This window comes from Protopterus annectens, chromosome 2.part0, assembly GCF_019279795.1.
Source record: "Protopterus annectens isolate FY-2018-M chromosome 2.part0, PAN1.0, whole genome shotgun sequence".
In the NCBI taxonomy this organism is placed as follows: domain Eukaryota; kingdom Metazoa; phylum Chordata; order Ceratodontiformes; family Protopteridae; genus Protopterus; species Protopterus annectens.
Genome location: NC_056728.1, coordinates 463896753 through 463968841, shown reverse-complemented (window position 1 = coordinate 463968841; position 72089 = coordinate 463896753).

Here is a 72089-nt window from a genome sequence, read left to right as displayed (position 1 = left end):
TCATGTGCAAGTATATTGTAGCCTTAGTTTTTTGTTAAGGATAATAACATGCACATATAGTGAAAAGGAAACATGCACATTTAGTGAAAAGGAAACATGCACATTTAGTGAAAAGGAAATGTGCACATTTAGTGAAAAGGAAACATGCACATTTAGTGAAAAGGAAACGTACATGTAGTGAAAAGTTAACATGTACATATAGTGGAAAGGAAACATGAGATGATGAAGTATATATATTATTCTACACGCTATTTTATTTTTGAAGTATGTGGATTTGTTACTGTGCCAGAGAGCAAAAATGGACAATGTTGGTGACCTTCCTTGATCTGTCTAGTTTAAGGCAACATTTAGTTTTATAAGGAAATATTACATGTGCATAGCATACATTTTTATATATGTGATGACTAACATATTGAACTATATATGTATACTAAAAAAATTGCTTAGAAAATATCAAATCGACTTTATGCATATTCACAATTATTCTGTGGGAATCTATTTTTAAACAATGGAACTACTTTTATTCCAAATCTCCAAAAAAGTTGCATAAATAACCTGCTAACATATTTTAAAAGTCAGTATTATATTAAAGATGATATCTGAATACATGCAAATTGCACCAACGCAATAGACATTTATAGTCCTAATCATTTGGAATTGTGTGATTTATTGTGTTCTACTGCCCTAATGCTTTCTCTTAAATCTGCCTGACACAGACTGATTAAAGGCCAAGACCCTGCCTGAACATATGAAATGCTTATAGATTTTTGAAAGCGCTTTAGCATGTACCATTTGAGCACCAGTAATTTCTGGGCTGTCGGTATTTTCTGCAAAGCTTCTTGATGGTAATATACGTTTAATAATCAAAAACTGACGCTGTGGATTAAGGAATCAAGATGTAACAAAATAAGGTAAGAAGAAATTAGATCTGTATGAATTTAACCATTCTTTAATCTGCTTCTGACCAAGAAAAGTGATTTGTGTCAACTGTTATTGCATTACACTTTAATTTTCTTCCACAACCATAGGATTATATAAAGCAGCATTAGATTGCACTCAGTGAGGATTAGCTGAGACGTGTCTCTGCTGCCAAGCATCAAATGGATTTTCTTCCTTTCTTTTTTTTTTGATTTATATTTTTATTGCTGCTTTCCCTTCTGATTTGCATTTTCTTTCCTTGTTTCCTAGATGGAAATATCTGTAGCAGATGAAGACAGACAAGTATGTCCCCTTTCACTTCCTCGTATATTTCTGTTCCTACTCTAGTGACATCAGACCTCATTCATGTCAATATATATACTGAATCTATACGTAATATCATTGCTCTTGTATCTCCTGCTATTCCATGTTAACATGTCTTTGATTTGTCTGCACTAATATAACTTCTGAAGTATATGGTAAATGCATTTACTATTTATGTTTCAAATTTACCTGCAAAATTAGGCTGGCAATGTTTAATTTTTTACGGCTGTTCATTGTAAAAATGTATTTTATGTGGAGACTGTTTCCTTGGGCCTCCACTGAAAATGGTACTTGTGGTCAGTGAGACTTTTTGGGTAAACAAAAGACAATAAATACATAAATAAATAAATAAAAAGGCAACATTAAGTCCACAGTGAAACAATCCCCCAGATTTTCTAATCTTCCGTGCAGGACTAGCTTAGTCCTGCACGGAAGCGACCGTTTAGGAGCAGGATGGCAGCGTGCCATGAATATTAATGAGGTGCGCTGCCTGAGCTCCTAGGCTTACATGGAGCGTGTAAGAGTGCAGGGGGCATGTCTGAGAGCAGAGCTTTCAGAAGAAAACACGCCCCCGCAATGTAGAACAGCAGAAAGGGGTATGCAATGAGCGAGACCGTTCACAGGTGACCGCATATCCCCACCAACAGTGCCCCTTGTGTACAATAGCAACAGCAAATATCAATAAAATGAAGAAACCCTTTTGTTTTGTTTTTTAAATCCGATTAAAACTAACCGTAGGTGCGGGGCTGTGCCCATCGCTTAGCTACGGTTAATGCAGCTTAAATGGCTGAAGAGGATAACAAGGAAGACATATGCAAATGAAGCAGCATAGCAATAATGTAGTGGGCAGAGCATTTGCCTTACGAGCAGGTAGTCCCGGTTCGAGTCTCACTGCAGCACATTCCATTTTACATGGCAAAGCACATTATGACCAATATATTTGTTGCATAACTCACTAAATAACATATATTTATGAACTGGAGTACTGCAGTAAATGCACATGTGAGGTGTCAGTGTCATAATGAATAAGGCACTAGTAAGCAGGTTTAAGCACAAATAAGCAGTAGTAAGCATATTTAAGCACTAGCAAGCAGCCTTAAGCCCATTTGTGTGGCAGTAAGCAATGCCTACACTGGCTAAGCAATTCTGAAGCTAACTCTCTATAAGCAGATGTCACAGCAGGTTAGCAGTGCTTACTGTCATGCAAATCCACTTACAAATGCTCAAAAGTGCCTTAATCACTGTGCATCCAATGGCCCTTGTTCTGCCCATCAATAAAATAAACAGCCATGCAGGTCTCAAACCCAGGACCCTATACACCATAGTCACAGTAGGAAATCACCAAGTCATAACAGAAGTACAGAAGAATGAGGTAGCAGCAAACAAGTCCTCACCATAGTATAACCAAACTGAACCTGTGAAAGGAATCAGTATACAGTTATATGTTCCATAACCCACTTCATAACATAAATATGTGAATTGGAGTACAGCAGTAAACCCAGAAGTGAGGTGTAATTGTAATAGAGTGTTGCAGTCCTCAATAAAACACAAGGACCCCACAGAGTGTACGTACACATTAATCATGGATACCAGGCATACATATAAGGTGTAATGATTAATAACTCAATGCTAAAAAGGCATTATAATGCAAAGTGCAATGTAAGCAATGCTAAGCATCACTTAGGCCAGCTTAGGAGGTGTGAGCAATTTGTAGACCAGCTAAGTCATTGTGCCCGGTGGTATACCCCTTTAAACAATGTCAACCCTAGGTAAGCAGGTTTCCCCATAACTTAGCCTTTTCAAAACTGGCCAATCACAGAAAAGTGCAGGAAATCAGCCCTACTTAAACCCAAGAGGCGGGAATACATCTCATAACTGTTTTTAGCTTCCCCTCTGCAGGCACTATGGCAGTAAGGGGAGAAGATGTGCTCTTCTGGGCACAGCAATGGTGCATCCAGGAGTCCAAGGTCATTGCAGGACTCCTAGTTAAAGACCATGCTCAGAGAGTGCTGCAGGGCCAGTACCAGGGTTCCCAATATAAGGTGGAGGCTTGGGACCATCTCGTCCGTGATCTCACCAGTGCCACTGGCATACCCCAAACTGGTGAGCAGGTCAGGCACCACTATGCTGACCTGAAGTGGCATAAGGGGGACCTCTTGGAGGAGTGGCTCCAAGAGGCGAGAGCATTAGGGGATGTTCCAGCCATGTGTAAGTATCACCCCAGTATGTGTGTAATAATTGCCAGCTCAGGTATATCATGGATAGGTATGGCTAAATATTCCTCTCATGTCCCCCACAGCTGCAATGGAGTGGGCCGCGAAACAGGAGGCCCACATCAGTCACCTGGCAAGGTTGCGATGCAAGGCAGGTCAGTAATACTTATGCATTTACTGTCATAGGAAATAAAAATAAAAGTAGTAGTAAATTAATTGCTTGTATAAAACCTGTATTGTTCAAGGCAAGTACTGCATACATGACAGAATATGGCAGGAAGAGTTTCATATTGTTTGTAAGTCAATAAAAGTGTAATAGCCTGATAAAACAGGTTTAACTGCTGGAGTGCATGTGTATATCCTGGTATCATACAGTAATGTAGATATGCAATCATGTAATAGTACTGTAGTATTAAGCACTGTTACCCACACTGTGCACCATAAACTGAATGTGTAGGAATGCCTGTATATGACAGGTGTAATCAATCCCCAGAGGAAATTTCGCACAACTGAGACAAAACAGTGTAAGAAACTTCTCTGTGTGGAAGATTTTCAGTCCATATATTTCTAGTTAATCACTGTATATTAATCAGATCAGACAATACTAGTAGAAGTAGCAAACTTAAACTCGTCTTAAGTCAAAACAAAACAAAAAAATAATAATAGAAAATATATAATTGTACAGTATTACTCAGTATTCAAAAGTAATCCAAGCAAGGCAGGCAATCTGTTTCCAGTCGAAAATCCTTTATTAAGTACACAGATTTTCGACTGGAAACAGACTGCCTGCCTTGCTTGGATTATTTTCGAATACTTAGTAATGCTGTACAATTATATATTTTCTATTATTATTTTTTGTTTTGTTTTGACTTAAGACGAGTTTAAGTTCGCTACTTCTACTATTATTGTCTGATCTGATTAATACACAGTGATTAATTAGAAATATATGGACTGGAAATCTTCCACACAGAGAAGTTTCTTACACTGTTTTGTTTTTGGACCCACTACACTTTAGTGGGTTGTTTTGAGACTTCGGGGATACCACAGAGATTACTTGTTTTTGTTAGTACAACTGAGAGACACACAGACAGTAAACAGGGAAAATTCAGACAACAAAAATGGAATAGCACATGCACCTGAGATGTGAACTGTTGCTTTTTTAGCACACACAGCCATGGTTTGAATCCTGCCAGTAGAAGAAGTCTGCATACAGAATCATACCCCACAATTGTACAGATATGTCCAGAATGTCAATTAAAGTGGCCCATATCTGTTGCTTATCAACCTGTCCCCTGGGAAATCAGTGGGATGATCCCAGACGTATAGGCAGCTAACAGAAAATAGAACTGATTGACACACAGCTATGAGAACAAAGCTGGTACACAAGCAACTCCCCAATGAACCTATACCTATCTATATCAAACAAAGCTCCTCATTAATACACTTCAAGAAAAATCTTGATGACTGGATGGGAGATAGTAAATTCACCCCGGGGATCACGTCTGTGGCTCTGCTTGACAGGGGCACAGGAAAATAATTTTCTTGTGTGGTGAAAGCCAGGGCACATTTTTGGCTAGGCTTATATAGGCCCTAGGGCCAATAGCCTAGCACCCTCCTATGAACCTATGAACCTATACCTTATGTGACTAAAAAGCCACGTATGTCCCATTTACACCCCAACTTGTCAAGCTGTGGTCAGAGTGTGTACAGTAACAGAGTGAGATGTATGTGTATAATAGTAATGTGAGATTTGGTACTGTGTGTGGGAACATTTAGGTAGTGCTAATAAACATTCCTCCCACAGGTCTGTCAGATACCAACACTGTGGCCAGAAATACAAGAATGATATGCATTTGCTCTAAATAATGAGGTATTACACATCACTGTCACCCACACTGTTCTACAACATATAATGGCCTAGGAAATCTGTATATGAGTATTGTAATACAAGGTCAGAATGCATAAGCACAGGGGATTAATAAGACAGAAAGGAGATTGGAGATATACAGCAATATCTATACAGCAGACAAAACTGTCATGGACAGTGTTTATGTTGTAGCAGACACAGCCATGGTCTGAATCCTGGGAGTGGAATTAGACTGCATACAGATTCATGCCCCACAACTCTACAGATGAGGCCAGAATGTCCAGTATATGTGCTCATATCTGCTGCCTGTCCCCCTGTCCTCCTGGTAAGTCTGTGGGATGATCCGAGATGTGTAGCCAGCAAACAGGGAATACAAGTGATTGTCAAGCATTATGAGAACACACCTGCCACTGTAGCAACCCCCGAAACTATAAGGAGAGTAATATTTCAAGTATGTCCTATCTACACCCATGTTGTCAAGCTGTGACCAGAGTGTGTACAGTAACAGAGTGAGATGTATGTGCATAATACTAATGTGTAATTCGGAACTTTGTGTGGCAACTGTCAGGTAGTGCTAACCAACAATGGTCCCACAGTTAAGTTGGATACAAACACCATGCTGAGAAATACAGACCATTATAACCTGTGCTGGTACTGTTCACTCTGGTATTCTAGGGAATTGTGAGTGTTGCAGTTTCTCTGAATAATAAAGTATCACAGGTCACTGTCACCCACACTGTGCTACATAATATAACTGTGTAGGGAAGCATGTATGTGTGTGTCAGGTCACTAAAGGTAGAAGAGGGCAATATTCTAGATATGTCTAGGCACACCAGCATGTTGTCAACACATGGCCAGAGTCTGTGCAGAAAGAGTTGGATAGCTATGTGCAAAACAACAACCCAGAATCTGGGAGTATGTGTAGAAACAGTTAGTTAGTGTTAACAAACATTCCCTCCACAGGTATACCAGGTAAGAGGTGTATACTGTAGGTAAATCTCGTTAATGTGTAATGCCATATCACTGTCCAAACTAAGGCTATATGGTAGTGTAGTAAGACTTGTAAGGTACAGATAACAGCTCTGACTAGGAAAGTAATGTGGACAGCAGGAATATGCTAGTTGTTAATTGACATCTTTCTCCCTCCCCACCATATCTCCAACAATAATCAACATACCCACCCCAACTGGTATGTAATGACTCTAATAATGTCCATTTGTTTGATAAATATTTTCATGGTTCCCATGCATGTGCTATATTGAATAATTCCAACATTGGTGGCATGGTGCCATTAATGTACCTGCATGCTGTTCTTATTACCACTGTGGTCCCATATATGCATGTGTTCTGCTTGCTATGCAACTGTTCCGTATCTGGTATCTGGGTTAATGGGAATATCTATGCATGCTGTTATACCTAACCCTGGAATGAGTTGACTATTACTAACCCATATATGATGATGTAATCTAAACACTATAGCACGCTTGGGAAGCCCATTCCCAGTGGACTCACCTGTCCCACCTCAGCTGGCCGTGGCATCGGGCACTAGCATGTCTGTGGCCCAACCTGGGACCTTCCTGTACATTGGTCCTGCACCACCTTCGGGAGTGGTTGTGGAAAGGCACCTGTTATCCTTCGCCAGGTCAGGGTCATGGTGCATAGAGTGATCAATGAGCAGTTTGGTGATATTCTACGTCAGCTCGAGGGCCATTTGTCGCAATTAGAGAGTCAGCCTAGCTCTGCGACTCAGCCCCCAGCACTGCCACCTACGGGGCTGTAAAGGTGCAGTGGTGACTGCCCATGGGCGGGGACCTCAGTCCCACTGTTACCACTAGGGGGCTTGTGGGCTTCCGATATCCCAACAGCCCTCCCCATCAAGGTGTATATCCCCCACGTGTCATATACCACCCCTGTATGCGTCTTTTTTGTCTTGTCTGTTAAACTACACAACCTACCTCCCCAAATATACCTACTGCCCCTCCCCACTCTCACCTGAAAAACATAAAAAAGGGCAATCTGTTCCCACAAAAAATCTTGCCCCATACATAGCTGTCCATTTCGCACACATGTCCACTTGACACATGTAATCTGGTATAATTGGCATCACAGCTTATTACTGTTGCCCTCACCCCTCTCCCAGGGGTTTGAGTGTCCAAATCTACCTCTAAATTCAGTGTATATGCACAGCTGTTGCTGTAGAAGAAATGGGCAGCTATGAACCTTCCCTATACCCTTCCTGCACATCCCTAGCTATTTTCCCTACTATTTTCCCTTCTTTGTGCCCCTTTTTCACCACTTTCCTATCAACCCTTTTTTCTTTTCTTTTAAAGAAATTAGCATGGGAGTAAGCCCTATTAAGCAGCAGTAAGTGGGTTTAAGCTTGTTTGCATGGGGGTAAGCAAAGCCTGCACTGGTTAAGCAATTTAGAAGCTAAATGAGTATAAGAAACTGTAACCAGAAGTTAGCAGTGCTTACCTCTGTGCAAAAATGCGCAAACCCGCTTACAACTGCTTTAAAGTGCCTTAATCACTTTGTATCCAATGGCCCGTGTTCTGCCCAGCAACAAAATAAACAGCCTCTGCAAGGCTCAAACCCAGGACCCTGCACACCATAGACAAAATTATTTACCACTAAGCCATGCCAGATATACATAACCCTGATGTTTTCAAAAACATATCATCCAGCCCAGTCATTAAACAGTACAGAGAATGCATTCCAACATTTAAATGTATGTGTGTGTGTAAATATATTAATATCTAAACAGATACAACATTTCTATATATGTATGTGTGAACATATATACATATAACCACAAAAGCCAGGAACTGCAAATAACACCGGAACCACAACAGGTAGCAGTCACGAGAAAGAGACCACTAGCCACCAGGAGATCAATCCAAGCACATTTATTGAAAAGTAGTTAAAAGGCTTACAGCCAACACCATAAAACATGAACGCCTTAATCCACTAGCAAAACAGCAAATATGCGTTTTCGTCAACTTCTTGACTTCATCAGACCATATATACATGCAAATGCATACATCAACACATATATATGTCTACACCTATATGTATACACATACAAAAAGTTACATATATGTAAGCAGATATATATCTATGTAGGTATATACAGACATAGTTTTATATATATATATATATATATATATATATATATATATATATATATATATATATATATGTAAGCAGATATATATATATCCATATAGGTATATATATGGACATACATGTGTAGATATCTATGGCAGATTAACTAAATCGTATATGTCCACATGCACCATTAATGGGGTTGAGAGGCCCCAAACAATATACGTCCTGTATGAATAGGTATACCTCCCCCCACAGCCAAACATGTCTGCCCTGCAATACACTACCAAGTGTTGCAAATCCCATAACCAGGTCCTGACATGACATGGTCAGAAGATGTTAACAGTACTACATCCCACCTGTATGATGTCAGGCTGGTATTGGTAACATATCATGCATATATATAGATATACATGTGACTACACATATGCACCTAGAGATATGTACAGTAAGATACTTATGTAGTAGGTGCACACAATATGGAACAGCCACTATGCCTACAATTAACACTCTAACAGCTGGACACTGGATGAAACACATATACAAATGACATTCGTTGCCTGCAACATATACCCACAAAGAGGTCATAGGATAAAATACCACACACAGATTTGCAGAAATGGAAAACTTTTATTTGTGTACTATTGCAGTTTTATATGCCATGTCATATAGCTGTTCAGACACTGACATCCATGTAAACTGAGTAATGCAACCGTGAAACAGTTATACTAATACAGTAGTCTGGAAAGGTCCACAACTGTTGCTGTCCAGGCCAAGCCCTTCAAATCGTACAATAGTAAAGACAGACTGGGCCACAGGATACCAAACAATCAACAGTAAGTAAAGCAGGTGTACAGATCAGCAGCCTCTGTCTATACTCTGTACACAATCACTAGGTGGTAAAGACTTCAGTTGACCAAATGGGATGTAACTATTACATAACAAGGCATAACTGACACCATCACAGGCACAATGACAAACAGAACAGTCTGTATGGCAGGACGGAGTAGGCTTGCAGTAACCCACTTTATCTAAGTAATGTCAAGATAGGTGAATGCATGGTACTGTACATCCAGATACCTTAAGGCAGCTCACCCCTGAAACCTCCACATTTTGTAACAGCATAGGTTATGTATGGTGCAGTCCCCCCAAGACTCAGTAATACAGGGCCATATACCACTGTTACATACACTGGCCTCTGGAGTGCATATAAGCACACGTGTATTGTGTAGGTGAGGCTCAGACATATATGGACCCAGCCCCACCGTATGTGTGGGGGATACAACAGCAGTGGACTGTTGGCAGGAATGGCAGCGTGGTATACATATATGTGCATATGTATCACTATCTGTATATGTGTAGACATATATCGCTCTGTATATGTATATTTTTGGGTGTGCATATGCATATCTATGTACACATACATACCCATCTATATATGTTGATATGTACATGTGTAATTATCTATATAGATATCTGAATAATCATATGTACATATATTTTCACCATACATCCTGAACATGGAGTGTAGCCGTACCTCAGACCCTATAGTCTCAACTTCATAGTGCAAGGTGATGTCAGGTATGTGTAGCAGGTATATTAGTAGACTATTGCTAGTGTAATAGGGATTGTAGTCACAGACATGGTGTTTGTGGGAGGTCACATCTGCTTTTCACATGTGCGCCATTGGCTACTGACAGACATTCTAAGGAAATCATAGTACAGTACCGCTGCAAGCACATAATGCTCCTGTGGACTACAGCAGGGATATTGGCCAATATATGTGGACATTCTGACATGACACACTCTAGACAGACGAGAGGTATACACAGAACCCCTTAGTGCAGAACATGTGGACCAAGCCTGACAATATGGATGTTAACAGCCATGTAGATGGGTATACCACATAAGGTCTGGTATACATTCGCCCCCCATATGTTATGCACTCACACACCCCTGTCTGTCCTGACACATAATAATTGCTGGTACAGAGGTGTCATGACCACGGGTCTATATTAGAACATTGAAGTTTTAAAACTTTGAATGTTCTAATATCGATCCCTGTTCCACGAATGCTGAAAATATCAAACATGCAGAACAGCAAATTTTTTCTCAGGGAAAAAATTTGCTGTTCTGACACACATACACAACACAAGCACACCAAACAAACAGCAATCCACACACTTACACTTAAAATCCTACATCTAACCCTACACTAAACTATACATACACTGCTATCTATCCGCTTACCTTAACCCAAACCCTAACCCGAAGGTCCATCACTATCGCACACTCACCTCACCCGCGCCCTAACCCTAACTCACCTAACCCTCAAGTCCACACAATTGCACACTTACCTGACCAGTGCCCTAACCCAAACTAACCTAACCCGCGCCCTAACCCTCATGTCCACACAATCACACAATTACCTGATCCTGACCCATAACTTTCCACCGCAGTGCTGAAAATAGCGAAGCCACAGAAATGGCCAACTTTCTGCAGCTTTGCTATTTTCAGTGTTTGCTGAATAGGGGTTGATATTAGAACATTCAAAGTTTTAAAACTTCGATGTTCTAATATAGACCCCTATGACCACATACTACCCACTAGATATTGACATATATCTGTACAGCATCCCACTGCTCTGTCTGACATACATAACTGTTAAGGGAGGCCCGGCAGCAGTACATCTGGCAAGTATCTGGACATGACATCACACTGGGTAAGTACACTAAGCTGCTAGGTATGTAACAAAGCACTGTGCAGGCTATAGGCAGACTGGCTCAACACTGGCCTATATCTCCATTGGAGGAATGCACATGTACCTGCATATATAGCAGGCTCTACAGGCATGTCACAGCACAGGTTAGGATACATCTGTGTGAAAGTGCATAACCAATGTGAACACAGCCACAGCCACATATGGTAAGCTAGCATAATATTACAGTATATGGACTATCTGTTCAACACCATCCTCATATATGCCACTCACACACTAACCCTACATATACTGGGCTGCTACACAGTGTGGTCTGATGCTTGTCTGTGGTATGGGACATGTGTGTGTATGGTCCTACAAACATGTAAGCCAATACAGTAACATACAGTGGAGCAGCATGTAGCATCATATAGGATGAGGCCTAGAATGATGACATCTACCACAGTCTGTACACAGGCCAAAGTACATATTAACAATACACACACTGTCAACATTCACCATAAGTACACAGACCTCAGTACTGTAAAAACAAGCATAGAATGTCCAGGTTATGTCATCAAATATAACCCCTACTGTACATAACATGTGTAGCAGTTAGGTATCTCACTGGCTTGTTATCAGATATGATGACACTAATTATGGTGTACAGCACATGTGCACCTCTTAATGCATTACGTATGTACAAAGGTTGACAGAGTATTGGATGGAAGCACATACACAGGGCCAATATTGACATGTTGCTGTGATAACCTCATACATTTACTGTTGTAACAGGGTTTGTCGCAACATATGTCCTATGAGGGATATGAAGTCAGTAACTGTCACAGTTTTCACCATCTACAGACTGCAATCCTCACACTACCTTCTGCAGTTCACAGATAGATGCTCTGTGGGTAACACATGACAACAAAGGCACCACACACTGCCCAGTCTGCAGATGACCCTACAGATGGGGAGTCCTCATAAACATAGAACTGACATGGCAGGTATTAAAACGTGTAGGACAGCCATACCCACACACACCCTGTTAAACCAACATTACTCCGAATGCAGTATAGCAGCATTTATAGTCTGTAGTCAGGTCAGGCACATTCCCTTCCTGTGTGTTGGCCTGTTTCCACAGTGTAAGTTGTCAGAGGTAAATCCCCAATCCATCTGAGATGCTGTTTGTCAAACAACAGATTGATTTCCTGCTCACAGTGAATGAAAAGGCCCAACACCAACATGATGTTCCTAGATATTGGAGTGTGTTTCAATGCAATTGGCTATGGGAATGTTACCACAGCTGTTCCACATGCAATCAGCTATGGGAGGGCTGCAATTCATGCAGAGGCCATCAGTTGATCATGAGCATCACTTAAAATACACATGTTGCTGTCTAAGCAAAGCAGGTGTATGTCTCCACATCCACCAGTGAGGGTGTGAAAGAGGAAAAGACAAGTCAGGGAGGGGTGGGAGAGTAAAACTTAAGCATGTTTGTGTCACGCACCTACCAGCACAGGGTATCAACCCCCTGATGGCTATGTAGTGTTAGCACAGTTCTATGCAGTTATTGAATGCGCCACATAGGTTACCTGTTGTGGAGCCCTCAGAACATATATGTGATGGTTAGTGACATCTGCAACCGGGATATGGTAGCTATACGGTAGGTGTAGTACACATGCCTGTCCACATGAACAGGTGCCAGTGTCAACACAGCCACACTCTCAAGGGATGCACACACATTGACACACTTGGCAGGGCCAGGACTACAACTCATCACTAGTGAGATTGCCACAGCACATTACTGTACAGGTATCACATGCACCACACAGGTCATATGAAGGTTATATGGGCAAAGAGTATGGGGAGGTGTCTGACTTCAGACAGCATGCTTCAGTATGCCAGTGGGGGTTGTAGTGAGTGTGGATGTGATCATACGCATCATACAACCCACACACACAAACACACAGGGTGCCAGTTCTGACATGCATGGGTACATTTCTGCATGGGTGTGTGATGGTCGACTGTGCCAGATGACAATACAAGGGTAGGTGATGAGTATACCTTGGTATCAGGCCACATGACAATGGTCTGCATTGTGGCTCAGGGCTGTAGATTCTGCATTTGCCCACACAAGTGGGTATTCTATCCACCATCCAATCACCTGGGTGTCTATTTCATGTGGCCAGTGCTGTGCATTGCTTGCCATGTATGTGTTCCTTAGTCCATGACATGGACAGTGTCTAGGATGTGCACACCTCCCACATGCATGTACAGTGACATGTGGAGCTGTACGTGGGGTGTCTGACCCATGTTATGTACACAGATTATCAGCAGATGTGCCAGTCTTGACCACCTGTGGTGGAAACTGGTAATGGACAGCAGGTTTACCCTGCACCTTCATTGATAACATGCTAACAGCATTCCCTGGTGTCAGTGGCATCTGTCCATACAGGGCATGTTTTCAGGGATGGTATGTCCTTTGTGGGTCACACTTCATGGCACCACAGGTGTTGCAGGTGTCTAGTGAGGAACAGGGGGAAGGTGCACTGCCTGCATGTACATGCCTATTGGACAGATGGGCAGGGTGCCATGTCCTCTGTTGCCCACTGAATCACTCCATAGTTACTATCGGTGGCTAATATGCAGTGTACTACCCACATATTGGCAGTTGCCTAGGTAAGTGTGTGTGTGTGTGTGTGTGTGTGTGTGTGTGTGTGTGTGTGTGTGTGTGTGTGTGTGTGTGTGAGAGACATGGGTTGAGAGTGTGCTCTGGGTAATACTGGGGTTGCTAACTGTGATTGCCTGGCCTTGATGTCACATGTATGGGTATGGATTTGCACCTAGCCTCTTGGCTATTTCACATCTGTTATCCCTGTATGCTGGACATTGTGATATATACTAGGGCCACCATATAAGAAATTTGCAAGACCTACTGCACAATGGGCCCAGGTGTCACACACTCGCACCCACCTCCACACAGGATACGAGTTATAAACACACACACACACACACACACACACACACACACACACACACACACACACACACACACCTGTCATGTCTGGGATTAGAACCCCTGCATAACTAGTTTATTACACTACAGCAGTATGCAGTTATGGTACGCACCACAGAGATTACTTGTGCATTCCATCCCCAAAGGTGTATTTCACATTGGATGACATCAGCAGGATTGCCAAAGTAGGGCATTCAAATTGTAGTGAGTGTGGCTAGGCTAAAATGCATTGCTCCCTACACAGACAGTGACACACACACAAAGTATTCACAACCATGTGTGGGTATAGAACCCCTAATAGAGGTCCATAGCACACTACAGCATGGAGTTATTATAGGATGCACCATGGGGATTATTGGAGAACGCCTTCCCCAAAGGTGTATTTCACATTGGATGACATCAGCAGGTTTGCCAATGTAGGGCATTCAAATTGTATGGAGTGTGACTACCCTAAAAAGCATTGCTCTCTACACAGACAGAGTCAGACAGACATACACACGCACACAAACACACACAGACTTGCCAAGTCTGAGATTAGAACTCTAAACTAACTAAATTATCATACTACAGCAGTACACAGTTATAGGACATGCTACAGAGATTACTGGGCTACAACCTTCCCGGAGGTATATTTTTAGGTGGATGACATCAGCAGCCCTACCAAAGTATAGAATTTCAATTGTATGGCGTGTGACTACCCTAAAAAGCATTGCTCTTTACACAGACAGAGACACACACACACACACACACACACACACACACACACACACACACACACACACACACACACACACACACACACACACAGTTGCCAAGGCTGGGATTAGAACTCCTACCTAATTATTTTATCACACTACAGCAGTACGCAATTATGGCATGCACTATGGAAATTACTGGGCTACACCCTTCCCAGAGATGTATTTCTAGGTGGTGACATCAGCAGCCTTACCAAAGCAGAGCATCTCAATTGTAGGGAGTGTGACTACCCTAAAAAGCATTGCTCTCTATACAGACAGGGACAGACAGACACACACACACACACACACACACACACACACACACACACACACACACACACACACACACACACACACACACACAGTTGCCAAGGCTGGGATTAGAACTCCTACCTAACTATTTTATCACACTACAGCAGTACGCAGTTATGGCACATGCTACAGAGATTACTGGGCTACAACCTTCCCAAAGATGTATTTCTAGGTGGATGACATCAGCAGCCTTGCCAAAGTAGAGCATTTCAATTGTACGGATTGTGACTACCCTAAAAAGCATTGTTCTCTACACAGACAGGGACAGACAGACACACTCACCCACTTGCCAAGGCTGGGATTAGAACTCCTACCTATCTTATCACACTACAGCAGTACACAGTTATGGCATGCTCTACAGAGATTACTGGGCTATAATCTTCCCAGAGATGTATTTCTAGGTGGATGACATCAGCAGCCTTACCAAAGTAGAGCATTTCAATTGTAGGGAGAGTGACTATCCTAGAAAACATTGCTCTCTACACAGGCAGACACACACACAAACACACACACACACACACACACACACACACACACACACACACACACACACACATGCACACACACACACACACACACACACACACACACACACACACACACACACACACAGTTGCCATGTCTGGGATTTGAACTCCTACCTAACTAGTTTATCACACTGCATCAGTACGCAGTTATGGGTCATGCCATGGAAATTACTGGGCTATAGCTGTCCCAAAGGTGTATTTCACAGTGGATGTCCTCAGCAGGCTTGTTCATAGTAGGGCTATGTGGAGGGCAGTGTGTGTGCATGGGCCATAACCCATTCATCTAGAGTTTGACTCGCCACATGCGGGCACACACATGGTCATATTTCACAGGTACATGTATACAGCTGATAGATGACTACTTCCTTGTACAGTCATGTTGCACAGCTAGCACGTGCACTACATAGTCTGTAATGCTGACAGATACTGGTGGCTAGTATCTGCAGTGATTAACATCTGAACATCATGTGGTTGGGGCCCCTTGACTGGATGGGACAGGCCTGGATGGCTCCTTGTCATAGTCACCCTTTTTCACAGATCTATGCACGTCTACCTTTGGCTTATTATAGTGTGTTGTCCTTACATATATGTCTGCATTCCTATCCACTGTGTGTGCAAGGCATAAGTGGTGCATACTGACGAGTGTCTGCACTAACAACTGCAACTGCCAGATATGTCTGGTACACTGGCGTTTGCAGACATTGCCTTCATGTGTTTAAGTGTGTGAGCATGCCCAGTATGCCCATCTGTATTTAATGTGTGGATCGAGTCCAGGTAGTTTGTACTGTAGTACTGACCTTTGTGTTGTACATCGACAGGTAGCATGCTGTTTCTGCAGGGTATCCATCGAGCATTTGGCATTGACTGTTACTACATTTCTGCATAGGGTGGGGGGGCTCACCTGACTATTTCTACACAGGATTGGGGTGGCACACCTGACTGTTACTACATATCTATGTAGGATGGGGGGGCACACTTGACTATTTCTACATTTCTACACAGGATTGGGGGCATACCTGACTGCTATTACAGTACTACATAGATAGGGGCATACCTGTCTAGTTCTACATTTCTACACAGGATTGGGGGACACACCTGTTATTACGTTACGACATAGGGTGGGGGGGCCCACCTGTCTATTTCTAAATTTCTACACAGGATTGGAGGGCACACCTGATTGTTCTTACATCATTACTACGTAGGATGGGGGCACACCTGACATTTGTACACATTTGCTAGGACTGTACTGGTATGTCGGGTACTCCATTTCATTCTGTAGTCTTACCTAGCATGCTGACCAGAGGGATACAAGTGTACTACAGATCTTAGCTGTTATTTACCTACATATTAGTTTCTGACTTCCTACTCTTCAGAACTGACATCTCACTGCCTGACCTGCTGTGGTCTGTCTGTGTATGCCTAGGGGGGGAGGTTACCCATAGGCCTCATTCAGAGGCCATAGCACAGCCTTTGTTTGTGTTTGTGTAGACCTGTCCTGCTGGCTGTGACTGTTGTTGGGTATGTGAACCCCCCCTGACTGGCATGTGTGAGTCACTTACCTTGTGGGTGTCCCAGTATTGAGGGTGGTGCTGCAGGGCTGCCTATGTCGGATGCACATAGTACACTCCCTTAACATGGTTAAGCACAGGTAGTGTAATGTTTGGCATCCCTTTTACTGTATGCGAGAGTTAGAGAGAGGTGTTATTCCCTCCTGTGTCAGTGTATGTGCTATGCATTGCCTCTTTACCAAGGCCAGGGCATAGTGGGCATGCCTCATTCTGCCTACTGTGGCAGGCTCAGGTTGTTTCTCCTCCGAATCACTTTGTGCCTGTACAGGCCTTGGCAATGGTGGGGGCTGTGTGGCCCTGCTCTTTGCTTTTCCTGCTGCAGCTGTTTCCTCTGGATCATATTGTGCAGCATGGCACATACAAGGACAATTTGGGTACATGTAGCTTGTGAGTACAACAAGGCTCCACCGGATGTGTCCAGGCACAGGAACCATGATTTGAGCATCCCAAGCACATGCTCTATTATAATCCTGGTCTGTGTGTGTGCCTCATTATGGAGTTCTTGTTCGAGTGTGGGTGCATTTCTGATGGGTGTCATCAGCCATGGTGCCAGTGCATATCCAGCATCCCCCACTAGGTGACCGTCAGGGATGCCCCCATTGGCAAATCTCTGGTACAGCAGTGTCAGATGCCAGATGTGGAAATCATGATAGCTTCCAGGGCAGCTAGCACACATGTTCATTATTATGCCCTGGGCATCGCACATGACCTGGCAGTTGATGGAGGGGAAGCCCTTGCTGTTGATGTAGACCCTAACCCGCTCATTGGGTGGTGCTTTAATGCATATGTTCGTGCAGTCTATAGCACCCACTACCTCAGGGTATTCTGCTATTTGGTGGAACAGTTGCATATTGCTGGCCAATGCCTCACGGGTGTTGGGAAAATATATGTGCTCACCGACATGTGGTGACATGGCATCCAGGAACTGGTGGAGTACCCTGGATGCTGATGCCTGTGAAATTCCCATCTTATCACCAGTTGGCCTTTGGAAGGTACCTGTAGCTAGTATTCATAGGCCTACATATACATTGGTATCCACTGGGATGGGTTCCCCTCTGTTAGTTCTGTGCATCAGGCATGGCCGGCACAGCTCAACAATTTGCTGTAGGAGGTCCCTGTCCACCCTATAGCGCTCCACTATCTCCAGCTCATGTAGCTCCTAGTAGGTTACCCTGTATCTGTACACTCTTATCTGTCTCTTCACTGTGGGTTGGTTGACAGCATTCACATCCTCACCACCCTCAGCCTCTTCCACAAGTTGTTGTATGATAGCTATTGCAGCCCCTATTATTTTGCTTTTGTCAGTGTTAAAAGTTCCCTGCTTGTTTACACCAGTGGTGTAGAGTGTGGGGAAGGTGTTTGCATAGTTTATAGTAGTACTATGGGCTGGGCTGGTCTGCTGCCTGTGTAATTGGCTGATTCTGATACATTTCACCTGCCAGCTATGCTAGTTCTCCTTGATTACCTTCGTACTGCTGTTTTCCCTTCCCATTGCCTTCCTGTTTAAGTCCGGGGGCGCACCGTGCAAACAGAGTGCACAAATATGCACACTGCTGCTATTTCCTGGTTTAACATATTTTTTTCTGCCATTAAAACACAGTGCATGGTGTGCACAGTAGCTTAGGTAATGTAAATTGTGCTAGGCAGGTTTAGACACACTCCCTAGCTTAGCTGTGCTAAGCTAGGAGCAAACCCGAGCCACAGGGCTCCAATCCACTTACAGTATGCCTGACACACCCCCCATGATGTCACCTAACTCCTAGGCTTGCACCAAGCTATTCCTACTCTTACACTGTTAGGACCTGACTCACATGCTGGGGAAAATTGGGATTCACTATCATTCCCCTCATTTGCATAGGATTGCCTGCTAATGCATAGTTACATGTCTCACACTAAGCCTCCCTCCTTAGCAACCACTATTCACTGGCCATGTTGTCTTCTGCCTGCCATTGACTTCCATGGCAGAATACTGATTTTAGTTAGAATGCTTAATTTAGGTTAATTTTGTTATTTTCTGCCCGATCCCATTTGCGCCCACTGCCCTATGCTTAAACAGCCGAGATCGGCTAAAAAAATAAAAGTTGATTTTTGTATTTTTTATACTGTTTGCAATGCCAATGGCCTTATACTTGGCCATTGGCATGCTTACTACATGATATACAACCTTTATTTGGAGCTGTCACAGCTCCGTTTTGGATTTTGCAGAAATATACTCGGTTACTAACCGAGTACATTTCTGCAGTTTCACTAGTCTTGCACGGCTGGTTGCAAGCATCCTGGATTGCAAAATTACCTCATTTGCATAGATTTCCCCTGCAAATGGGGTGATTTGCATACAGGGGCTTAGTCCATGCAGGATTAGTGCAGGAGAGCTCATGCATGCCCCTATAGGCTGTTTCTGGTTTGCACAGCAGACATATTGACTGCTAGAGCTCCTGCACCGATCTTGCACCCCATGCAAGTTATAGAGAATCCATTGGAATATCTTATTATGACTGATTTTAGACTAATAATTAGTTAGTCAATGGAAAGCATATACATGCTTTTTTTTACTACCTTACTACAGACTACTTTATTTGATGCAGTTACACATTATTTAAATTTCAAATATACATGGTTCAGATACAATTTTAAATGACATGTCCTGTCTTAGATTTATGTTTGCAGTATCAGCTGCATTTGGGTGCACAAAATGCAACATATTTACCTGATGGAGGAGCTTCACATCTCAGCATTATTTTTTGGGGTCTTAACTTCCAAACATAAGAAATAAAAGATTATAGTCTGAGAAGGGCAGTCTATTTTTAATGGATCATCAATTTATAGACTATGTAATGTAGGCAACTAAGCCCATATGACTGCCCATGGGGAAGTGTGGCCCAAGAAAGAATATATTAAGGTAATTAATGCTAATATTATTTTCACATCTGTGTTTAGCATTAAGCTCAAGGCTGCTTTTTTATCAGATCATTATCTGCTTAACTTTCAGCACATTCAGTGTGGTTTTGGGAGCTCAAAGTAAGCAACTGAACAGTTACCAGTTATTTTAACATCTTCTCTCTATTGTCTTCTGTGACCCTAAATGGGGTGGTCAGCACATAACCCCTTCTCTGAGTGCAGGAGGCAATGAGCAATGAGCAGCACATTCTCACTTTCAGCATTTTACAACTCAGCAGCCTACATAGGTTTTTATAACTAAGTACGCTATTTAGCTGAACTGAGGAATTGGCCGTGTTCATATCCAAATGCTGGAAGCACCTTACAGGACATCATATCAACAGTAGTAGTAGCAGTTAATTAATCACAGTGGCATGCCTTATTGATCTATATATAAATGATCATTCTGACACTTCAGAGTTTATTCTGGTGAAACAACAAACACTTTGCACTGCACCGACAGTCTTCAGCAAGGTGTTGCATATCTGCATGCCTGTGTATAGAAAGGGCATTTGAATATCTATACTGAATACAAAGTTTATTTACACAAATACATGAACAGAAACAAATGAATAAACAATTGCAGCAATCAGAGATACTCTTGTTGCTCCGAGACTCTTCTGTGCTGCACATCTTCAGAAAATGTTTTAACTGTTTGAATATAAAATGAGAAATGAGTAGGATACAGTTGGCATCACCTGATCACCTAGATGTAGGAGAAGCAAGTAAGGAGGGATAATAAGTGCAAGCAAGGTAATTTGTTGAGAATGATGTTACATGCTGAAAGTAAGAAAACTGATGAAAAATAAATGCAAGAAGAGTGCGGAGAAGAAGCACTGCAGCTCATAGTAGAAGTCTAGTGGGGGCGACTGATTTTAAGTAATGTGACTTTAAACGAGAATGTGGATTGACAGCTGCTACACAAACAGATGCTATTACAGATACGATGGTCATAAGACAGGCAGAAGGGACTGAATTTAGTGAACTGGCACTGAATATTGTATGACGGCATAATCCTTCATGCAGTTTTGGACAGTGCAATCCTAAGAATGTCTCCTTGGTCACTCAGTGCCATTCACTGCAACTAAATGATGTAATGAGAAGCTCTGCTATCTCCTGGAACTGAGAGCGGTGCAATAAATGGACAGGACATGCTCACAATGGCTAGATTATGTTAATGATGTTCCAGTACAGGATACTATTCATTTCATTGGAGGAGGTGCAATTTGGGATGTAGGACAGGAAGGCAGATACTGCTGGCATCACAGAAATATGGGTTAGTGATCTGAGGAGGTATGACATTGAGGTGTCTTGGTACAGATAATTCAGAAACACCACAGAAGGAAGAAGCTCATGTGGAACAGCAAGCTACAATACCTCTCAACTGTACAGATTTTTGCAAAATGTCTAGATTTTTCCCTCATATTTTTAGTGTGTTTCTCATAAAATTGTGGTTTTCTAGCACATTGTTGGTAAATCATTGACTGTTGAAGTCAGAAAATAATGACAGACATTTGAGTTTTAAGCTTCATACCCTTCAAAAAAATCATGCTAATGCAAAATCTGTTATTCTATCAATTTTCTAAGTTTGTAAGAGCAATATTTAAAAAGTGTCCCTATTTTTAGGCCTTTGTCTCCCCTTTATTTATAGCTTTGTCCATTTTTTTCCAAAGAGGTTGAAAGGTATGTGAGCTACATAAATTATTTTTTTCTTTAAATAGTGAATAATGTGGTAAAAGCCCCTTCTATTCACATTACAGAGAAATTGTTAGATTTTAAATAATTACTGCACATCATAATGTGTGAGCGATGAGAGCTGTGCTGATGAAATGATGTGGTGTATCATCCCACAGGTACATTGATGCTATGGATGGTGTAAGACTAGATATGAGAATAAAGGAGTAGGGTGGAAGGAAATGGAAATATACTTGTGGATGCAAATCTGCCAGCAGTAGAGCGAGATGACACGCTGCAGGTTAGAGAGGAAGTGAGAGATCACTGATGTCTTGTAACATGAAGAATTCAGCCATCTGATGTGTGTAAGAAACAATACCTGCGATACCCGAGATATCCATGTGAACAGGATACACATACTATGCTATGGGACAGACTCCCATGCGCATAAAACAAAGTTCATCCCAGTCCATTTTCAAATACAACTTACATCTATGGATGGGAAACAGAATATTTACCCCAGGACTGCCCTTGTACTACTAATGGTTCTCCTAAATGCCTTATCCCATGCATGGGTCCCCTCTGATTATCTATGGCATGATCCCAGTTATTATCATCAGGGGTAATATATAATTATCAACTATTGGATGAGTAAGATAAATGTATAACTAAAAGAGACAGGGTGTTATGAGCACAAAAAGAGAAACTGGCTAGGTTTAAAGTGGTTCACAAGGGTAGCTAGCCCAGTACTTACCTATGAACATATACATTTGCCAACAATGTTCATGCCAGTGCATAGTTTGGATATGCTTATCCAAGAAGAGGTCATATGAGTTAGGACACTGAGATGAAACCTGAAGGTATAACCAAATTATGAAGGAAGGGACTACTGACTGAGTACCCAGGGCCCTCAATGGTTTGAGAAAGAAACAAAAAGTAAAAGGAGAGAAGGCCAATGTGGGTACATAGATGTGTGAAGCTAACAATTAGGACAAAATATGAGGCATAAAGGATGTGGAAGGACACACATGAGGAAGTGAAGGATGCAGAAAACAAGGAGACTAGCTGGAGTGCAAGAAAAGGTGATGAGGCATAAACACAAAGTAAAAGGGTAACAACAGATAGGGTGACATTTGGGAAAGAATTAATTTTTATATCAAATGCAGAAAGAAGGAAGGGAAGGACAAAGCTGGCCATGCTTAGAAAATATGGGAAGGGATCACTGAAAAAACTAAGGCTAATAAATGAATACTTTGCTTCAGTGCTTTCAGTGGTAGGCAGGACAGCGTGGGAAACCAGTGACTAGGAAACAGGGTAAAGAGGAAGAAGGTGGCGAGGATACTGTCTGCATTTTGGAAGGATAAAGGACCAGCTGGACTGCCTTCAGCTGACCTCAAGATCCTGAAAGATGCTGCTGGATCCCTGTGCCAAGATCTTTAATGGATCACTTGCCGATGTAGAAGGGATTGAAGAAACAGACAGCAAGTGCAGTGTCCTTGTCAATGGAAATATAAATTCCACAACTTATTTCATTTTTAAATCTGCACACAGTATAGATGAAAATAGTATTAACTTTTTAAATACAAAGGTTTCAAAATATTTGAATGGCCAAAGGCTACAGTTATCAGTGAGTTAAAAAATTCTGCTTACAACAATTTGTTACATTTTTGAGCATGCATCTTATATATATGGTTTTAGTGAACAGAGATTTGACAACAGACGAACTGCAAAAATAATCAACTGATGATTATTTGTAACAATGTTTGTTGTTAGGAAAATACCCTGAAAAATAATAATAAAAAGTGAGGAAATATTTTACACAGGTCTAGTGCAGTGACTAATGACAACAAGGATTCTCATGAATAGAATATGGCAAGGTGATTGGCTCACAGTTAGAAGAATAATCAAAAATATAGTCAAAGGTAATTGGAAAACTGTCAGTAAAAATCAGGAGGTATATCAGAAAGTAACATCCTTTTCCAAATTTATGTATCTCAGAGCCAGCCAAACAGATTATTAAAATAGGCACATATAAATATTTTTCATGTAGTATGTGCAGATTTATTAATGAAGGGGAAATATTTATTGTGCTAATACCAACATAATGTACACTGTCAGTTTTTTCTAACTTTTTGCCAAAATATGTGATTTATATTGTAATTTCTAGAGCCTGTGATTCTTTTTATGTTGGGAAAACCAACAGAAAATGAAAGAGCAGAACTTGTGAACCTACAAATGCAACTAAAAGTAAAAAACATTTTAACGCTTGGTTTAGGCATACGCTTATGTGCAAGCATTTCAAAAAGTTCACCAATAACTTGAGAGGGTAGCAGAGATGACATCCTTGATTACTTATTAAATAAATGACAAATTATGTAAAATGCCATGAGTACTGGGGTCTCAGTCATATTACTAACTGCAGATGCTGCTTAAAGAAAAATGAAATGTATTCATTTATTTAGTTGTCTTTGTTTACAGGGAATGTCCCACTGGGTAATATCCATTTTCAGAGGAGGCTCAGGTTGAAAAGCTCCATTTGCTTACATTGCATTATACTAAGTTCCAGTCAAATGCAGAGGAGTTACATTTCTATTTACATTTATACACAGGCAGTAATTACATTTCTATTTACATGCATACACAAATAGTAACATTTATATATATATATATATATATATATATATATATATATATATATATATATATATATATAAATACACATTCTAAGATTTTACAGAGGTGGAAGTTACTAAAGAGAAAGGACAAGTGTAACTTAATGGATTGTACAGGCAGCAGTTATGTATACAAATTGTCATGTCATTTCAGTAAGAGGTTGAGAATATTATGTTTAAGGAAGGTGTTTTGATAGTATTGTATAGTATAGCAATAACCCACGCCTAGGTGTGGGTAATGCTGGATTTACCCACGGTTGGTGTGGTTTGGTCATGAGGGTGAAAGACTTGTGGGATTTTTTAAGGACAGAATTTTATAAGAAAATATGCTATTTGTCATAATAGATATTCAAGATTTGTTTCATGTTGTCCTCCATAATGCTGGTCTTGAATGGTTCGAGGAGGCACTTTTTAAAAAAGGACAACTTACAAATGAAGAATTTAAAGTATGCTTAGAACTCATGGAATTAGTCCTGAATAATAATTTCCTGTTCTTTGAAGGAGAACGTTATAAACAGATAAGTGGGGTGGCGATGGGAGCATGCTGCACTCCCACTTATGCTAATATAGTTTTATCCATATGGGAGGAGAAATATATTTTTAATTCCAGGTACACAAAAACTGGAATTCATATAAATAGGAAAAATAGGAAGTAGTACGTGGATAGGTTATTTCACCACATTGTTTTTAACTTTGGGTTTTTGTGAGCTCTTATCGCATGCCTCTAAATAATCTGCAATTGCGATTCCCACTCATTACATCCCAGGATTTCTGCTTTTAAATATAATAGGAAGTAGTACGTGCATAGGTTATTTTGCCACATTATTTTTATATACACAATTTATAGTCTAGCATGAACCCCTGTTTTTTATAAAATTAAATGGAAAGCAAGGTATCCTGTTGTTATTACAAATAGTAGGACATGGAATAAGCTCTTTTCCTACCATTTTTTCACTGTTGTTAAATATTACAAGCCATTTTCCTACCATTTTTCACTGCTGAATTACTACAAGTTATTTGTTCTACCATTTTTAACTGTTCTTATATATTATAAGTAGTAGGATGTGGAATAAGCCATTTTCCTACCATTTTTTTTCTCTCACTAAATTACAGTTAGGCATGGCTTTTTGATCATCTGATTAGATGAACATCAGATGCATAGTTGCTGAGCTGTGACTGCCTTTCACTATCATTATTTAACGATCTTCTACTGTTACTTCTTTGCAATCTGCTGTCTGACTCTGTTATTGTAACCACTGCTGTCTGACTCTCTTATTGTAACCACTGCTGCTGCCTCTGTTTTTGTTTAAATGCTCTGCAGTATGTGATGCTTACATTTACTACTGCTGCCTTTATATTTCTCTGTTGTATCTGTACAAGTAAGCTCTATGTTACATTGATTTATCCTGGGAAACTGCTGCTGTATTAACTGTGTAGCCTGGCATATCGCTGTGCATTAACTGCTTAAACCTAGTTCTCCCAGCTGTTTCTCAGCCTGTTTACCCTTCTCTCCTGCTGTTACCCCCCTTCCTAACTGACTTATTTTTTCTTTTTCCCTACCTATACTTTGTCATGCTCATGCTTATCCTAGCCTCTAGCCTCTCCCTCTATCTCTCCTGATATTCCTAGCTTATTCTTTTGTATTACTTTTTGCATCCCCTCTCTCTGATTAAAATACTAAATATTTTTTTTTCTCCCTTACAGGTTGATACATCCTGCCCTCCCATCTCCCTCTCATCACCTTGAACTTTCAACCTCTGAAAATAAAAACAAACTCAAAAAGGGTTCCTATATAAAAGGAAAATAAACCTGATGCTGCCTACAGACACAGCTGTATACGTGTTTTAACTACTGTTTGCCTTTTTTCTTTTGAATAAGTAGTCGGCCTTGTGTTGTGCCCCTTTGTGCATTGCTAGCAGCCTGCATCCATTCCCTATATTCTCCCACTTCTCTCTTCAGCTGCAAATACCTAGATTTGCCACTAGGTGGCAGTGCAAACTCTTCCTTTCCAAACCATACCCGCAATTACTGTAGGTTTGGGTTAGACTTTCCCCACTCTACTTAATGTTTAGCTCTACTATTAGCTCTATCATTGCACTGGCTAAAGTTCAGAATTAACCCAAATAAGATTGTATCCCAGCTTTCCCTTATCTGTAGTGGCTTGTATACCTATTGTTTAATTTCCAATTCCACTGATTGTTCCTGGTAGGCAACCTCCTCTCTTGGCTCATCCTGCTCCATTCGCCCTACGGGCTCACTCTGTTCCCCTACCCTGCCCCCATTTCCCACACGCCCCCAGCACCTCTACACTTATACTCTTCAGACCACACCCTCTCCATCATTATCCAATACACTCCCACCTCAACATACCCACCCTCTTACACCCACCCCCTAGCTCCCACCAGTCACCTCCCACATTAATATACCTAACCTGATCCTCTTCCAGCTAAATACCATATACACCCTCATATCATCTCTAATGCCATCATGCTATCAAAACCTACATCCTTCTTAACTGAAATGCTACTTCTTCTAACATCTACTATCTTACACAGCCCCTTATTTCTCACCATTCCCCATCTTATCACATTACAAACATAGTTTCCATACTACACTCACACTCACCCATTCCAATATCCTCCAATCTATATCCCATCAATAACTATCTACTATTTCCCTACAAACTCATTTCTCCTTACAAGCACTCTATCCTATCCTTAACCAATAAACCCTTAGAAACCTAATAACACTCAACTCCAATAATAAGCAATTCAAGTACCTCTCCAGTATTTATCAACTCCTAATCATTATCCTTCTATCCGGTGATATACACCCACACCTTGGCCCCCATACCCACTACTATACTTCAAAATCCACCGTTTCACCTTTCTAAATGCCCAAAGCATAGCAAACAAAATTCCCAATCTCCATGCTTGGCTTCACCATAACAAACCAGATCTCTTTTCTATTTCTACAACTTGGTTAAAACCTCATGTAAAAGACTCAGAAATAGTACTACCCAACTATTCCATTATCAGAAAAGACAGAACCCACAAAAAGGGTGGAGGAGTAGCTCTGCTTTATTCATCCTCCTCATCAGTTACCTCCTACACTAAACCTATCCCCCAATTCACCAACACTGAATTAATTCTGGCCCTACTTCAATTAAATAGACACAAGCACATATTCATAGCCTCACTATACATTCCCCCAGGAGACAATATCTCAGTACCCGAAGATATCCTATCTTGGCTTTCCACTAATATTAGTAATGAAACTATAATACTGGGTGGCATGAACATTAACTGGTCCTCTATTCAGTCCCTCTCAAAATCCCTAAATATCACCCTTTATAATTTCTCACAACTTATCAACTCTATAACCAGACCCTCCAAAGATGACTCCAGCGGTAGTATCCTAGACTGGATCTTAGTCTCTCACCCTCATTATTTCTCTGACAGTGACATACTTCCTGACTCCCTCTGCAATCACCCTCCCACTTTTGCTTGGCACATTACTTCTCCCTGATAGTTATCTCATAACTATATCTCTACTCGCTACCTAAAAGGTTTCAATCCCACTACCTTTTCTAACTCTCTAAAATCAATAAACTGGAGCCCTCTAAGAACTCTACCCCTAGAAAGTGCTGTTACCTACTTCAGCTCAACTTTCCTAAACCTTTTAGACAGCTATGCCCCCCTTAAATCCAAAAGAATAAAAAGCAAAACAGTCCCTTAGCTAACCAAAAATACACCAGCTGCCATGCGGCTTAGAGATAAAGCCTGGTTACGCCACCAGAAAAATAAGACTCCTTCCACTCTCTATGAGTACAAATCACTTTGCAATAAAGACAAAAAGCTTGTTACAACAGACCGAAAACCTTATTTCATCTCACTACAAAATAACCATAAAACAAATCCACAAAAATTCTGGAATGGTATCTCCACTCTCCTTAACCCTGACAAAATAGAAAACCCGTGTCCAGATCCCGATGCTCTAGACATAGATCTAGCCACCCAATTTAACTCTTTTTTCATCAACTCGATTTCCAAACTAACCTCATCCTTCTTTACCAACACGGCGCCCCCTACCTCTACATCCCATCCCCTGGCCTCACTTTCACCATTACTCCCTAATACCTCCACCTCCCAACCCCCTCCTTTCTCCATACAACCCATACCCATATCTTCCATAAAAAACTTCTCCAAAAACTAAAACCATGCTCTAATGCCCCTGATAACATGCCCTCACACTTTCTAACCATAGCTGCTGAAGCCATTGCCTTACCCATCACTATACTATTCAACCATTCTATCCAAGAAGGTCATGTACCCCAACTATGGAAAAAGGCCTTCATTATACCCCTGCATAAAGGGGGTAACAATAATAATGTTACAAACTTCCACCCTATTGCCATCCTATCCCTCATCTGTAAACTTCTTGAAAAATTTATCCATCTTCAACTTCTTCCCTGCCTTACCGACAATCACTTACTCCAACACACCATGATTTAGACCTGGCCATAGCACTACCACTGCCCTTCTTTCCTTTTTAGAAATTAACAAAGCCCGTGACACTGGCTGCATAGTATCCACCCTCCTACTCGACCCGTCTATGGCCTTCGATACAATATCGCACAACCTTCTCCAAGCTAAACTCTCTAAACTAAACCTATCCCTCTCCACCCTAAAATGGTTCGATAGTTAACTCTCAAATAGACATCAAGCAGTCAAATGGAAAACAGCTACCTCCTCCTTCCTTTACACCCCCACAGGAGTCCCCCCAGGGTTCCATACTGGGTCCCCTTCTCTTCAATATATTCATAAACGATTTCCATCGCTCAATCCCTAATGCAAAACTTATCCAGTATGCCAATGATTCAGCCATAATCTGTTCTGCCACCTCCATCCCCACACTAATAAATCTCACACAAGAAGCTTTCTCTACCACAGAACATTGGATGTTAGATAATCACCTAGCATTCAATGCCTCAAAAACAAACTAATGTTATTTACCCCTACAAAAACAACCATCATTGACAAGAATTCATTTTTCCATCAAAAGCCATAACAATACATCTCTTGAATTAGTATCTGAGGCTACATTACTAGGAGTCCTCATTGATGACCAGCTGAAATTCACCTCTCACCTACAAATAAATATAAAAAAAACACCAAAACTTGGCATGCTCTACTACAACAATCACTACCTTACGCCTTCTACTAGGTTTATTCTCTCTACCACATATCTCATCCCTTCTCTTCTTTATGGTGCTGCACTTCTAACAAACCTACAATCCTTTCTTAAGACAAAACTCTCCTTTTGTGATTGCAAAACTGTGAAGTTTGCCACAAGCCAAATGTCTTCTACCCATCACTGTTTAGCCCTTCATCAATTAAATTGGTTAGAGCTGCCCAATTATCTCTATTCAACTCACTCATGCCCACAAACTCATTTTCACCCCCATGCACCTCCCTGAAAGACTGTTAAGATCTAACAATCAAAACCTAATGGAACTGCACAAACCTACCTGTCCCTCAGGCAAAAATCTCCTGTCCTTCACCCTCGCAGGTCAATGGAACTCCCTACCTCCATCCATCCATACCACCACAAACATCTCTTCCTTTAAAACCCCACCCCATTCACACCTTCTCAGTGGGAATGCTCCTGCTCCCACCCCACTTAATCTCTTCATCTCTGTCTTCTCCGATTCCACACATGGTTTTAGCAGGAACCGATCCATGTGTAAATAACTACTCTTGATTTACAATGCTGATACTTTTTATCTCAGAAATTGTCTCTATTAAATGAAATATTTTATTTAGTATAACCTAAACTTTGACTGTCATTTTTCCTTTAGAAATTGTATGTTTAAATGCAATTTTTTACTATTACTTTTGTACTTACTAGAATAAAAAAACTTTGAATGTAATTTTGTTTGTAATTATCGTTTTGTTTTTGGAGCTTTTCTCCCCAGAACTCCATTGAAAACGGGTTCTTCTAGGCCCAATGGACTATCCTGGTAAACCAACTGCAAATAAATAAATAAATATAAGAGGTACCTGGATGATATTTGTATTTTTGGACAGGAGCAGAGGATGAGCTTTATGAGTTCTTAGAATACATTAATCACCCTACTGAATTTCTAAGATATACTTATCATATTACGAGAGAAAGAATTAACTATTTAGACATCACAATTCATAAAAACAGATAAACTGAAAGGCTTTAAATCTACTATATAAAGAAAAAAATATTTTTTTAAAAGTCATACTTATATTTCACTTATACCCACCCATTTAAACAAAAAAAGAATATTATAAGGGGACAATTTATTCAGGACTCTAGAATGATATCTGATGATAAAGATTTTTTTTGAGGAGTGTGAAAATATAAAAGAGATGTTATTTGAAAAGAAATATCTGAAAATTTGAAAGAAGGAGTGATGGAAGAGGTAAAAGAGGGAAGACAGGGTAAGTTCAGACCAATTTTGGGAATGGAGGTAGAGACTCCCATCATAAACGATTTGATGCTAAAATTGGAGGTCAATAGGGGTAAAGGTGATGGAGGTAATGTTTATAAGGTGGGCATTTGTAATAAATTTTAATAGTGATACCTATGTTATTAAAGAAATTATTAGTAAGAATTGGGAGAAGTGTTCTCATTTTCTGGATTGGAAAGAATTTTTAAGGAACCCTTGTAGTTTGTGTTTAGGAAAGGGTATAACATTAAGAATATTTTAGAGAATGTTAAGTATTTAAATAGGGTAAATATTACCAGTGAGAGAATGGGCATATATAAACGCGGAGCATGTTCCCAGTGCCCATATATGAGTAATAGGGAAGCTATATATTTAACAGCTAGGGATATATTTTTAGAATCTACGTGCTTCATTAACTGTGAAAGTGTGGGAGTGATTTATGTGGCACTATGTACTAAATGTGACACCTTCTACACGGGGAAGATGACACAAAAATTAAAAAGAAGGATTCATGAACATTTATACAATATCTAGAATAATGCCCTTTATAAACACACCACAATTTGTTTACAGGCCTCGTTTACCTTCTTTGTACTTAAAAGGATAGAACAGGACCCTAGAGGAGACCATGGGAGACTAGGATACAGTTCAGGCAATTATATTGTCAGCTAGTATTAGAGGCCAATAAAACCCCTGGACTGAATGAGTCGGTCTTCCTGGCCCATTTTAAAGTTAAGGGCAGTGAGGCTCTGAATTTTACATTTTAATATTGAGGTATGTGTATTTTTATGGGTTCCTATTACATTATCAAAGTTCTGAAACTCTGAACACCATAAGGTTGAAACCTTATGTTTGAAGTTTCAGAACTTTGATTAAGTAAAAAAAAAAAAAGACAAGACATAAAGTCTTGCAAGCAGGGGGTGGTAAACATTTCCCTTTACCCCACTGTAGTGCGATCTCGGAGTTGGTATATTTAAAGAGCGGAGGGTGTGGGGGGCTGCAGGGGGGCTTGCCCTCTGCTTACAAGAGTTAGTTTCTGTTTGTTGTTTATTTTTTTTCCTTGGTCAAAATGATAAATCTTCGAACATACAAGTTTGATCTTGTAGTGTTCGAAGTTTTATAGTTTCGACAATGTAATAGGAACCCTATTTTTATAGGTATTTTTATTTATTTTTTAAAAATTTAATTTGCATCTATGTTCACAAGATGGCAGTGTTACACTGTGTGTAAATCTATATGAAAAAAATCTAGATACCACTTATATACATCTATATTTATAATTATATATATTTTACAGAATTGTATTCAATTTCTGTTTATTTACTTGGAAATAGGGTGCATTTTAATGAAACAGTCTGATGACAGCTGAATTTGTATATTAGCAACAAGTTTCTATTGTTTACTTGTCCCGGTAGGACTGAATTCTAGAATGGTTTCTAAGGGGCATTTTTTTTGTAATTAGCATTGTCTCATAATTAAATTTGATTGATTAATGCTTATGTTATCTGACAATGTTTTGGTACATGGACGATAATGCGGTGATCAAGTTAATGCATTAATAAAGTAATTTTTTAATTTTTCCTGCTCTCTGTTGTTATTTTCTTGGCAGTATCATATGGTTTACTAGCCCTGATTGCTTCTGAGTGCCTTTAGTGTGTGTTTTTGGAGTTATACAGACTACTGAGCATTTTGTTTTCTTCTTTGTCTATGGGTACGTTTATTGCCATTTAACAGCTTGTTGACATCCAGATAGGTAACTAAGGAACCACAACAAGGACTGTTGTGAAAGTCCTATTGAGGAGAGTCAAATGAGCAGTTGCTGGTGTGAGACAGTATCAAATGCCTTTGACAAGTCTAAGAACATGGTGGACACAAGCAGACCACTGTTTCTATGTTGGTTTATTATATTGGTAAACTGTAGTAGAGCAGTAGTGGTGCTGTGCTGGGGCCTAAAGCCAGGCTGTGTTTCTGTGAGCAGGCTATTTGAGGTTAGGTATTGCATCAGCGGCATATGGATGCTTTTCTTTAATGTTTTGGAAAAGGACAAGATAATCGCTATTGTTCTGTAGTTATTAAACTCTGTAGATGTGCTGCTGTGCAGAGGTATGATGTAGGATATTTTCCACAGTGACGGGACATAACTTTCTGCTATGGACCTATTAATTAGTATGGACATAAGGAAGGCTATGACTTCTGCTGCCATTTTTAGGTAGTCTGATAATAGCTGGTTTACAACTACAGAAGTATTTTTTAGTTTAAGGACCAACTTCCTTATGAGTGAGGTAGATACTGGACTAAAAATGAGCTGTGGTGGTTTTGACTGGACAGGGGTAGTGTGGGGGTCAGAAGTGCTAGTGTCCAAGAGAGATAATATTGATTGTATAAAATAGGAATTAAACTGTGTGTGGACAGAGTCTGTCACAGTGTCTGTTTTTGGAGAGGAACTAGTGGTCTTACCAGTGTGGAGTACTTTATTTACAATGACCAAAACATTTTTGGCTTGTTTATATGTTTGTCTTGTATGTTGGTGTAGTATGTTTGCTTATCCTGTTTGACATAAGAGTTTTGCAAGGTTTCTAAGATGTCTAAATTGCTGGAGAGCATTTTGAGTTCTATTTTTACACCATTTTTTCAGTCTTTATCCCTTTTTATCATGATTTTTTGTTTCATTTGTCAGTCATGGTGTGGGGTTGGACTTTACTCTTTCATCACGTACTGGTGCTAGATTATTTAAGGTCTGTAAGAATACATTATTAAAGTGTTCTACAACAATAGCTAGTGGTATTGTTCTACGTGCATTCCAATTATATTTTTTAGTGTTTCACTGAAAATATTTTTGCTGAAATTGGATGTATTTCATATTTGATTATAGATAATATGTTTAGCTAAGTTATAACGAGTTCTAATAGCTTATGTTGGTTGGTATGTGGTCACTTATGCTATCTGAGAGGCAGCCTACTTTTTCGGTTTGCCTGGTTTATTTGTAAGAATCCAATCTAATTTTATTATTTATTTATTTGACATTTGTTGACCAGGAATGTCTGACTGAGCTAGAGCCCTTTTTCAGCTGAAGCCTGGGGGAAAAAGCTCCACAAAAGTACATGGAATGTTTACAAAAACAGCAATTTATGAGAACATTACAGAGTATAAGGTGTGGTACCTAACTTGGTTACAAACATTTTGCAATTTGTTGAGAATGTACAGAGTATGATAAATGCAATTTTCAAAGCATTTACATGATACAATCATAATATATAATAAAAGATGGTAAGATTTGAAACTCATAGTCAGGGGGGATAACAAGTCAGTATACTAGTTAGGAGAAGACATTGAGAGAGAAAAAGTAAGAAGAGGTTGAGAGAGCAGTAGGAACAAGGTGGGAACTTGAGAGGGAGACAGTAGAAGTGTGGTTGAGAGGTAGTAGTTAGTGAGGTCTAAGAGAGTGGGATTGAGGGGTGATGTTTGGGGTAGGAAGTTCAAGTTGGGTTTTTGCAGTGACATGTCCGGGTATTTAGTAGGTATTCTTTGAGAGCTTTTTTTTTAATTCATGTGTATGAGTTATTTTTCTGATGGTCAAGGGAAGCTTGTTCCAAGATAGGGTAGGGGAGTAGCTATATAGGTCTTGGCCTATTGTTCTTTTGGGCTTATATATATATATATATATATATATATATATATATATATATATAATCTATATATATATATAGATATATATAATCTATATATATATATATATATATATATAGATATATATATATAATCTATATATATATATATATATATATATAATCTATATATATATAGATATATATATAATCTATATATATATATATATATATATATATATATATATATATATATATATATATATATATATATATATATATATATCTATATATATATATATATATATATATATATATATATATATATATATATATATATATATATATATATATATATATATATATATATATATAGAGAGAGAGAGAGAGAGTTTTTGGTCAGAGTTCCTGAGGGTTCTAGAGGGAGTACAGAGAGAAATGAGAGAGAAGATGTCTGGACAGGAGGAGGGCTTGTAGAAGATGAAATTAATGATGAGGAGCTGAGGGAGTAGATATTGGTGGGAGAACTCTAGCCAGTTTAAAGCTTTGAGTGAATGCCAGTGATGTGAGGTAGAGGTGTGGTTAGCCACAAACTTGGCTACTTTGTTGTAAGTGGTTTTGAGCTTAGTCAGCAGAAAGGACTGTCGGTTAGTTAAGATTTGTGAGCTGTATAGGAGACAAGGGAGAAAACAGGCATAGGCAAGAGAGAGTGGGAAGTCCTTTGTAAAAAAACGTTTTATTTCTGTAGAGTAAACCTATTTATTTAGTGGGTTTTCTTTGTCCAATGGTGTTCACGGAGGTCAAATTTGAGTTGATCATTCTATGATGGCTCCAAGAAACCTAGTATGAGTTTCCACATTGATGACAGTGTTATTAAGTTATGTTGTGGAGAAGGGTTTAAGGTGGGTGAAAGATTTTTGGGAGGAATTAAAAAAGTTTGGTCTTTTTGAGACTGAGTATAAGTTGGTTGTTAGAGAGCCAGTTTTTGATACAGTTGAAGGTGTTTTGGGTGAGGGTATGCAGATCAGAGGGTGTATCAGAGGTGGAGATGACTGTGGAGTCATCGGCATATTGTATGAGAGAAGAGTGAAGACAGGAAGTATAGAGGTGTTTAGTGAAGGTGTTAAACAATAAGAGACCGAGAATTGACCCTTTAGGAACTCTCAGCTTGATGGGGAGGAAAGGAGACAGTGAGGAGACCATTTAATAGATTGTTGTCTATTGGCCAGGTAACTAGTAAACCAGGAGATGATTGAACAGGAAAAGTTGAGGTTGGAGAGTTTGGGAAGCAACAAGGGGTGAGAGACAGTGTCAAAAGCCTTAGAGAGGTCTAGGAAGAGGCACGAAATGAGTTTGTTGTTGTCTATAGCTAGAGAGATCCTGGATTCACTCCCATGCATATAGCACATTGGGCAATGAGTGCCCTTCAGAACTCATTGTTTCTGGTAGCAGGTACGGGTTTCAAGGAGTCGGGTTGCTAGGCCAAAATCCAACCCTCCTCAGGGGGTGCACCACACACACACACACACACACACGCACACACACGCACACACGCACACACGCACACACACACACACACACACACACACACACACACACACACACACACACACACACACACACACATACCTAGGGACAATTTAGAGTGTCCAATTCACGTACTGCATGTCTTTGGAATGCAGGAGGAAACTGGAGCACTCGGAGGAAACCCACACAAACGCAGGCAGGACATGCAGACTCCACGTAGAAGGCAGCCCAGCTGAGAATAAAACCAGAGAACCTGTTGCTGTGAGGCAATAGTGCTAACCACTTTTCCACTGCACCATCCACACTAGGGAGATAGTGTAGGTAAAAGAAATAAGGGCAGTTATGGTACTGTGGTTTAGACGGAAGCCATGTTGGGTGGAGGTGAGTAGGTTTTCTAGGAATGGAAAGTCCAAGATTTGCTTATGAACACATAGGTTCATAGGTTCATACTAGGCTATCTGCCCTAGGGCATTTATAAGCCTAACCAGAGTGTGTTTGGCTTTCGCCACCCATTTTAAATTAATTTTGCTATGCCCTTTTTCGAGGTTAGTATACTGTGCCGCTGTCTAATAGTGACAGAGAAGTGATACTTGGGGTAAACCTACGATCTCCCATCCACTCATCAAGATTCCTCTTGAAGAGAGTCGATGAGGGACTCTGCCTAACCTGGACTGGGATTTTATTCCAGAGTGAAGGGAGCCTCTGGGTTATAAATCTGTCCCTCCAGCATGTCCTATTTATTTCAGTGCTGAGGTTCAAGTCTCTCAAGTGTGTAGCTCGATAGGATTTGGATTTTCTGAGGTGCAGCATGTCCATTAATTCTGGGTTGGACATGGCTTTATACATCAGGCACAGATCGCCTCTGACCAGGCGGTATGCCACTGAGTAGAGCTGGAGTTTCTTTAACCAGGCAGCATATGGCATCTGTTTGAGCCCTTTGATCCTCTTGGTGAGGTACTTTTGGAGTCTTTCCAGTTGCTGCAGGTGTCTGGTAAGGTACATCCCAAAAGAGGCATTGTACTCAATTATGGGCCTGATGAGGGATGAGTAAAGAGGCACGATGACCTCCCCTGATCTAGATGTGAATCCCTTCATGATTAGGTGGGCTATATAAAATGTTCTTCTAACCACTTTGTCCAAATGGTTGTCATATGAGAGACTGCTATCTACTTGGGTCCCCAGGTCCCTAATTACTTCTTCTGTACTTAATGGATTACCACCTATGTGGTAATTTGTGGACACTTTGTTTTTGGCAAAGGGGATGACTATACACTTTTTGGCGTTTAGCTTGAAGCCATGGCTCTGGCACCAGTTGTCTGTTTCTGTGAGGCCCTTTTGGAGGATGCTTGTGTCAGCTGGAGAGTTGATTATGGTGCCCAGTTTGCAGTCATCTGCGAACTTGGTCAGCCACAGTCCTTCCATGTTGGCCTGTACCTCCAAGAAATATATACCGAACAAGAGAGGTCCCAAGACTGAGCCTTGTGGGGCACCACTTGTAACTGGTTTGGAGTCTGACATGGCTCTAGCAATTCTAACCATGTGGGTTCTGTCCTTGAGCCAGTTTGCAACCCATCTAGTGACATAGGGGTTTATATTTAAGCTGGTGAGCTTATCTATAATGCCCGAGTGGGTTATTGTATCGAAGGCTTTTGCGAGGTCCAGGTGGGCTGTGTGGACCACCTTCCCCTCGTCAATGGCCTTGGTGACTGTTTCAAAGAAATTGACCAGGTTTAAGAGGTAGGATCTGCCCTTAACAAAGCTGAACTGGGTAGGATCCAGTGTCTGTAGGTCCCCAATATCTTTATTTATGAGGTCCATGATGATCCTTTCCATAGCTTTGCAGACCAAGCTAGTCAGGCTTATGGGGCGATAGTTTCCAGGATCTGTTGAGGCACCACCTTTATGAAGAGAGACCACTGTTGCTGTACGCCACTTTTTGGGTACATATCCTGTAGTAAGGCTGAGATTGAACAGTAGTTTTATGTTTGGGTTTAGCTCTTCTTGGAGTTCATGTAGGACGCAGCTCAGGACACCGTCTGGTCCCATTGATGCTGTGTTTTTTGCTTTGGAGAGGGCTGCTCTTACCTGAGCATCTGAGATGTCAGGGGGGCAGCACTCTGCTGGGAAAGATATTTGCCCTTTTGGTGGGGGGGGGGGAGTTTGTGCTGAAGCTGTCAGCTGGGATGTTGGCAATGTAGGTGGGTTCAGTGTATTTTTTGTCATTTTGGACTAATTCTGAGCATATCTGGGAAATACCACCCAGGTTCCTAACATAACTAAAGAAAACCTTGTGATTATCCTTAGTGTCCCGTGCAATTTTTCTCTCGAAGCTGGCCTTAGACGATTTTATGAGTGCCCATAGTTTTTTGCTAATACTGATCAGAGATGCCTTCCCTTTTTGGGATTTTGCTCTATCATGTAGTAGCTTCCTCCTTCTATTGTATAGTTTGTTTATGGCTGGGGTCCACCAGACAGGACGTCTGCCTTTGGAAGATTGGGTCTTGGTTTTATTTGGGATTGCATGATCCATGCATTCCTGAAGGTGATCATAGAATGCACTTATAAAGGATTCTGCGGTCTAGGCCGTATTTTCCACAGGCCCGGGGGCTTTGAAGGATTCCACCTCAGTTTTGAGGAGTGTGAAATTTGCTTTAGTGAAGTTTTTCACTGTGGTTTTCTGGGCAGGGGGTGGGGTCGGGATGTGAATATCCAGTGAGATTAGTTTATGGTCTGATCTTACCAGTGAGGGATACACTTCTGGTCTGGAGCATAGAGTCCCCATGTTGGTGATAATCAGGTCCAGTATGTTTTTTGCTCTTGTGGGAGTGGTAACAAGTTGTTCCATAGCATTTGAGTTTATAAATTCTAGGAACCTTTGGGCTAGGGTGTTGGAGCTAGAGTAATGCTCCCAGTCTATGTTTGGGTAGTTGAAGTCGCCCAATATAATGGTGTTTGGAGAGACCTTTATATTTTCCAGTGTTCTCAGGAAGGCCGAGTGTGGTTCCTGGGTTTGGGAGGGTGGTCTGTAGCAGGCTATAAACTGGAAGGCAGTTTTACCCACTGTTAGTTGCACATGGATAGTCTCTGATGCTTCGTGCTTTGCCATCAACCTGGAGGTGTGGGTATCTTTGACGAATATTGATACTCCCCCTCCTTTTGTGGTTCGGTCCAAGTTTTGGGGTCGAAAAGCATGGTATGAGGTCTAACCTGGTAGTGCTGGGGTACTCTCAGGAGCCTTGAACCAGATTTCTGTTACTGCACAGATATTGATGTTCTCCATGCTAAGGAGAGTTTTGAGTGCGTGCATCTTGAGGTTTAGACTTCAGGCATTGAGTAGCATTACTCTTAGTTTCTTATTCCTTGTGATACTTATGGAGGTGGGTTTGTCTTTTGAGCCTTGCCTAAAAAAGGCACAATGGGGGTAGCAAGAGCCTTTGCCAATATCCGAAAGCCCAGGGGTGACAGGTGCAAGCTGTCCCTAGCGAAGCATCGTGACTTGTCGAGCATGTCATCCCGGGCTGACAGGCATTGGATCCCCTTTGAATGACACCAATACTTAAGCCAATTGTTGAAATTGATCATCTTGTCTTCATATTGTGGCATCATTCTTGGTGAGGGTAAGATGCTACTCAAGGACAGGGTCATACCGGCCTGGGCTACATGCTCAGAGAGCTCCTCTATGTCTCTTTTCATGTAGTCCAGGGAGGTACGTCTCAGGTCATTCACACCAGCATGGACAATGACTGAGTCATATTTGTACTTGCCTTGGAGTGACCTGAGTGCTTGTGTTATGTGGCAGATCCTAACACCCGACAGGCAGCTCACCATGACCTTCTCCTTGTTCAGCCTGGTGAGCGGGACATCAGTGTGCCTGATGATAGAGTCACCTATTACAAGTGTATCAGGTGTGTTTAGCCTTAAGGGCTGTGACTGTTCGGCACACTGGCTTTGTGAGCTATGTGTTGCATGTGTTTTCTTTTGGGGTAGTGGTTGCTTGGGTGACTACTTTGGAGGTCTCTGCTGCTTAGGCAGATTTTTATTTAGAGCCTCCGAGTATGTTGTTGTGTGTTTATGTGTTTGGTTTGCTGTTGTGGTAGGTCTATGTGAGACTGGAATTGTAGTGAGTGTGGTTTCCTTCTCCTCCTGACTGGTTACGCCAGTACTGAGTTGAGAGAGTTTAGCCTCCAGTTTGGTTATATGGTTGCATCTCTCACATGTGTTGGAATTTGTTGGGAGGATGAGAGGGTTGTCTGTGTACATGAGGCAGTTGTAACATTGCCTCAAGATTCCCAGATTCACCAGCTGGACCAGAGAGGAGATTGACAACTGACCTTTGGACATGCTAGAATAGTATTGGGAATTCCTTTATAATTGAAAAAGAGGGCCAATGGGGAACAAGGTACTCAAGGGGAGTTTGTGAGGGTGTAGTGCTTTTAATTTTTTAGTGCTGACTTAGTGAGCAAGTGCCAGGTAACTTAAATGCAATGTGTTATAGGTAACTTAAATGCAAAAATGACAAACAGTAACTTTCTTTCAAGTGAAACAAGGAAATAAGTACAGTAAGCAATGCAGGTATCACTAGGGATCCACAGAAGCACTGAAAAGCCGTGTTTTAGGTGAAATTAGCATTTCAGGGAAATAACAAGCAAACAAACAACAAGCATACAAACAAAGCTAGATTCAGCAGGCCTGGATCTAGTCTATGCTACAGCAAACAAGGTGTACCAATTTCAGTAAGAAACAGTTCAAATATGCAGGCACTATAAGCCTTTAACCAGAAATTCCCAGCTCAGAAGCACAGAGTCCAGCCTCTCCTCCCACAAGAGTGCAGACCACGAACCTTCTTAATGTAAAATAACTGGCCTGAAGCCCAAGTGCTGAAACCAGAACTAATACACTTTTAGAATAACAGACACTGAGCCCTCAATCAGCAGTTCCCAACTTAGAAGGATGTAAGCTACCTGTCCTGCCACCACAGTGCAGGCCACAAACCTTCCTAATGTAAAACAACTGGTCTGAAGCCCAAGTGCTTAATCCAAAAGACTTAGAATGATAGCTACACTTTAATCAAGTTACTACCAAGCAGTAATAAATGCAATTGAATACTTTAAAGAATGCCTGGATTAGTGCTCAGGTTATACAAACAAAGCTATATTCAGCAGGCCTGGATCTAGTCTATGCTACAGCAAACATTTTTGAGTATTTTAGAGGGGGTGCAATATTGCTGTCGGCATTTAGTTAGAAAGTTCAGTGGAGTTACCTCCTTTGTGGATAGGTATTGTAAAGTATTGTTTGTAAAGTGAGGGTGCTGTGGATTTACATATCGAGTGGTTAATGAGGATGGAAATTAGATGGGCTATGGAGTTAACAGCTAGCTTAAGGAAAAGTGGGAGTAGCTTATCAACATATAGCATGACTTAAGCTTATGGAGGAGATTTTTTATGTAGCTAGTGAGAACTGGTTACAGAGAGAAGGAGTTGTTTTGTTTGGGGGGGTTGGTGATGTTAGTAGAGTTAGAAGTCTGCATAAGTCTACAGATAGTGTCAATAAAGTAGGAGTTAAATATGGTGGCAGTTTCTTCTGGAGTGTTATTTGGACAGGGGGTTGGAGTTGTAGGTTTGCCTGGGTGAAGGATTTGATGGATAGTGTTCCAGTATTTTTTGGGGTTACTGACATGAGTTGACTGGGATTTTAGGTAAAGGTTTTTCTTGTCATTGTTGACTTGTTTTTTGGTGAGGTTACGAAGTTCATTATATGTTTGGTTGCAGGTGGGGGATTTAGTCTTAGTCCAGAGTTTCCAGGCATTGTCTCTTTTGTGCATGAGAAAGCATTAATGTTGAGTGTCCCCCTGAAGTTTTATTGATTCTAGTGGGTGTGCTTATTAATTGTTTGAAGTTGTAAAAGTTTATGGAGTCAGTGGGGGTAGTGGAATTTATGAGTTGCCTATATTTAAGTATCCAAGTATTATAGTTTCATGGCTAATTTGTTGGGATATCCAATACAGGATGCTTTCTGCAGTATCAACGTTATTCCCTGGTGGTATATAAATTGCAGTTAGACATATAGTTTTCCTATTGTTGAATTTTAAGAGTGCCTTTAGTACTTCAGCATTGTTAAATGTAGGTATTTCTTGTGAAAGTGAGGTAATGGTTAGGGATTTTTTATTGAGGATTGCTATACCACCTGCATGCTTGTTTTGTCTGTCATGCTTGAGTATATTGTATCTTGAGGGGAATATCATTATCCTTCATTTTTTTTTTCAACCAGGTTTCTATAGCTATGACTACATCAGGAGTGTATGTGGTACGATAAGCATGTATGTCATGGATTTTGTTGCACATACTTCTTAGGTTCATATTTAGTAAGGTGAGTTTAGATTCTGTTTTTTATTTTGCTGAGATGTATTGAGTGACTGTTTTATTTTTGGGTTGGAAGTGATGGTTTTATGAACAGTGGGATCACGGTTGGGGTGAATATGTCTGCTAATTTTTTGAACTGGTATTTTACAGAGGGAAAAGTGTGGCCAGTTATATTTTGGTCTTGGTTTGGTATTTGATCATAAATTTGGATGCTTAGTGTTAAGACATTTATAGAAAAATAAATCAGATGTGGTTTGTTTGTAGAGTTAGGGTGTTATGGAGAAAGTCTGGGTAGATGTTGATATTCTTTGTGAGGACTGGTTGAAGTCCTAAGTATTTCAAGGAAGTGAATTTGATAATTGGTGATAAAGGCTAGTAGAGTGAGGAAAATAGTAAAATAATCTGACTCCCTGGCATCTTTTTTAACTTGGGTTTTATCTTCATTGTAAATTAGGATAAAAATGTTAGGAGGGTAATGGGTTGGTTGTACAGATATAATTTGATAATAATAGGAGGCAAGGATTAAGACAATTTGTGAGAGAGTCTTGAGTGGTAAACTAGAGTGGGTGTTACTATGGGAGTAATTGCACTGATTGTTTTCCAGCTGGAGGGATATGATGGTATTGGTTAGAGGAATATGTAGGTGGTGCTATGAAAGTATAAATGTAGAGTAAGAGTGGGTGGGTGGGACTTCAGGGTAGGGTAGGGTAGGGAAGTGGAATGAGCCTGAGCATTAGCGAGGGTGAACAAATCAGGTTGAAACTTTTTAAGAGACAGAGGAAACAATCAGTGACTTAACATAAAGCCACAAATCTGCTGAGAGATAAGTAAAAGGAACAGTGCAATTTAAGAGGCATCTGTGCTAGTAGAGGAATGCCTTGGTTATTTATTTATTTATTTAACATTTGTTTACCGGGAAAGTCCAACTGGACACAGGTCCTTTTTCAGCAGAGGCCCGGGGAGAAAAGCTCCATGAGTAACAGTAAATTTCCATGCACACATTACAATAATCAATAAAATATAAATTAAACAAAATGTAGTATACATAAGAACATACAAATTTGTTACATCTTGACAACAAAACCTAGGCTTTGAACATAGCTCGTACTATTTTCAGGTATGACTTATGTCAAGATATAAGGTTAAAACAGGTCAGTAGGAACAAAGGATTGAACACCAGTGGAGAAGTTGGATATGTTTTGGGTATACTGTGATGTATCAGAGCACTCATGAGGGGTTAGTACAGGAACATAGCCACCTATTTTTTTAGATAAGCTTTAAGTGGTGGCTTAAAGTGGTTAGTGGATGAGATTGAAAGAATGGAGTTAGGAAGGGAATTCCATATATGAGATATATAGTTGGAAAATAAAGATTCTTCTGCACTGTTGTTGGCCTTGGAGAGGGTGAGTAAGTTCTTGTTGTTAGAGCGAAGTGGTCTGCTGGAACTGTAAGGAAGGATGAGACATTGTAGCACAGGGTTTCCAGTTGGTTGTGTTACAATTTTGTGAGTTAAAAAGAGTTGGTTGTAAAGCATAATGTTGGGAAGCTCAAGCCAGTCTAGTGTCCTTAAAGCTGTACAATGATATGTTCTATATGGGCAGTCAGATGCAAACTAAGCAATTTTATTATAACATGCTTCTAGCTTAGATAAGTCAGTTTTCCTTAGATTAGTTAAAATTGGAGAGGCATATAGTAGAGTGAAGAGCAGATGGGTTTGTGCTAATGTATTTTTGGCCATTGTGGCCAGAAACCTTTTGTGCCTATATAGACTTCCAAGTTTCTTATGGACTTTTTTATAGTTAGGGAGACATGCAAGTCAGATTTTAGGGTATTGTCTATTTCCACTCCAAGAAGCTTTGTATGGGTTGTCGGGGAGATCATAGTATTGTCTTTGCTATTATGTTAAATGCTGGGCATGAGATAGATGTCTTGTTAGGTTGGAAGAGTAATAATTTATTATTGTTTGGGTTCAGGATTAGATGGGCATTGGCTAACCATGTTTCAACAGAAGTGAAAGATTGCTGTGTTTGAGAATGAAGAGTTGATAGAGAAGTGGCAACACAGATACGTGTTGAATTATCTGCATACTGTATTATAGAACCATGTGGAGTAGCTGTGTGTAGATTATTAGTAAAGAGGGAGAAAAGGAGAGGGCCCAAGATAGAGCCTTGGGGGACACCAATGGATAAAGGAAGGCTTAGAGATGGGTCACACTGCCATAGAACAGATTGTTGACGGCCAGATAAATAGTTATGAAACCATGCTGTGGCAGATGGTGTTTTTGCTCTAGGACACAGTTTTAGTAGGAGAGTTAGTCCAACATCACCTTGACCTGATTAATGGTAATAACAGTAACACATTTCACTTGACTCTTTGAACAACTGTGCACTGTAAGGAGGTTTCTAAGGGCTTTGAAATGCAAAGTCCAAAAGCCTACCTCAACCCCATAGACCAGCAAAACAATGAGTAAAAGTAAACCAAAATGCATTAATACATTTCATAGATAAATATTTTTATCAGTTAATTTTCATTCTATGTTAATAAGTGGTGAATAGGTCATTTGCTTTGTCATGTCATTTTCATTGTGTATTTTAAGGGGTTTTAGTAGTTATTTTCTTTTAGTGTGATGATGTCTCAGTACCAAAGCATTTTATTACGAGATGAAAGAGCTGAACTGTTTGTAAACTATATAGTTTTATTGGGAACTATAAATCTTCACTCCATTCCCTGGTCTTATTTGGCTATTTTTACATTTTAAATGGACTTTGGGACATGCTTTGTTTTTTTTTCCAAATATTCTGTGATTTGCCTTGAATTTTAAGAATGGATCTATTACATCTCCTTGGAATATCAAATCTTGTATCTCAAGTACTCATCAACAATAACTTGCAAATGGCAACTCAATAAATACATACTCATAGCAGCTCATAACATATTAACTCAAGCTTCTCATATTATGAACAAATGATGCCCGGTACAAACTAAACAATAATTTTATGTAGGAGACAAGTCCCCCTGTACACCCATGGAGAAAGACTTTGCCCCTTAAAATCCACTTTATGAATTAATCTCACTCCAAGGTCATACTACATCTTTGAAGATAAAAGTGATCACTAGAAGGCAGTAAACATCCTGTCTCAAACGTTCTCTTACAGACTGTGCTATCAAGCCATGCACTAAGTACTAATGTATGAGCACTATAATTTTGCCTCTATATGAAATAAGCCACAGTACTCAGGCAACTAACACCTAAAACCATTTTACTCTAGTAACTGTGAAACATGCTCTGGTGATATAAACTAGGAACTGCAAGCCAGTTACAACTCTTGTTCATAGTTGAAAAGTAATAGCATATTTGTTACTTTGGTGTACGTATTTTTTTTTTATATTTTTTTTGTATATTTGTTTTTGTGTACGTAATCAATGTCAACTAAAAAAGTAATAATGCATACGGAAAAAGGATACTGATATGTATGACAACATGAAAGAATTAAGGTGCAGATCATACATATTCATAAATTCTAGTTTAACACTGCTGGCACTGTTCAAGATGTCGAAAACATATTTGTGGATGTAAATAACTACATGAAGTTTGTTGAGAACCTAAGGGATGAGAACGTCATACCTTTAAAATTATTTCAAGCTAAATAAATATAAAGAAACTGCAAAATACATATTTTCAGAAATTGTGCCTCATGCATTTCATAAGATTTATCCTAATTATACCTTTTTCCAATATTTATATCTTTTCTATAATGTGATTATGGAATCTTAGATCTCTAAAACAGGAATGCTCTCTTCCAACCATTTTCCAAAAGAATGGAGCATCACTGAGTAAGTCTGGTGCTGAGAAGGAACAGGTGCCCTGATCACTGGAGATTTTTAAGCATTTACTTGCCATTAAGGCAGAGGAAGGAACCTTCTGCACATGAAAAGCTCCCAGAGCTGGGCACAAAGAGACAAACCTACTATCAAATACATTGAGGTAAACTGCTGGCCAGGAGTGCTGTCCTGTGCAATCTAAACTAATGTACTGCCACAGGATGCAGTACATATGACTCACATTATACATATAAGACACCTAGCGTGCAAGTCTTGTGTAATTTATTCTGATTGATTCAAATAGTTTTGCAATATTTTATTTCATATACCCTGCTAATTATCTTTTTTTAGCAACAACTTCTGTTCTAGACTTGACTAAAACTCTATCAGAACTGGTCTTTCACTTAGAATTCTCCTATCCCTTTCTGTTTGCCCATACTCTAATACTCATCCCTGGTAGGAAAGGCAGCCTCTAACCTTAGCCCTTAGCCTCATCTCTCTCTGTTACCTTTCTCTCTCTCTGTCTATTTGCTCCCAACACTTTGGTTCCTTTTCCAGTTCTCTCCAGTAAATTCCAGCCCCTTCTTGTCCATTCTCTGTACCCCTAATTACAGTCATCCCTGTCAGCAAAATCTCCTTTATCTATTTTCATTATGACTTAGTTCTTAGACTGCTTTCTGCTACTTTATGAATATAATACTCTGCATGGCTGTTGCTATTCTTCTTAAGGGTCTGCATCCAAAATCCTACCTTTCCTTATTTCTTGACCCCCCCACCCATTTCATTATCATCCCTTTCCATATTGACTTATAACTTTCTGCCTGTGTTATGTACATGGTCTTTAACTATAAGAGACTGGAAAAACACTGTATGAAGGAACAATGGGAGGACATTTGCATGGTTCCCAAGTATGCAACAAAGTCCAGAAAGTTTGCATATGTACTTTTCTATCCCAAGCAGACTTCAAAGACATTATCCTCAGGTAGGCAGAAAATGCTGGAGGTGTGATTGAAAAGAGATTGGTAACTGGGAATGTTTATTTTTTTTGATAGTGTAACAAGTTGGTAGATTTTAAAACTTCCCTACAAAGTACTCTGGTCTGAATTACTTAGACATTGTTAAGGAATGGTTAAGTTTATTACTAGAAAATGGAAATCAAAATCTAAACTAACTATACTTGAAGTACTGAATATTGTAAAAGAGGTACAAAAACAGAAGTAGGATCCCTAAAAAAGAAACAAATTGCATAAAAATAAATGGAATTTGTGAAAACAATACATGCAGTATAATGTTTGAGAAGAGGAGTGAGGCTTAAGGGAAGGCAATTTATGCAATGTTGGAATGAATGACAGTTGTAATAAAGAAAGAAAACATATGTAATGTATAAGGCAAGTAAATAAAAATATTAATGTGACTTGCTTTCTTTTCTATTAATCTATGTGTGCCCATGTCTTAAGTGATAATTTAATCATAGGATCATATGAAGTTACTAGGCTATTGGCCCAGAGGCCCTTACAAGCCTAGTCAAGAATTAGCCCATATTCTGATAAGTCAGCACCCAATGCCACTGTCTGGCAGGGACACAGGTGGAATCCATGGTTGTATTTTCTGTTCCCCATTCAGTTATCTAGGTTGTGCTTAAAAAGGGTTAATGAGGTACTCTGCTTGATGTGGAGGAGTCTATGCCACAGAAGCGGGAGTCTCTGGAACACAAATCTGTCCCGCCAATGAGTTATATTGATGTCACAGACCAGGTTGAGGTTGTGCGTGCGGGGTTACTTGAGTGAAGTTTGACTTGCAGATATGCAGCAGTCCCATCAAGGTGGGGTCTGAGACTGCTCTGCATGCCCGAGGTCACCTTTGAGGAGTCTGTATGAGACTGAGTTGAGGGACAGGGCTTTTAGCCTATCTGTGTAGGGTAGGTGTTTGAGGTTCTGGATTCTCTTGGTGAGGAACCTCTGTGGTTTCTCCAGCTTCTGTATCTGCTTTGTGAAGTACAGGCTAAAAGGGGTATTGTACTCAATAATGGGTCTTATTATGGAAGAATACAGTGACATTATGACCTCTTGTCCCTGGATGAGATATCCTTCTTAATAACGTGGGTTATGTAGAAAGCTTTCCATACAACGGATGCAATATGGTGGTCAAAAGTCAGTTTGCTATCGACCTGGGTGCCCAAATCCCTCACAACTGATTGCATGCTTAGGACCTTGTTATTAATGTGATAATTTGTGGGGATGTCACTCTCCCCAAAGGGGATGATGATGCATTTTTCGGCATTCAGATTGAGGCCATGATTCTAGCACTAGTCATTTGTTTGGGTGAGACTGTCTTGGAGGATGTCCACATCACTAGAGGAATTGATGACAGTGCCAAGCTTGCAGTCATCTGCAAACTTGGTTAGCCATAGCCCACTGGTTTTGGCATGCACATCAGAAAAGTATATCCCAGACAACAGAGACCCCAAGACTGATCCCTGGGGTACACTGCTTATTACAGGTCTACTGCTTGAGGTGGCTTCCCCAGTTTTGACTAGGTGGGTTCTATCAGTGAGCCAGTTTGCTACCCATCTGGTAATATACAGATTGATGCCTAGTTGAGAATGTTTATCTATTATACCCAAGTGGACAATAGTATTGAAGGCTTTGGCCAGATCAAGGTAGGCAGTGTGCATTGTCTTCTCCTCGTCCATGGCTTTGGTGACTGTCTCGAAGAAGTTGACCAAATTTAACAGACAAGACCTCCCCTTGATGAAACCAAACTGTGTGGAATCAAGTGTTTGGAGGTTGCCAGTGTCCTTGTTAATGAGGTCCATGATAATATGTCTCCATGGCCTTGCAGATTATGCTAGTTAGGCTGATGGGTCTATAATTTCCTGGATCAGTGGATGCACTACCTTTGTGCAAAGGGATGACAGTGGTTGTCCTCCACTCAGCTGGGACAAAGCTGGTACTCAGGCTTTGGTTGAACAGGGTGACTAATGGTGCCACAAGTTCCTGTCTGAGTTCATGTAGGATGCAGCCTGGGATATTATCAGGTCCCATGGAGGCTATATTTTTTGGCCTTTGAAAGAGAAGTGATGACTTGCTCCCTAGAGATAAGGGGAGGGGGGCAGGTGCCGGGGATGTCCTGATATACTGATGAGGAGGAAAATAGGGGTGAAGTTTTCACTGAACCTGTCTGCCAGCAGGTTGGTTATATCTATGGCATTTGTGTATGTGGTGTCCTTGACTACTAGTTCTAAGCAGATCTGAGTGCTTCCTTTGAGATTGCAGACATATGTGAAGAAGGCCTTATGATTGTTTCTAATAGAGGTGGCCAATTTGGACTCAAAGTTTGGTTTGTATGATTTCACTAGTGCTCTTGTTTGCTTCTTCAGGCTAAGGAGAGATTGCTTCCATTTAGGCACCTGCTCCTTCTTGGTCCTGGACAGCAATATTTCCTTTTATTATAGTTTATTTATTGCAGATGTCCACCAGACAGGTTTAGCCTTCCTTGAGGAGGATTACTTTGCCCTGTCAGGTATTCCTGATTCCATGCAGCTATATAAATGCTCATATAGTAAAGCTATTTTTAAAAAAAGGAAGGGCTGTAGTAATAATCAGTTCACACCAGAGCCTGATCCAGCACAAGGCAACTTAGGCAGTTGCCTCAGTCTCACTATTTCCTATGTGGGTCCTAGCCTGAGTTTTAAAAATACCTCTTTTCCTTTTATTTTCTTCCTTTAAAAGTAGTCTATGATAAACTTATGGAGGTCCATCCAAGTGTCAGCACACTATGGAAGGTTTAAACTGTTGGAGCAAAGAATGTCTGCATGCAGAGACAATTCTGCAGCAGGAAGAGAGGGGAGATGTCAGTGAGGTATTCCAGTGCAATCATGGATATCTAGTTGTCTGTGTGGGAGATTTGATTTTTGCAACATGAAAAGAAATGGAAAGTGCATTGATTTTTGTTTTAGATATGAGAGACTACAGATGAAGAGAATAGTCAGGTATGTGTGTGCGTGTGTATGTGTGAGTAATGACCTGGTTGGGGGCATTGTCTAGTTAAGTGACTTGGTCAGAGTCAAAACATGAACCTTCACTGGTTGAGGCAAAAGCATTAATCCTCCAAACCAAGTGCCAGGCCTCCTTCAACATTCTTTTATTTGTAAATCACGAAGGATTACAGTCTATCAGTGTCAGTCACAGAGTTACAGTTTGGTCAACAGTTTGTCTAGCAGTTAGTGCAGATGAGTAAGGCTATATGCTGTTAAAGAGCTGTTTCCTGTAGTACATGATTTAATTTCCTCAGCCTTCATTTGTCTTTTGTGTAACTCTGAATCGACTTCAACGGACAGTGCTCCTGGGATGTCCCAGGCTGTTAGCAAATACATTACACCTTCATTTTCTGAATTCCTGCACCTTTCACATAGATGCTAGATGAATATGAATCGCAGCATGTCTCTTGTAGTTTAATGGGTTGCCAAATACTTTTTCACTACATGTAGCTTTGAAGAGAAGCTGATCATTTCTCATTCTAAGTCTTGTTTTCAATGCAAGCGTGTTTGTTTTATTTAGAAAATAGCAATACGTTTATCTGTAAAATTTGGAATAAAAGTTTTAAATGAAATCCAAATCTCTATGATAATTGTAAAAGTAAAGAAGAAAATGCAATGTACTCTGGTCTGGCTGTTGATGTAAAGATTAGGGTTGTGAGAGCTAGATCCTGTGGTACATGGTTTGATTCTCTCAGCCCTCTTTTGCCTACTGTGTCACCTTGAACAAGTCAATTAACCTGCCATTGCTCTTAGGTTGCCCTGAAAAGGGACTGAGTGCAGTGGGTCTACCTAATTTACAAATATGATACTTACGGTAATTCACAAGAGACAGCCAAGTAATGAAATATTGGTATGGCTGGCAGAGGTCTGACTTATTACCTTGAATAGGGCCCAAGTTGTCCACAGTTTGGATCTGTTGGCTTTGGAGATATATGCTACAACAATACAGCATTATTAACCATTCATATAGGTCAGACTTCCACTGAGTGGTGCTAGATGGGATAGTTATTCCTGATGATAGAAAAAACATGGGGAGGTCAAAAATGAGATTTAGGTGTCCTGCAAGCATGTAAGCCTTTCTTCAAAAGTATGTTGTGTGCAGTAATATTTCTTATATTTCTGATTTTTTGTATGACGTGTGGGCTGCTGAACAACTGATTCTGCAATCTGCATTGTCCTTAATTGTTTTACTTTATTCATTGCACTAAAGAATTAATTAAATCATTAATAGGCCTTGATTGTGTAATGCAGTCTAAACATGTTGCATTTCAGTAATATGTTTTTGCAATATTATCTTCTTTACAGCCTCCAGCAACTGCATAAAGGCTGACATTTGTCAGGTCATACAGTCTGAATTATTTGGAGTGATGATCACAAGTCTGATCTTCAGCATCAATTATGTAGTCATTGTTTGCATATTATTGTGACACAGTCATCTTTAGAAGTTCAAACTGTAAAGGATTTCAGGATTTAGTAAACATCTATAGTTAGGGCAGAGGACTAAAGCTCTGACTTATCAACGAGCTGCTTCTTGTGGCAAAGGTGCAGGATTTGATTTTTCCGGCCTCATTTTCCTACTGTGTGATATTGAGCAAGTTATTGAACCACACAGTGCTTTGGAACAATTGGGAATGTGGGTTAGGCTTGCTAATGGGTAGCAGAGTGGTGCAGTGGTTAGCATTGTTGCCTCACAGCAAGAGGTTCTCCAGTTCAATTCTTGGCTGGTATGCCTTCTGTGCAGAGTTTCCATGACCTCCCTGCATTTGCATGGGTTTCCTTCAGGTGCTCTGGTTTCCTCCCACATTCCAATACATGCATCCGGAGCATTTCTCCCTGGGCTCCTGCTGAAAATGGGTTCTTTCCCAGTAAACAAATGTTAAATGAAATAAAATAAATAATGGTCTCCAGGACTACACGCCAAATAACAATGAACTTGTTGTTATTGTTTGCCAGGCATTTCCTGCTGCATAGCTGATCTAGTTTAGGAAATGTTATGGCAATATCACTAGCACACCAGTTTATATGATAACTTAGGCAGTTTATTCTTTGAGGGCAATAGGCATTTCATTTGCAGATGAATCACTGAAATGCAAAGTTGTCTGCTCGGGGTAACCTCTGCATTAGTGAAAGTTCTCTTTAATGAGGAATTATTCAGATAACTCTTACTTCTGCAGAGATTGTACATTCTGACAATGCATGTTATCAAGTGGTTAATATTTTCTTATGTTCCCTATTTAAACTTTGCTACACATGGCTGTATCTTATGATCTGATGCTACTGATCTTTGTAGAATTTCATCAGTTCATACAAAGCTATGGAGCATGTACAGTCAGCAAATGGGGCTATAACTACTCATGGGTGTCTGGGGCTCTGTGTGGATGAAAGTACCATATGCTCTTAGCCAGTCATTTTTAAATAGTTTTTATCTGGCTTTGCAGGACTATTTTGTGTGTGTGTGTGTGTGTGTGTGTGTGTGTGTGTGTGTGTGTGTGTGTGTGTGTGTGTGTGTGTGTGTGTGTGTGTGTGTGTGTGTGTGTGTTGTGTGTGAATTAAGTTGGAATACATTGATTACTCTATGTTGAAACAAATTTGAAATATGTGACATTATTGTTATTTGTTTCTTGACACAGACATCTGACAAATTTACAGTCAACAATGTGGCTGTAATTGCTGGGTTTGGGGGATGTCTGTGGATTAAAATGACTGACCCTGCTGAACTGATAAAGTTAAAACATCATTAGTTTGCCTTTGTAGGACCTGTGTGCATTTGTGTAAAATTGGAATAGTTTATTGTCCTCATTTTTGTCACAATCAGACATGATATGTACACAGTCAGTAAAGCTGGTGCAATTGTTGAGTAGTGACATGGGTGGGGTATAATAACAGCAGCATGAGTGTCCTTTTATGACTGAAATGTTTGGTGGAAATGGGTACTTTTGTCATTGGTTCATATATTTTGTTTCACTGCTTACTGGAAAAAAATGTTCAAAATTACAAATTAAAAAAACTAACAGATGTTGCTGTATTAAACAAGAAATATAATTTTAAAAAATCATGAACATGAATCAAAGAACACAAGCTTTTATGCAAAGCCCTAAATTGTGTGTTGGGGAGCATGGTTTGTAAACAGCCTGGGACCCAAGGTATACCTAACCCCATCGACAAGATGCATTATCAATATTTAACAAGCGAAAATAAATAAATTAAAAATGCATGCATACATATATTCTTCAATACACTGTCTTTAGTCAAGTGAGTAGTAAGCTTATGAGATCATAGAGGATAATGCAGCATATGGCTTAATGGGATGCAGATCATCTCATACTCCGTAAACAACTAAGTTTATTACAACTGTTATTAATAAAATTAACAAACATGGGTAACTCTGTTGTGTTCTCATTATATCTAGAAAGGACCATCAAGGATAAAGTGTCAGGTTATCAGGAATTATGTGCAATACTCTAGTTTTATACAATGGTAAAATAAGAAATAGTAATGTGGTGTTCCACCTCTTCAACCATACCTTTGAAAGTGTAACCAATCATTAATGGTCTTCAATTAATCCAGGCAGAGAATTTTCTAGACTTCTTTTTATTCTGGCTAAGGTAATAACAATGAGGACATAACATGTACAGGGCATAGAAGGCTGATGTGAGACAGCCAATGTCAGAAATTATTAAAGTGACTAGAGAGAGGATTACCACAGAGGCCAGCCCTGGGTCCAGTTATTTCACTGTGTTTGGATCAGCCTTTTTATAGTCTAGTCACAGCAGTGGGGAGTGGTTGTAAGGAAATCTTCTGAAAGGCTGACTAAACAAGCAGAAAGGTGATCATTGAAATATTATCTAGGCAGATGAAAAGCCCTGAACCAGGACCACAAAAACCTTGGAGTGCAGTATCAGTTCATGGAGTTGAACTGATTGGCAATATGGCAGACAAAATATAATGGAGTGTGGTTAGCACCTAGACAGTGCCATCAGGAGCAGACTGAGAGGGCTGCAGTAGCAGCAAAGAGAATGATAGGTGCATCTTCAGAGTGGTGCACTTCAGAAGGAGAGATGGAACATTCCTTCTGTACCAGACTGTAGTCAGGTTATATATTTACAGTATGTACAGCTCTAGTGACCATTCATACCTACTGGTTCATACCTACAAGTTGCTTAACAAACATACATATGTGATAGCCTGTTTTTTTTTTTTTTTGCAGAAAGTTAAAGGTACATTGACAGGATTGTTATTGGTTGGCTACTGTCATTATTTAACATTTGCTTACCAGGAAAGTCTGACTGGGACAGAGCCCATTTTCAGCAGAGGCCTGGGGAGAAATGCTCCACACACCTCTTTGGAATGTGGGAGGAAACCCATGTAAACACAGAGAGGACATGCAAATTCCACACAGAAGGCACCCCAGCCAAGAATCAAACCAGAGAACCTCTTGCTGTGAAGCAACAGCTCTAACTGTTGCACTACTGTAGTCTTTAGACTTCTATTGTGCATGAAATGGGACTATCAGCAATCTCTTACTTTATTTAAGATTAGGATGGCCTTGCAGAAATAATGGAAATTATAGAATTTTCTTTATGTTTAATAGGGATTTTTTAAACAGTTATGTAAAACAGCTATGGGTGCTAGATGTACCCCTAGTTATGCTTAGTTATTGATGGGACAATTTAAAGAGTTTTGTATCAAGACCAGTATTTGGTAAATTTTTGTTTTCTTATAAATGCTATACAAATGATTTTTTTTTTAATGTTAAAGGGACATATGAATTATTTATAGCATTTTTGGGTAGACTTCAAAATAATTATTTTGGACTTTGTTTCTCCTCGGAGTTCAGAAAGGACAGGACACAGGATTTGGATGTCTATGTCTATATAGCCAGCAATGTGATTCAAACTACAATATATAGAAAACTTACATCAGTGAATACGTTTTTGTTTGCCACTACTGCCCATTCCCTCATCTTTTGAATTATTTGACTTATGATGAGTTCCTGAAAGCCAGGAATTTATGTTCAGAAAAGTTTAATTACATACAGTAGCCTCTGAAGTTGTTGATCAATTACTTTTAAAGAGCTGCAGTACTACACAATTAACACAGTCATTTCAGAAGGTTCTAGATGGCAGCTTTAGAATGAGAGTTAAATCTATTGTATGTAAAAGTGAGAAATCTCTTGATAATGACTTTGAAGATGTATATTTTATTACTTTCTGTGCATCCTTTGTGGTGGGTGTAGCACGTATTCTGAAACACCTTTGGTTTATAGGTTCATAGTTGTTTACTAGGCTAATGACCGCAAGGGTCTTTTTAAGCCTAGCCATGCATCTCAAATTGCTGACAAGGTCTGATACCCTTGATAAGAGTAAGCAGGGGTTTGGGAGATGAAACCTTTACAAGCTGGGGCCTGGAAGATGAACCATTTACAGGTTGCCTGTGTCCATTACAGACATAGGTGCCAAACCAGGGATGAATTTCCTGTTCCCCATCCAAAATATCCAAGTTACACTTGAATTGGGTAAGGGTGGAACACTGCTTCACATGAATGAAGAGCCTGTTCCATAGATGGGGTCGTCTCTGGGATACATACCTGTCTATCCAGCAGATCCTATTTATATCACAGATAAGGTTTAAGTCTTTAAAATTTGTAATTCTGCTGCTGTTTGTTTTATGGATATACAGGAGGTCCATCAGAATGGTATATGAAAATGCCCTGTATGCCAGGCATATTTCTCCCTTGAAATGCCTGTAGGAGACAGAATACAGGGATAGAGCCTTGAGGCAGTCCGCATAGGACATTTTACTTAAGCCCTGTATTCTATTAGTGAGGAACTTCTGTGGATGTTCCAATTGTTGGATATGCTTTGTTAGGTATATACCAAATAAGCATTGTACTCAATGATAGATCTGCTGAATGCCAAATACAGTAGAATAATGACTTCCTTGGACTTAGATGCCATACCTTTGTTTATAAGTGCAACATAGAATGATTTCCTCACTACTGTAGACACGTGATGGTCAAAGGCTAGATTACTATCTATGTGTGTCCGTAAGTCCCTAACTACTGGGTCAACTCTAAGGGTTGTGTTGTCAATATGATAGTTACCAGGGGTTGATGACCTCCCATAGGATACTATTATGCATTTCTTGGCATTTAGTTTTAGTCCATGGCTCTGACACCAGTTGTTTGTCTGTGTCAGCCTGTTCTGGAGAACATTTATGTCAGTGTGGGATTCAGTGAAAGCTCCTAATTTGCACTCATCTGCAAATTTAGTCATCCAGAGACCACTGACATTGGCCTTGACTTCAGAGAAGTAAATGCCAAAAAGGAGAGGTCCAAGGACTGATCCCTGAAGGTCTCCACTTGTGATTGGCCTCTTTGTAGAGGTGCACTCCCTGATTCTAACTTCCTGGGTCCTGTATGGGAGCCTGTTGGCTATCCACCGGGTGAAATAATAGTTTGTACCTAGCCTCTTGAGTTTGTCAACACTGCTCTGGGCAGGTCAAGGTAGGCAGTATGAACCATTTTTCCCTCATCCATTGCTTTGGTGACCTTCTCGAAGAAGTCTACCAGGTTGTGTAGGTATGATCTGCTCTTGACGAAACCAAACTGGGTTGGGTTCAATGTCTGGAGGTTTACTATATATCTATTGATCATTTCCATGATAATTCTTTCCATGGCTTTACATATAAGACTAGTGAGATTTATGGGTCTGTAGTTTCCAGGGTCTGTAGATGGCCCACCTTTGTGCAGAGGGATGACTGTTGCTATTCTCCATTCATAAGGCATGAAGCCTGTTTGGAGGCTACAGTTAAAATAGTAATTCTAGAGGCCCTGATAGGTCATGTTTCATGTTGTTTAGAAGACATCCTGGGATATTGTCTGGGCCCATTGATGCAGTGTTGTTGGTCTTAGAGAGAGCATTAATGACCTGTTCCCTAGTGATAGTAGGGGGAGTTATATTTGATGGTATTACTTGAGGGAATGTTGAAGGGGAGAAAGTGGTAAAATTGAAGCTGAATTTATCAGCCAAGAGGTTTGCTATATCTTCTGGCTCATTATAGGTGCCTTCAATTACAATGAGCTCTGCACACAATTGGGTATTGTCTGTGAGGTTGCGGACATAGCTAAAGAATGCTTTGGTATATATATATATATATATATATATATATATATATATATATATATATATAGATATTACTTCTTATAGTGTGTTATGTAAGTTAAAATGAAATAGTTCCTAATGGGATTCACTTAGAATTGGTGATCATTTGGTTTTGGAAGGTGATGTCAAACATCAAAACATTGTAAGAGATGCTTCCCAGGTGCTTATCTGGATTCCAGGGTAGAGTTTAATATTAACAGTAACTGTTTTAACCCCCCAGGTAATAATAACTGCTATTAACAAGCAGTGGTTTAAGGCCGTAAGTGCTCCTGTGATAAATATTATATTTGACAGACAGTAAGGCAAGTGAGAAACAAAATACAGGAGCACATTGGGGACATCAGGAATCTTTCTCAGACCAGTTCCATAGCGTTGCATTTTTTTCTGAAAAGCATAATCAAAATCCTAAAGATTTAATTTTTATTATGCATGTTTGTTTTTATCCTGAATTGTATTACAAAGTTTCTGAAATGTTATTGCATGAGGAAACATGGTATATTTTTGTGAAAAACACACTGCAACCAAATGGTTTAAACAATGAATTATTAATGAAGTATCTTTTGTAGCTTAAGAAATTTAATGATTTTGCTTTAAAATGGTCTCATCTTGATGACTCAATTAATGGACCAATTACGGTTGCTAAACTATATAAATGTTTTTTTAATATACTTTTTTATAACTTTGGAAGAACATTTATTTATTATTTAACAGTTGTTTACTGGGAAGTTCTGACTTGGAACAAGCCAATTTTCAGCAGAGACCTAGGGAGAATACTCCAGATGCATGTCTTTGTAATATGGGAGGAAACCAGAGCACATGGTGAAAACCCACATGCACACAGGGAGGACATGCAGAGTCTGCACAGAAGGCACTCCAGCTGAGAATTGAACCAGAGAACCTCTTGCTGTGAGGTGACAATGCAAACCACTGTACCAGTACTGTACTGGTACTGTACCACTGTACTGTATGTGGAATATAATAATATAATATTATTCGTAAGTGTGAATGTAATAAATAGTGTACAAGCATGCACAACAGCTACTTAAATATTTAGTTTTGTACTATAGTTATTGTTTATTCTTTAATACCTATCATGTCTGTCTTTTTGTGTTTGTTTTCTCCTGTAAAAGAGCTGACACTCGAAATTTCATTTAGATAGCACTTGTGTTTCCTAAATGACAAAAAGGTTTCCTTGAATCTTTGATCTTTGAATAAAGTGTTTGAAGTGTTGGAAGGTGTTGCCAAAGTGTTAGTTCATTGGTTCATTATATAAATAAAAAAGTATGTGTTAGTTGCTCAGTTGCCAAAGGAAATTTGATGTATTGATAAAACTGGAATAAACCCCATGGCACCTGTTGGATTGCCAACTGACTCACAGATAGGATGAAGGAAATCAAAACAGGTGAAGCTACCTCTACAAAGAGACTAGTGACCAGTAAAGTCTCCTAGGGTTCTGTGCTGGAACCTCTCCTGTTTGGCATCTACTTCTCTGATGTAAAAGCTAATATCACAGGGCTTTGAATGACTAAGTTTGCAAATGACTGCAAGCTAGGGCAGTCATTGACTCCACAAATGATTTAGCCATCCTGCAGGAAGGTTTGTCCCAGATAAATAACTGGTTCCAAAATTATAGACTGAAACTAAATGCCAAAAAATGAATTATTGTATCCTTTGGGAAATCAACTACCCTGAGGAGCTACCACATTAACAATATGCCCCTAAGAGTTGACCCAGCTTCTCAATATTTGGGATCTTATGTGGACAGTGACCTAACTTTTGATCAACATGTGTCCATTGCTTTAAAAAAAGTCCTTCTGAATTGCACAGTATATTAACAAATGATTGTGTTTAGCTCTAGTGATGTCAACTTCCCTCTTTCCTCAGTTCTCATTAGGCCAGTCACAGAGTATAATGCCCCTTTTGGCATGTATCTGTATAAACGCATGCAACAAATGGAATGCCCAGAGAGATACCTTACTAAAAGGATACAATGTCTAAATAATATGTCCTGCATGGACCAACTCAAAGCTCTGTCACTATATTCAATATTCTACAAATCTGTGTCTAGCTACAAGGTAACCTATCAGCCAATAATGATGGCTTTACAGCAACTCAGATGGCATCAGAAATACTTAGTCTAGAGATCTAAGCCAACTCTGCAACATAAACAGAACGGTATAGGGGATCAGGATTATCTCCCCATCCATGTAAAACAAAGCTTCTCCCTGTCCATATGCAATCACAACTTGGATCTATGGATTGGAAACAAGGATATATACCACAGGACTGCCTTCTGTGCTACTAATGGATAGAGGCAACTCCTAAACACTTTATTCCATGCATGGGTCCCTTGAAATTATCTATGGTATAATCCCATTCATTCTCACTAGGGAAAATATTTAATTATCGACCACAAGATGAGTAAGGCTAATCTAATATCTAATGGGATAGGCTAATTCAAGCAAAAAAAAGGGAGATTGGCTAGGCTTAAAAGTGCTCACAGAGGCAGTTAGCATAGCACCTACCTATAAACATATGACCCATCAAAATGGAAAAGAGGGGTTGGTGATGATGGTGGTGATATAAAATTGATCAGGAGACCAGAGGCTGATGGATGTTATTAAGGCCTCTACAGAAAATTGATTGGGCCATAGCAGTTTGATTGGTCTGATATCATATGGAATGTAAATCACAGTGCCTTTGACCAGGAACGACTCCTCAGTTTATTTAAAAACTGCTTTTATTCACACAAAAAAAGCAGTTTTTAAATAAACTGAGGAGTCATTCCTGGTCGAAGGCACTGTGATTTACTGGTTTTTGGGTTCCGTTTGAGTGCCTAACACAGACTTTTCATTGTCTTTGGTATTTGGCGTGTTTTGGCCAGGGACACTCAATTTTCATCGCAAAGATGAGCTCTGAAGGGCAGGAGGAAGTGGGCGAATCCAGAAAGCTGATTGGCCAATTATCGGAGCTTATTGACTTGCTCACGCCCCTCTGCCAGAGTTTGCTTTTAAGTGGAAACAATGCTCGTTCAGAAGCCAACGGAAGCGTGAAGCAGGTTGGCAACAAACAAAAAAGAAAAAGGGAGCTTATTGGCGATTGGGATGTGGCCGGCGACCTTGGAGACTGTAATTTCACTAATTTTGATCCAGGAGAGACACCGAAGATTTTTAACTTTGGGGCAGAGGAAGCGGAGCAAGAAAACTTTGATTTTGCCAATAATGGCATTAGTGCGAGGTCAGGACATTCCTCGGAAGCAGTAAAAGGTACTGTAACCAATAACGTAATAACCAATACATGGTTGAATAAGGAGTACTGTTTCAAAATGGACAATTATGAGAACTTGGGGACTAAGAAAAAGTATAAAAATGGGGAAGGGGATTCATATATTGTGAAGTTAAATAAATTACATACAATGATGTTGAAATTTAGAACTTATACTATAGAGAATGCCTACCTAATAGAATGTTTAACCAAAGAGATTGTCCCTAAGGGACTTAGAGTTTACAAGTATCCAAATAATGTGGAAAAAGGGTCTATTTTTCATGAGAGTCTGGTGAAAGTATTCAATAAATGTGGTTTAGAGATAGTAAAGCTGATTATAGAAGAAAATGATAGAAAACAGCTTGTTTTGAAAAAAGAAATTGATGAACTAGACGCATCTATTAAGAAAGACATGATTTTTGGAATTAAAGAGGAGAAAGAAAAATATTTTAAGGTGAGGAAAGACATTGATGGGAAATGTGAAGACATTATCCAAAGGAAAATGGGTAAGCTAAAGAGGGACATTAGTGAGTATGATACAAACATTAGTTACCCTGCACCGCCACCAGTCAGATTAGATAAAAACAATTATGGAAGGAAATGGAATAACTATAGGGAGGATAGTAAATGGTATAATGAAAATTATGATGAAGAATTTCCCCCATTAGAACGTGACAGAAGGAGACAAGATTCTGTACATTTTGAGTCAAAAAATTTTTACATGGAGGGGGGGGGGGGAGAAAGGGGAACGGGAGACAGTATCAATATGTACCCCAGCCCAAACACTTTTAGATCAAATGCAGGAAATTATTGTGACAGATCACATTAGGAATACATACCAAGATTTCACTATTTATAATTTTAGTAGTTTAGTTTTAACAAAAGGTTATTTTAACTTGTTTAGCAAAGGGTTAAAATACATACTCCTTACTAGAGGTGATGTTACAAATACTTTACTAGACGTGAAACTTTTTACAAGAAAACTAAATTTAGAAGTTTTAGCCTCAAGAGCAGGTTTCAATAGAAACAATACAAACAAAGGAAACCTCACTAGAAAATCTACTTATAATCCACCATTAATTCCCCAGATAAAAAACTTTGAAATGGTAATGGAAAGAGAGGTAAGGAAGACCCAGAATCTTAACAATAAAAAAAGATCCACACACTATAAGAATTTAGGTTTTGAAGAAAAAGAAGTGTTAAAATATTTGAAAAGTAACACCTCTATAAGAATAATGAAACCAGGGAGGGGGGATAGTAGTAATGGACAAAATAATATATGAAGGGAAGATGAATGGTATATTGAGAGACGAAACAAAGTACAAAACAGTATCTAAAAATGAAGTGAACAGAGCCTATAGTAGAATTGATTTGACTATACAAGATTTATTACTTGAAAAAGTCATTAATGACAAAATATTTAGATACTTAGAAGTAAAGAAGCCAAGAATTACGACTTTTGGAATACCAAAAATTCATAAAAGCTTAGAGAATCCCCCACTACGACCGATAGTATCTGCTGAAGGGTCAAAAACAACACCACTTGCCAAGTTTGTGGATTTAAAAACAAAACATATTTGGGTGAACAAAGAGGTGATTTTAAAAGATTCATGGGACTTTCTGAGGGAATTAAAGATAGAATATTATAGGGAAGATTTGCTTTTTATTACAATAGATATAATAGATTTGTTTTCCAGTATACCTTATGAAGAAGGAATGGAGATGTTTGAGGAGAGCGTTTTTAATGATAAAAAGATGACACAAGAAGAAAAAATTAGCTCAGTTGCACTCATGGACATGGTATTAAAAAATAATTTTATTATATTTGGAGGTGAATTTTACCAACAGACAACAGGTGTGTCCATGGGTGCATTTGCAAACATTGTATTAAGCAAATGGGAGGAAAAATATGTACTTAACTCTGTTTTTAGAAAACACTGGTTATTATATCGGAGGTTTCTGGACGACATAGTTATGTTTTGGACGGGAGGAGAGGAAGCATTCATGGAATTCTTTGAATACATTAATAAAACTACTAATTTTTTAAAATTCACATATACTATTAATCCAGAGACCCTAAAGTACCTAGATGTAGAAGTTTATAAAAAAGATGGGCAATTTGAAACCAAGGTGTATAGAAAAGACACCTATGTGAATTCCTTCCTGCATTATGATAGTGGACACCCCTTACACTGTAAGAAGAACATTGTGAAGGGTCAGTTTGTAAGGGGTTCTAGAATGACCAGTAATCAAACTGACTTTACAGACGAATGTGAAAAGTTAGAAAAAATGTTCAACGATAGAGGGTATCCAAAAGATTTTGTGGAAAAAATGAGAAAAGAGGTAGAGGAAGGAAGAGACAATAGATTTTATCCCATAAAAGGGATAGATTTAGATAGGCATATAGGGTTAAAGGATAGTGAGGAAACAAAAATGGTGAAAGGTTATCAAAAGAGTTTAGTGGTGGAATATAACTTGGCAAACAGGAATTTGAGGAAAGTACTGGAAAGGGAATGGAAAACTTTCTCCACCCTAACTGACATAGACAAAATCAAAAAGATACAACCTAAAATAATATATAAAAACGTGCCAAACTTGAAAAGGATGATAGAAAAGTAGGGTTTAATAATTCAGGACTAAACAATAAAAGGAAAGGAACTTATAAATGTGGCAAATGCCAACAGTGTCCTTATATCATGAACACAAATGAGGTTTTCATTCACAGTAGAAGAAAAATCACAAGTAAAGGTTTTATAATTGTGATTCTAACAGAGTGGTATATTTAGGGTATGTGAAAGATGTCAATCTTTTATATAGGGAAGACGGAAAGAAGTTTGAAAAAGAATCTACGAGCATACATATGACATTAGTAGAGGCGAGGAAACTAATGCTCTTTTAAACACAGTAAGACATGTAAAGAGTATAGTTTTAAGTTTTTAGTATTGGAGCAAATCAAACTAGACACTAGGGGTGGTCCGTGGGAAGACATCCTTGAAAGTAAAGAATTGTGGTGGCAGGTTAGCTTGGAAGCAGGAAAGGAACCAGGCTTGAATGACTACTTATCCATAGTGTCTCTATTGAAGTTAAAGGCAAATAAAATTTGATTGTAGTAATAGTAAAAGGCCACTAGAGGGGGTAGAACACCAAAACAAGCACAAATAAACATTAATGGTGTTAGAATGAATGGACTTCTTATATGGATTTTAAACACTTTTTTATGTACAGATTAAATGTTTTTTAAAATATTTTATAAATACACACATGTATTTAAAATGTTTTTAAAATGAGTTATTAGGTAGGCAATGTATTTCATAAGCACCAACGCACTTTTTATAAGTTTGAACTAATTTATATTCATGAAGGAATATATTCATTATGATTTGATGAATTTAAAAGTGTAGGAAGTGGTTTGATTGGTTTTATTTAATTAATTTGGTACGTGAGAGTATTTAATAGAGTTGTTTGTAACAGAATTTTGTCTGATGAAGTCCTGACAGGACGAAAACGTAATTGGGAGAAACAGCGTTTATGGCGTTTTTTTTGTGTGATTAAAAGCAGTTTTTAAATAAACTGAGGAGTCATTCCTGGTCGAAGGCACTGTGATTTACTGGTTTTTGGGTTCCGTTTGAGTGCCTAACACAGACTTTTCATTGTCTTTGGTATTTGGCGTGTTTTGGCCAGGGACACTCAATTTTCATCGCAAAGATGAGCTCTGAAGGGCAGGAGGAAGTGGGCGAATCCAGAAAACTGATTGGCCAATTATCGGAGCTTATTGACTTGCTCACGCCCCTCTGCCAGAGTTTGCTTTTAAGTGGAAACAATGCTCGTTCAGAAGCCAACGGAAGCGTGAAGCAGTTTGGCAACAAACAAAAAAGAAAAAGGGAGCTTATTGGCGATTGGGATGTGGCCGGCGACCTTGGAGGATGTAATTTCACTAATTTTGATCCAGGAGAGACACCGAAGATTTTTAACTTTGGGGCAGAGGAAGCGGAGCAAGAAAACTTTGATTTTGCCAATAATGGCATTAGTGCGAGGTCAGGACATTCCTCGGAAGCAGTAAAAGGTACTGTAACCAATAACGTAACAACCAATACATGGTTGAATAAGGAGTACTGTTTCAAAATGGACAATTATGAGAACTTGGGGACTAAGAAAAAGTATAAAAATGGGGAAGGGGATTCATATATTGTGAAGTTAAATAAATTACATACAATGATGTTGAAATTTAGAACTTATACTATAGAGAATGCCTACCTAATAGAATGTTTAACCAAAGAGATTGTCCCTAAGGGACTTAGAGTTTACAAGTATCCAAATAATGTGGAAAAAGGGTCTATTTTTTCATGAGAGTCTGGTGAAAGTATTCAATAAATGTGGTTTAGAGATAGTAAAGCTGATTATAGAAGAAAATGATAGAAAACAGCTTGTTTTGAAAAAGAAATTGATGAACTAGACGATCTATTAAGAAAGACATGATTTTGGAATTAAAGAGGAGAAAGAAAAATATTTTAAGGTGAGGAAAGACATTGATGGGAAATGTGAAGACATTATCCAAAGGAAAATGGGTAAGCTAAAGAGGGACATTAGTGAGTATGATACAAACATTAGTTACCCTGCACCGCCACCAGTCAGATTAGATAAAAACAATTATGGAAGGAAATGGAATAACTATAGGGAGGATAGTAAATGGTATAATGAAAATTATGATGAAGAATTTCCCCCATTAGAACGTGACAGAAGGAGACAAGATTCTGTACATTTTGAGTCAAAAAATTTTTACATGGAGGGGGGGGGGGGGAGAAAGGGGAACGGGAGACAGTATCAATATGTACCCCAGCCCAAACACTTTTAGATCAAATGCAGGAAATTATTGTGACAGATCACATTAGGAATACATACCAAGATTTCACTATTTATAATTTTAGTAGTTTAGTTTTAACAAAAGGTTATTTTAACTTGTTTAGCAAAGGGTTAAAATACATACTCCTTACTAGAGGTGATGTTACAAATACTTTACTAGACGTGAAACTTTTTACAAGAAAACTAAATTTAGAAGTTTTAGCCTCAAGAGCAGGTTTCAATAGAAACAATACAAACAAAGGAAACCTCACTAGAAAATCTACTTATAATCCACCATTAATTCCCCAGATAAAAAACTTTGAAATGGTAATGGAAAGAGAGGTAAGGAAGACCCAGAATCTTAACAATAAAAAAAGATCCACACACTATAAGAATTTAGGTTTTGAAGAAAAAGAAGTGTTAAAATATTTGAAAAGTAACACCTCTATAAGAATAATGAAACCAGGGAGGGGGGATAGTAGTAATGGACAAAATAATATATGAAGGGAAGATGAATGGTATATTGAGAGACGAAACAAAGTACAAAACAGTATCTAAAAATGAAGTGAACAGAGCCTATAGTAGAATTGATTTGACTATACAAGATTTATTACTTGAAAAAGTCATTAATGACAAAATATTTAGATACTTAGAAGTAAAGAAGCCAAGAATTGCGACGACTTTTGGAATACCAAAAATTCATAAAAGCTTAGAGAATCCCCCACTACGACCGATAGTATCTGCTGAAGGGTCAAAAACAACACTACTTGCCAAGTTTGTGGATTTAAAAACAAAACATATTTGGGTGAACAAAGAGGTGATTTTAAAAGATTCATGGGACTTTCTGAGGGAATTAAAGATAGAATATTATAGGGAAGATTTGCTTTTTATTACAATAGATATAATAGATTTGTTTTCCAGTATACCTTATGAAGAAGGAATGGAGATGTTTGAGGAGAGCGTTTTTAATGATAAAAAGATGACACAAGAAGAAAAAATTAGCTCAGTTGCACTCATGGACATGGTATTAAAAAATAATTTTATTATATTTGGAGGTGAATTTTACCAACAGACAACAGGTGTGTCCATGGGTGCAGCATGCGCACCCACATTTGCAAACATTGTATTAAGCAAATGGGAGGAAAAATATGTACTTAACTCTGTTTTTAGAAAACACTGGTTATTATATCGGAGGTTTCTGGACGACATAGTTATGTTTTGGACGGGAGGAGAGGAAGCATTCATGGAATTCTTTGAATACATTAATAAAACTACTAATTTTTTAAAATTCACATATACTATTAATCCAGAGACCCTAAAGTACCTAGATGTAGAAGTTTATAAAAAAGATGGGCAATTTGAAACCAAGGTGTATAGAAAAGACACCTATGTGAATTCCTTCCTGCATTATGATAGTGGACACCCCTTACACTGTAAGAAGAACATTGTGAAGGGTCAGTTTGTAAGGGGTTCTAGAATGACCAGTAATCAAACTGACTTTACAGACGAATGTGAAAAGTTAGAAAAAATGTTCAACGATAGAGGGTATCCAAAAGATTTTGTGGAAAAAATGAGAAAAGAGGTAGAGGAAGGAAGAGACAATAGATTTTATCCCATAAAAGGGATAGATTTAGATAGGCATATAGGGTTAAAGGATAGTGAGGAAACAAAAATGGTGAAAGGTTATCAAAAGAGTTTAGTGGTGGAATATAACTTGGCAAACAGGAATTTGAGGAAAGTACTGGAAAGGGAATGGAAAACTTTCTCCACCCTAACTGACATAGACAAAATCAAAAAGATACAACCTAAAATAATATATAAAAACGTGCCAAACTTGAAAAGGATGATAGAAAAAGTAGGGTTTAATAATTCAGGACTAAACAATAAAAGGAAAGGAACTTATAAATGTGGCAAATGCCAACAGTGTCCTTATATCATGAACACAAATGAGGTTTTCATTCACAGTAGAAGAAGAAAAATCACAAGTAAAGGTTTTTATAATTGTGATTCTAACAGAGTGGTATATTTAGGGGTATGTGAAAGATGTCAATCTTTTTATATAGGGAAGACGGAAAGAAGTTTGAAAAAAAGAATCTACGAGCATACATATGACATTAGTAGAGGCGAGGAAACTAATGCTCTTTTTAAACACAGTAAGACATGTAAAGAGTATAGTTTTAAGTTTTTAGTATTGGAGCAAATCAAACTAGACACTAGGGGTGGTCCGTGGGAAGACATCCTTGAAAGTAAAGAATTGTGGTGGCAGGTTAGCTTGGAAGCAGGAAAGGAACCAGGCTTGAATGACTACTTATCCATAGTGTCTCTATTGAAGTTAAAGGCAAATAAAATTTGATTGTAGTAATAGTAAAAGGCCACTAGAGGGGGTAGAACACCAAAACAAGCACAAATAAACATTAATGGTGTTAGAATGAATGGACTTCTTATATGGATTTTAAACACTTTTTTATGTACAGATTAAATGTTTTTTAAAATATTTTATAAATACACACATGTATTTAAAATGTTTTTAAAATGAGTTATTAGGTAGGCAATGTATTTCATAAGCACCAACACACTTTATATAAGTTTGAACTAATTAATATTCATGAAGGAATATATTCATTATGATTTGATGAATTTAAAAGTATAGGAAGTGGTTTGATTGGTTTAATTTAATTAATTTGGTACGTGAGAGTATTTAATAGAGTTGTTTGTAACAGAATTTTGTCTGATGAAGTCCTGACAGGACGAAAACGTAATTGGGAGAAACAGCGTTTATGGCGTTTTTTTTGTGTGATTAAAAGCAGTTTTTAAATAAACTGAGGAGTCATTCCTGGTCGAAGGCACTGTGATTTACTGGTTTTTGGGTTCCGTTTGAGTGCCTAACACAGACTTTTCATCATATGGAATGTGATGCTCAAGAAAGCTCCTTTTTCAACAGAAAACAGATTTTTCAACTCTAATTCTCATTATTGACATTCCATAAATTTGGTGCAGTGCTGTAGTAAGAAAGCAAAGCCCTGGGCCTCGATGTCAGTATGTAATTTTGTATTACAGCAACTTTGCACCTCTGTAGGATACAGGTATTTTCTTACACTGGATAAACACAAATTACAGGAAGTGAAAGGTTAGATGAAACACACGTGAGTTTACTTGTCTTAATTTTTATTCTTGTAAAGATAATGAGAACAAATGGAACATGGTCCCATTATTGGACCATTTTTATATTTTCCTGTCCAGATAATAGTTACAGTATTTCCCCAAGAGGTGCTGTCCATTTTACTTTATGCCAAAACAATTTCTCAAATAAATGGGAGTTGAAAACATATACTAGCTGTAGCTGTCAAGTTTCCTGGGATGTTAAAGGAAAAGGTAGAATGTCATTCATTTAACAGGTAGCAACTTAATGGTTATTCCTGTATATTAGCTGAGGTTTCTAAATGTGGAAATGTTTAATCTGCGTAAAGTTCAAAGACTACAGCTTTTTTTATATGGTCTGAAGACATATGCAAGATCCTTTGATGAAATCCTAGGAACGCTGGCAAGTTCGAAGAAACACTTGAAGTCTTCATAACAATGATGAGAGCTGAGAATTAGCGGATATTTTTTTCAGTACCAAGCTTTAAAAGTAAAGAGGTCTGAAGTATACAGCTGAAGTAGTGTATACCTTTCAAATGTGAGTAAGGCAGAATTCCTAGCAGGCATGGAAGGAGGCTTGGAAGACATTATCCGTCAACATGCTTGCCTGATAAGATGAGATAAAGAGAGTTGGATCATTAGTATGACTATTTCCTTGCATCTGTGGATTACAATTATGTCTAAGAATTTCAGCTTTCTGAAAACAGATTCAGGGACTAAGCTGGCAAGACTGAAAGTGAAGTGAATGGTGAAGTTTCTGGTGCACGAGGCTTTCACTTTAACAGTGACTTGAGTTAATATTTCAAACACCAGGACAAAAGGTAAGAAGGTAATATCTTGTTACAAGGTATTGTTCAGGTGACTCAACCTTGAATAAATGCATGTTTAAGTTACTCAATGCATCTAGCAATGCTTTTTATAATTAATGCCATGCTAAGATATATAATTAAATCACTAAACTTACTAGATGTAATTTTTGTCATTTCTCCAGATGTGCATTGTTAGTGATAGAATGTTTGCATGTGGCAGAAAACGATTTTTTAAAACTTTCATGACATTCTGTCTGTGCATCTCACAAAAGAAAGATGGTTTCTGCTTTAAATAAATGTGACATTGATAAAATTATCATGAAATGCAATTGCCATCACATAGATTATAAACTAGGTCAAGAATGTATGTGGGTTAATAACAAGGGATCTGGTCAAAAATACACCCATTTCACCTTAACAAGAACTTGAGTTAATAATTCAACACTTCCCAGCAGCAGTTTGGGTTCTACATAGGACTTTGAATTTAACAATGCACATCTGGATAAATGCCACAGAAAAGTGCACCTGAAAATCATAAAATATTCCCTGACAGTGAAGGTGCATTTTACATTAAAACAGATAGAAGAGGACAGGAAAAAACACCAGAAGAGAAAACAGTTCCAAAGGGAAAACTTGAGTGACCCTCAGTATGAGTTATAGTTGTATAGTTGAAAAGGGTCCTTGAAGCAGCCTGTTTAGCTATTTAAGAAATAAATAAAATTTAAAAATTGAACAGCATAGAGATAGATATGTAGTAAATTTGGATGCCTACATACATAAATAATTTATAAATTGATTAGGAGTGTTGTTTTCCTTTCCTGTTTAGTGGAGGTGATGCCTCACTGATATCCTATTTATTTAAAAAATGAATATATATTCATTTCACTTCTTTTATTGATTGAATGATGCAACTAGTGGTTTTGTTTTTTATAACAGATTCAAATTAAGATATTGTGCCCCACTATGTTGAGACTCAAAACTTCATAAAATACATTCCTTAAATGCAAAACATTGCAATGTCAGCAAAGTGGAGATCACAAAAAATGTAAAAAGTTTACATTAACATGCCTGCTGCATTGACATTATACCTCTACACTTAAGCAACGTGTATGTAGCATGTAAAAGTGCCTACAAAGTAGGATACAATTTCTTATAGTGCACCCTTTTCCAATGATATTTTCCATGAAGAAAAGGTTGATAGGATCATAGGTAAGTACTACGCTAGCTGCTCTTGAGGACCATTTTAGGCTTAGCCAACCCCCTTTTTGTGCTTGAATTTACCTATTCTATTTGGTTATAGATTAACCTTACCCATCCCATGGTTGATAATGATATATTAGCCCTGATAAGGATCATACCACAGATAATTTGAGGGATCCATGCATGGGATAAAGCATTTAAGAGCTGTCTCTGTCCATTAGTAGTCCACTAGAAGAATAGCTATTTTAGATGCCTTACTTGAGCTCAGAAAGCTTGAACTCTACAAAATATTTTTTGGTGGGGGGGTGAGTATTGGAAGAAATACTGTTTGAGAATTGATAGCTGGCATTAAGGCACAAGATAAGAAAAAGCAGGAACACTCTAACTTCACAATTCCTGGGAATAGAAGGAATTTTCTCAGACCAGTACAGATCATCCAAGCATGTCATGGATGTTAGACAGCACTTTCATGAGACAGGCCATGGGGATGGATTCTTAAGCCAAATGTGTACAGATTCTTTGATATGAACATGGACGCGTTCTTGCTTGATTTATAGTATAGAAATAAAATGCAGAAAAAAGCATAGAAATTTGCTTAAAAGTATACAGGAGGATATGATGTCATAAGGAGGATGCTTAGGAAACTTTGGGGAATATTGCATTCTGATGAGAAAATTGTCAATGCTGCTGCCTCATGTACAGTATTCTTAAATGGTCAAACTCCACTGAATACCTTAATTCACAATTTGTTAACAGTATTAATACCCCAGTGGATACGATCCAGGACAATTTGAATATATAAGTTTGCAGTATGAAAGTATACAATCATATGTGAAAAACCTAATGTAATGGATGAAAAAAATGTTTGAAATTATCTTTATTGCTTTTATTACACATTTACAACATTTACATTTACATGCCAACTTACTGCCATCCAATTTCTTACACAAATATATGTTTTATAACTTCTCTGTATAACAGCTTTCATCATTACACTAACGTGCTATTTTTCATTAAAATGCTATACTTTCCTGGTTATCCATCGATATTATTTTCATTGCCTGAGAGAGTACATCATTAGACAGATTTTATTTTATTTTATTTATTTTAATTTTGTTTACCGGGAAGGTCCGACTGGATGAGGTCCATTTACAGCGGAGGCCTGGGGAGAAAAGCTCCAGTTACATTAGAACAAGACATTACACAAATAAAAATATAATACAATGGGTAGGAACTAGTTTCTATTAAACTAGAAATTTTCAGAAAGGAGTC